The following is a 71,118-nucleotide window of genomic DNA, read 5'->3' as shown; positions in this document are numbered from 1 at the left end:
CAAGTGACCAACCATGCATGCGCGTTCTACGAGAATGATTTCCTAGCTAGCCAAATCGATCGGAGTGCTAAATCTATCTCACGCACATACAGCGAGTAAATATTGGACACGAGTACAGTTACAAGTACAAATTCAAAAAGACGAGTACAACTCGGTAAACACGTTGAGTACAGTTCCGTACAAAACACGAATACACTTACATATGGAGCACGAGTACAGTTGAACACACGGGCGAGTACAAGTACATTCACGCACATGAGCAGGTACAACCGCGCACACGAGCAGGTACAGTCGCGCACATAGGCAAGTACATGTACAGAAGTACAGTCACGCATATGAGTAGGTACAGTCACGCACCCGAGCAGGTACAGTCGCGCACACGAGTAAGTACTGGTATAGAAGTACAGTCACGCACACGAGCAGGTACAGTCACGCACACGAGCAGGTACAGTCGCGCACACGAGTAAGTACAGGTTCGCATACACAAGTAAGTATAGTTATCGAGTAAAGGGAAAAAAATGCACCAAATACACTAAAAACATAAGTACTTATCAGTTGAAACACAAGTACAGTTAGGTACACAACACGATTACAGCCTTATTGGTGTTGGAAGTACGGAAAAAAAGTATCTCAAAACCTATCAACATGGGATCTAGTTTTGAAGATCTCGACGCGAGGATCTCAAAAGTGGAAACGGTTCGTAATTTGGACTTACGATTCTCGAGATATTTCATTTTGAAAAAACGAAACTAGAAAATAAAGGGAAAAACGTAGCCCCTCTGCCTTATCTCTCCTCCCTCATCCCCACTTTGCTTCTCCTTGCGACACGTGTCGAGCAGGGAGACCACTTCCCAAGAATTTTCTGACACCACAGCGTGCCACTTGTCACGCGCGGAGCGAGTTATCTTCCCTTCGCGAAGGTCGGCCTTTTTCTAGAGTTTTCGCAACTAAAGATGCAGCAATCCTTTTTTGAACGGGGCCTTGGCATTTTAAGGACGGGCTTTGCAAAGACGGGTTCGAAACCCGGCTTGGCCTAGGTAGGCCCATTTACGGAAGGGGTTACAGGCCCATTTTGCTAAAACCCTGCCAAGCCCCAAGTTTCCAATCCCGTAGGGTCCGGACACCGCTCTCTTCATTCCTCCCGCCGGGTCCTGCCGGTCGCCGCCGCCGCCGCCGTGCTGGGCAAGCTCTTGCACGTCGGGGGATTATTGCCACTGCTTCCTGATCGCCTCCTCTAAGTCTGGTACGCAAAGCAGAGGCAGTATCATCAACTCAACCTTCCTTACCCGCAAAAAACAAACTTACTTCTTGTTCGTCGATCTCTTACCTCTGAACGATTTGAATTTTGCAGATTCGAATCTTCTCCTCTCAACGAGATGGCGAAGCGGAGGTCCAAGAAACTGAGACGCCCGTTTGAAAGGCTCACCGACGACCTCATCCTTGAGATCCTCTCGCGCCTCCCCGTCAAGTCGCTCAACCGCTGCAAGTGCGTCTCCAAGACCTGGGAAAACCTAATTTCCGACCACAACAACCGCAGCAAGCTCCCCCAGACCCTGGCCGGCTTTTTGTACAGCAGCATCAATCCCGAGCGCTCACCCTTGTTTGCTCTCCACTTTACCAATGTCTCCGACTCCGAGATTGGCTTCCCTTTGATCCTCCCCACTTTCAACTTCCTGCCGAAGTACGAAACCATCTCACTCTTGGACTGCTGCAACGGCCTTCTCCTCTGCCGCTGGCACGGCGACTCAGCAGAGTATGGTTTCCATTACGTCGTGTTCAATCCCGCCACGAAGAAGTGGTGCGCATTGCCACACTCCAGCCAGGCCGGCAAGATGTGCACTGCGCGTTTGGGCTTTGACGCCGCCGTGTCGTCCCACTTCCATGTGTTTGAGTTCGCCCTTGACGACGACCGTGACGGTGACTCCTTCGTTGAGGTGTACTCGTCTAAAACAGGACGATGGGTTCACAGTGAGGATGGATGGTACGATGATATTTCATTCATTCGTGATGAGTCGGCGACTGTCTTTCTCAACGGGCGTCTTCATTTTCTCACCATTGACGATAATGAAGTAGTTGTGGTGGATACTGAGGGGAAAGTAATGGCGAACATACCTGTCCCGGATGTTTTGGATTGTAGTTTCATTCAGCAGTCACAGGGCTGCTTGCATTTTGCCAGTTTTGATAAATTTGAAAATCGACTATCAGTTTATGTTCTCGAGGACTATGACAGCCAAGAATGGATCTTGAAGCATAGTGTGCGAACAGCAAAAATCTTTCGAGGAAGATATATGGAAATTCGAGAGATCTTTCAGTGGGTAGCAATTCATCCTGATTCAAACTTGTTCTTCTTCACTGTGGGTCGGGAAGAGGAAACAACATTGATGTCCTATGATATGAACCGTCAGCACGCAAAACTCATCCGATCTCTTGGACTAGGCTCAGGTTATGGACAAAAATTTCAGCCTCCGTATCTGCCTTATGTGCCATCGTACTTGGAGTTACCAGCTTTGCACATTTGACATCCAGATTGTTGACTTTATAACAAGTGGATCCTTCAGTAGGAGTCAACTCTTCTTCCTATAGACCAGCAGACTTTTCATGTCTGTATGAAATTGTTTCTGTTTTCTTCCGGTCGAGTGCTTATTTTGCTTTTCCAGTAATGTTGGCTCATTGTGAGCAAAGTTGGTTCATTTCTGAGAGTACTTGCTCAAAATTTCGACAAATTTCTGTTCTCTTTGATTATTTAAGTAACAATGATTCTGGACAATGTATGCTCCGTGTGTTGGGTTGAAGTTCCATAATAGTTAAGAAATAGTATAATAGTATCATCATCATTGTAGGAAAATGCATGATCAGTGATTATCTTGGAGCTTAAAGTTAAAACTTGCAGCTTGGGTAGTATAAGATGTTTTTACAAGGACTAGTAAATGATAAATTATCTGCCAATGATATAATTTCTAAGGTTATTAATCTTGGGAAGTAGACCTCCCAAGTGCTAATTACTTGTGGTTTGTGCTTAAGATAGTCAGTTAGCAAGTACTAGAAAGCTTTGGCGCGGCGACACGCCGCGCCCGTGGTGTAAATTCTTATAGCAGTACTGTTAAACTCTGTTGTTCGGAGTGCATCCATACGTGAAGTAGAGAATAGTAGATCTCATTACATAATTTTTGGGGTTGTCTCAAGTAGGATAAAACAAATACAGGTTATAAACAGTTATTATGTCTCTCTGACCATTTGAGCCACAAAATATTCACCCAAGTAGTCAAATATGACTCAGAGAAAGTAAGCTGAATACATCTGCAAGATTCTTCTCCTGATTCCCACATCAAAAATGTGCTAATAAAATGGAAGTTCAAAGAAGCAGGTCAAGCATGTCTCCATTTGAGCTTTATCTGTTTCTTCTCAGCAGAGTCATCTTCTTGCCAAGCTGTGTCAACATCAGGTTGGCATGCCTTCTTACTTTCAGAGTTTCCCATTTTCTTGCAACGGTTCTAATATTTGTTGTTGGAGACCTGCAACTGGCGGCAGGCTTATTTCAAAGCAAAGAGGCAAACCAAACTTAGGAATGTGTTTTTGGAAAACTACTTTCTCCATCCAATAATATAAGACGTTCATACAGCAAATATATGAGCTAATTGGTTGTAATAATGTCTTATGTTATGGGACAGGTGGAGTACTTTAGAAGGTCACAATATTTATATATCGAAAGAATAGAGAACTTACAAATATTGAGTTGCTAGAAATCAATAAAAAACGTTCATATATCATCCAATAGAGATCAAATCAATGAAGAAGGTAGGTAAGCTAATGGAGCAAATAAGATATAATGCACATGAATAATATCTCCCAGTAAGTACATGCTTAATTTGGTCGCTATGAAGTTATAGCGTATAAATGAAACATGAACATTTTATAACTCTGGTTAGTGGCTGACACGGCATATGCCTCAAATAAGACTGTAGGACTGTAGATGAACAAATTAGATAATTTATTTTCAATAAAATATAATTAGAACAGAGGATTTAGGACTCACATGGGGACACTTTTGATGTCAAAGATCAGGGAGTAGTACCTAGAATGCGCGCATGATGCTAACGCTTTCTGTTTTCTCCTCACCAAAAGTATCTCATAATGTGCTTGACCTTTAGAATGCCACTCTCTTTGTCATTCAGTTGGTTGAGAATGCAGATGAGTGCATGATTCTTGACACTGAGGCCATGTATGACATTTGCTTCAAGGTGCTCAAGCTTAACACGCCAGCTGGAGGTAAAATTTGCCCCTTCTTTTATTTTTACTTTCTATGGATGAGTATGGCATGATATCAAGTGCATCTTCCTACTTTTTATTATTTTACTGCATGTTATAAAATGTCTTGGCACAATATGTAATGCAAAAAAAATCACAACTTTCTCCTTATACCCAAGTGGAAATTATCCTTCACTGATTTGTTCACTAAGAGCATGTCTAACAGGCCCCGTATAACCCGCCCACCCCGTAAAATTCCAGCGACATACGGGGCAGGCGCGGTTTGGGCCGTCTAGCAGGCCCCGTATTCGGGCCGCCCCGTTTCGGCGGAATACGGGGCCCAGGAAATCGGCCCCGTCGCCCCGTACATATAGTGGGCGCAGGTGCGAGTGAGGGGTTAACCCCTCACTCGCAACCCTAGCTCCGCCGTGCGCCGCCGCCTCCTCCTCCTGCTCCGGCGAGCAATTAGTCGCTCCCCCGCGCCGCATTCCACCCCAGATCCTGCATGGACTCCCGCCGCCGCAGTAGAGCCTCTCCGGCGAGCGGATCGAAGCGATCCCGCTCGCCGGACACCGTGGAGGAAGCCTGGCGGCTCAAGTGCAAGCTTTCCGCCGCCGGGAGCCGTCGCGCGGCCTGCAAGTACGCCGGCGCGCTGTACGTGCCGGAGCCGCTCCGGGAGTACGCCGCGGGTGGGCGGTGGTACCGGCAGGACCCGCCGCTCAAGCCGATGAGCGGCGAAGCCTTCGAGAAGTGGCGCGCGCAGTGGCAGCGCGACCGCGCGGCGATGGCGTCATGGAGGGCGACCATCGGCAGCACCAGCGGCGGAGGAAGCGGAGGCGGCGAGGAGGAAGAGGAGGCGGCAGAGGAGGAGGCGGCCTTCCGCCGTCCAGGAGTTCGAGGCGCGGCAGGCGCGGGAGGCGCAGGAGGAGGCGGCCTCCATCGCCTTCATCCCCTACGTCATCCTTGACGAGTAGACGTAGGTTGATCCGTAGTTAGATGTAGTATGATCCGTAGTATGATCGGAATGTATGTATGATCCGTAGTATGATCAATGAAGATGAACTTCCCGGGGTTTTTATTTTTGAAAATACGGGGCGAAATACGGGGTCTGCTAGACGGAATGGCTCGAAATGGAGCAGTTTTTCGATACGGGGCGAAATAAGAGAGTTATATGGGGCAGCGAAATACGGGGCCTGTTAGACATGCTCTAACTTCTCCTTTTGCAAATTATATTTATAGGGGAGTTTTGAACATCTTATAAATATCTGAAACTCGAGATAGCCACCTCTGTAGCATTTCACTGCTCCTAATTCTACATTGTTATGACTTACATACGTCCTAGTCTGGATTTTACTTAAGCTAGATCTCTGCATATGAGTATTGGAGGTCTTGCTAATCCAACAAACAATTCACCATCATCTGAACCAATACACAGACAAAAACGATGTTGAGAGACAGAATATGCAGACTATCTGCAGACACCCAAAATACATATGCATATTACTAATATCTAATATCTATAGATTAGAGTAGAAAATACCTTAAGGGAGGTGCTTTATTTACCTTGGTTTTGAAGATTGAGTCAGCATCCATAACTGAATTGATTGAACTCTCAGAGAAGATCTAATGGACAGATCAAACATATTAATCTTGTTTAATTTCGAAGTGTACACAAATCATGAAGATAACCTTCTTAATGCATGAAAACCTATATGTTGTGTTGTTGAATAATAAAGGAAGTAATTGATGAATAAAACATCCCTGGTTACTCACAGTACATGAGTACTAAACATAGTTTGACAGGTTAATAAGGTACTTGTTTCAGAAAGCTAAAAACATAGCAAACATCGCCAGTGAAGTAGATATGATTGCAACAGAAAAAACATTGACCAACCAAGCCAGAGAAACACAGTAGACGATGAATGTGAAACTGGTTTCATCCTAAATACATATCAGAAGCCAACACATCATATTGGTCCACACTATTGAGCAGACTGAAAGTATCCACAACTGGAGTTAATGATTCATCAACTGCGGCGACTGTTACTGATGGTCCCATATTAGAAGCTAGATGAGAAAACGACACAAATGAGGTGCATCAATTCTAAATTGGAGCTTTTCTTCATTGCGCCCACTTTTACAACATTTCGTGACCGGTAAACAGCAACAGATTGCCCCTTCAAATGCTACTATACCCGCTAAAAGAAGGATTCCATGTAATGGTTCTGTTTCATGAAGTATAGCTAAATAAACAGTTGGATGGTTAGTTTAGGCCAGGAATTGAATCACTCATGGCACTACAATTGTCTTATTTATCATGAGTGATGTGTTTTAAACTATTAATCAGATAGACACTTCTCTGATGACACGAACCTGCATATAAACTATCTAACTTGGTCATCGTGGAGGGCTACCCTTTCATCTATTGTCGAGGAGGGATCTATGTCTAAACCACTATATCTTACAAACTTTTGCTTGATAGAAAGATAATACCAAGTCAAAAATAAGTCGGTGGTGTACAACACGGCATGACATTAACTTCAGTGTACATAGCCGGCGTATGATTTATTTGAGTGCAAGATCTAACCTGCAATACATGAGGTAGGGGCTCAACAGAGGCAGCCTGCCGCTGGCTTGCTGCTCGAGGAAGGGCAGCAGCTGCACCAGCAGGCAGCAGCGTACATGACTGTTTTCTGCAACTTATACCCAATAATGGTTGCCTCAGATTTTAATGTAGTAAGAAGACCCCAAGGATAAAAACTCACAAGATCAAACCGTAGGATAGCTGGGCATGGCGTACAGCAAGGGAACATACAAGATCGACCGTCTGCGGAGGCGGCCAGCCAACCTCGGTTTCCTCTCTCCACTCTTTAGTGACCCTCATCCTCAAGCCAGCGTCAACAGTAGGCTGCATCAGCATCCTAGTTGTCCGGCTCACGTCGACAACAGTCCAGCTCGCTGCTGTGAGGGGGCGGGCCAGGGCGGCTTGCTAAATTATTGAGGGCATCACATGCAGGCTGAAGAACATACCCTCACCTTTTTGTGCTGCTCTGCAACCAATGTTTCATCTTGTGTCTGCATTAGCAATCAACATTAACGAAGAAGGATAAGACACGGATTGAACAGTACAGCAGCCCGCTAGGTGCCCAAGAATCAATTCGTCAAACAACGATTCAAACTATGATGGGGTGCTGTCGAGAGGCACGGGTCGGGAGAGAGTACTCGACATGCACGCCGGAATTTGGCCGAAGATAAGAGGAAATAAGGAGGAGATAGATAGGACTGACCTGCTCGCCAGCGTCGGTTGCTCCAAGCCGCTAGAGCGCACGCGTCATCAAGATCACGCTCTGCTCGAATCCTCGAACCAACCAGCCACCGCCTTCCCTCGGGCATCACCACGCCAGCGAATAGGATTAACAATATTACCCAATTCATCAAGAACCACATATAATCGCGAAATCGCCGCCAAACCTTGCGACTCCTGCCCGCTCCCGGATGCAGAACGTGAAGACGGGGGCTCCCGTCCCGACGCCCCCACTTCCGTTGCGGTGCTTCTCGAGCGGAGGAAGGGTTTGATTACCCTGCCGCCAATGCGACACCATCGACTCGGGATCCGCCCCCATGTGCGGCGCCGCCCCCCGTGCCTCCAACCCGCACTACCCCGCGGCCAGCGGAGCCCTCCTGCCACGGGCTGGACCACGATTTCGTTGGTCGGTGGCATTCGTGGAGAGGCCAGGGGCGCAGAGGACCGACTGTCTAACTGCTAACGTGAAGAGATAGGAAAGGTGGATGGCTAAGCAGATCATGAGGAAGGGTCTAGATAGCACGTGTCGGGGAGACATGGCTTCATGCCCAGATCCAATCAAAAACTGCTCCATTGTTCTATTCTACCACGCCACCGCTTTGACCGAATGACCCAGTGGCCCAATGACCGGCAAAACAGCCGGTAACCCGTTGCCTATTGACATAAAAGAAAATAAAATGGAAAGCAATTACTCTACAACAACAACCATTCTATACAAAAAGGAAAAAGGTGTCACGTAACTATTGAAGGAGGAAGAGATAAATGTGTCCATCTACAGTAGCTGATGGCATCAGATGGCGAGAAGTTAACCAACTTTTATATAGGGTATAATTAGACCTACATAGCAAGCTTTGGACGAAGAACTTTCGTCCCCTTAGTAACGATCTATGGATGGTACATTCTCGTAAATAGCATATCATGGAAACATTGGTAGCTAACAAGGAATGAATCACCTGAAGTCCTGAACGTGACTATTAGACTAGTCATAGTGGGAAGTAACATAGAGTAGTAACATACTCTATGTTATTACCTTCATAGTGGTTAGTAACATCAAAGTAGTATCACATATATTTTCATTAATTAGCTTATAGACTCATTGTATCTTGGGAAGTGTGATGTTACAGTAACTAGCTATGTTACTCCATCCTCCTCTCTCCTCATTAACTCACTGCCACATAAGCAAATTTGCTGAGTTGGACACGTAGTTACTAGTGAAGTTACTCCCACTATATATGAGTAGTCTTAGACTGCTCATAGTGGGAGTAACATAGCTAGTAACATCACACATCTCAAGGTATTTTGGTGACATGGCATGTGAATAAATGAAGAAAGAGAGTGAGGTGGTAACTAGCTATGTTACCATAACATCACACACCCCAAGGCAAAATGAGTCTACAACATAATAAATAACACAAAGCATGACACCACATATAAGTTACTACCCACTATGAAGGTAGTAACCTACACTAGTAACATGGCATATGTTACTAGTCTAAGTTACTCCCCACTATGAGCATCCTTAGGGTCATAGGCTCATAGTTAAGCTTACTTATTGTCTTTTTCTGATGACAAACCCAAATTTAAATTTGCGGTCTCATGTTGACGGCTGTGTGACAAGGATGGAACTTGCGGCATGGTAGATTGATTGTGTTAATGCTACCAAACATTTTGTACCTTATTTTAAGACCAAACCAATGGAGAAGTAGCATAATAGTAGGAAGGTCTAAATTTGTAGACTTTAGTGGCGGTAAGTTGGCAATGGCGCAGCTATGATCAAGCTATCTATTAGTACATAATAACATGGACCGTCCCAAAATTTCATTCTGATAAGATTACATTTGCTTATCTATTGCATATTATATCAATATAGCAAATTGCATATATCAGAATATGTATATTAGCCCTATGATCAGTTGAGCAGATCGTCTGAGGTGCAGTACTGCCCGCCTGCGAGCGCCCTGTAGTAGCGGTCCCTGCAGTAAACTGGCCGTCCATCGGCAGCCTCCGCAGCAGCCGCGGCGAGGTCGTCGTCTTGCCTCACCTCCGCAGGCAGCCTCAGCAGATCCTCTCTCCTGGACAGGTACCCACAGTTAATTCCATTTGCAACAATTCCACTTTTGCGCGAGGAAATGCAACACTTGACTCACCTCATGCTTGGCTTGGACTTGGAGGACACAGCAGTTGGGGATGCGTTTAAGGAGTGGACGTAGTCCTGGACAGGGGTGGCGAAGGCGAAGAGGGACACCGCCCCGACGAGCAGCGCGCCAGTGCCCACCAGTGTCTGCTTCAGCAGGTTGATCACCGGCTTAACCTAAAGAATCAAATTTCGTTGTCAGCAAAGCGTTGAAGATCATGTTAGTAACGGTGGGTAGAAGTAGAACACAAAATTTTAAGCTACCTTGTAAGATCCCAAGAGCCTGTCGCGAGCCAGCACCTGCATCATGGAGGAAAAAAGCAGACATTAAAGCTAGTCTGAACTATGAACTGGCAGCTTTTGTTTTGTTTTGACCAGCTGATAATCCTAGGCAACTTGTATACTGGACCGTGAAATTCGATGCAAGCATGGATGCATACCTCTGGTGGCTTGACCCACATCTGGCCGTCGTACCATCCGGTTTCTTCATACGGCACAACTGCCGACAGCAGCCTGTCTCCAACGTAACTCCATCCCTGCATTATCAGGTGTTATTATAGTATATGCACCATGCGTTTCGAATTATAGGTTTTTTTTTTCTGAATGGTATGTATCTAGATGAGTGTGTTTGTTCAGACATCTTCTCAGTCTGCATATAGTTGACACTGAAATATCTACAACATCTTATAACTCGGAACAAAGAGTAGCATAGTTCAGAGACTGATACATCTGCCAAGAGTGTCCAGAGTCGTAGTCATTTCAATTGTCTCATGCAAGGGCGTTTGTCTGACTTACCAAATAGATCCTGAGAACCACCAGAGACACCAGGAGCAGAGTCCCTATCCCAGCAGCTAGCACAAACTTGAGTGGATCCTGCATAACATAATCATGGTGAATTATAGGCAAACATTTTTTTTTTTTGACGAAAAGGCAAGCAGCGCTGCTTTTCATTGATTATAGGAAAGAGAAGTTACAAGTTCGGAGGGGATCCGAACGGCTGAACTGAAACAGAACACATGAATTGGAAAGGATCAACAGAAAGTGTGAAAATAAAGACTAGGAAAACAAACAGCAGGCCCGTCCGTTTCGGACATAACAGCAGGCAAAGTGAATTCAAAGACACGCCAGTCAGGTGATACTATGTTGCTTAACATATACTGAGACGAAACACCAGTCAATTATTTGAACTGAACTGAAAATGTGAGGCGACGATGAACTGCCGTACGCCCGTACCTTTGCTGGACTGAAACTTGCGGCTGAGATTGGTGCCGCCAGAACTGTAAATGTGACCAAGCACAGGCTGCCTAGGCGCAGGAAGAAGGAGCCTGGACTCAGCTCTGCCCACGAGTAGAGGCTACTTTCTTTGAGAGCTGAGTACTCGTTAACCTGAACCAATCGTCCAAATTACCCAAAGAAAATACTACTGTACATCATTGATCAATCCATCGGTAAGCAAAAAAACCATATACTGCTAACTCGTGTACAGACAAGACTTGATGGTGTCCCAAGTGTTTAATCCTGTGCAAGATTGCTCTAACATACAGTAAGTAAATCATACCGGCCTTTGCTCGTAGGGGACTCCGATCTCCATCCCGGGGTCCCAGCTCGCAGCTCCGCCCGCAAAGCGGCTGCGGCTGCTCTCCGGCTCCTCCTCCTTCAGCGCCATCGCCACCGTGAGGCTCCTCACCCTGCTCGTCCTCGCCAACGGCAACGGCGACAGGCCGCCGACTCGCGGAAGAGCTCCGGCGAGCCGCCGCCGAGGTCCGGTGGCGCCATGCTCGTGCCCAGGAAGCAGCGCCGCCGGCTGGACGGTAACAATCTTCAGCCGGAGCAACATGGAAGAAATTCTCGAGCCTATTATCTTCTAACCTACCGTACGCAGTGAGCTCGGAAGGGAGAGGGTGCCATGTATAGCCGTGCATCTTTTACGTGGCGCAGGTTTTCAGTGGCGGTTTTTTGTGGTTGAGGCTGCGCGGTGGTCACGACGGCCAGCTCTGGCCTCTGGAGACGATGCGTACACGTGGTGGACTGCGCAGTGGCACGCTGCCTGCTCGTTTCGGCGCGAGCCGGCGCATGGCAAGCTGGCTGCAGTTGTGAGGCTTTTCATATGCAAGTCCTCTCACGGCCAAGTTCATTCAAAGATAAATGCAAGATTTAATCTTTAGGTTTGTTATCTTTCGGTGGATTGAAAATTACCTTAATTATCAGTTCTCAGTTGATGACTCTTAAACCCTTGAAATGCATCATGGTACGTGGTAACATGTGTTGCAAGTGAGATTTTACTTGCCATGTGTTGCAACCAAGAAAAATGCCCCAAACTCTGAAACTGCTTCATGCTGCGTGCTACTCTAGATTGTGGTACTAACATCAACACATGATTTTCACATGAAAACCCCAAATCATGGCAAAACTATAGCTTTATGCCACCATAATCTTTTGTGTACTATTACCAAATATGGGACAATTATTCTACATTAGCATTAGACGCTTCTCATACATTTTTTTGCGAACATGACACCTCTCATACATTAAGGTTTCATCTCTGGAATTAATAAGGATTTCAATATTGAAGAGCCATGGGTTTGAATATCTATTTTTAGACATGAACAACTATGACATTTGGTTCTTTTTTACATCAACTCAGCATAGAGAATGAAAGTGCGCTCCCACGCATGTAGGCTTGAAAGTAGTTTTCTGGACAGCGAATGGGAGAAACGGTGATGTTCCACTATCCAACCTATCTTGATGAACCAGAAGTGAGAAGGACTAGGAGAATTCAAGTGTTCTTATGTGCCGCCGTCAATTGGATCTATCTCACCTAGTAGGCATTTACTCGCAAAGAAGAAGAAATGAGGAGCCCGATCACGAAATAGGTTCACTCGTGGTCCCTACTGCTTATGGGACTTTAATCGAATCTGCTAGAAAAAACTGGTAAAATTGCTTGTACTAAAAGGGATTTATAACTTCAATTCAACCAGTTTATATACTCATGGACCATTAAAGATAGTGGAATATTAGCTCGAAGGAGACACAGCGAAGGATCTGAGCTTCGCTTCCTAAAGGAGAGAATACCTTCACTGAAATTCTAACTCCCATTTCCCTAAAATCAACAAAATATGTATTTGCATATTCACCTCCATCTGTTCGACATAGTTGATCCTTCAAGTCTACCTATGTTTCACAAAAAGGCGTATATTGTTAGTCAAAAGTCAATGCTTCATCAGTTTAACCAATTATCTAGACAAAAGTATAAACATCCATAATATTAAATAAATACAATATGGAAATATCTTCTATGGTTAATGGTACATGTAAAATGTATCCATGAACTTTGATATATTTGATATGATATTTTATGATATATGCATGATATGTGAGGTTCCCTGGTTGTTTCACATCGATTTGTGAAGCTTTGCAACAAAGTCTACTTTCATTGGTTTTTTACGCTGCAGCATAGAAAGTCCCTCTTTTGCGTATTTTTTTTTAGTTTCAGGAACCTTACGGGCATCAAATTGCGCCAAATTTTGTCACTTCAATTTTTTGGCATTTGTCTGAAGATGACAAGAATGCTGACAGCTAGTTGGAGTCGCTTGGTCTAGGAGAAAGGGCCCACGATGTGACCCGCCTTGCCAGCATCCCCGTGGGGCCCATCCTAGACCCTGGCACTCCTTTTTTGTTCGTTTCAATGCTCTCCTATGAGTTTTCCCCAAAAGCACCTATATTTATGGAGCAATCCGTGGATTTGAGAAGGGGTTGTCGCTAACAGAGAAAAACACAGAACATAGAGGTCCTGCGAAGATTGAGAGAGGAAACGCCGCCGGAGTTGGTCTGTGTTGCTCCTCCACCTCCATCAACACAATCACCGCCGTCACCGTCATGAAGAGGGAGTAGTCCATCTCTGAATTATGGGTTTGCCAAAGTAACTTGTATCATCTCTCCCTATGTTCTTCACCAATTAGTATCACATGACCTACCTACATGATTTTTATCATATATGTAATGTTTTGATGGTGGAACTTTTATTACAAAATGATTTATGAGATGCAATGAAGTATTATGTTTTTGATGTATTGATAGACGCATAAGTTATCATGTTCATGTATGCTATGTTCTGATCAAACTTTTATACAATAATTAAAAGGGATTTCTATTTTCGTGCCCCTGGTTCATTAGTTGTACTCAGTTTTCCCCAGTCCCTTAGTTTTTCCTCAGTTTTCCCCTCCTCTAGTTTGAAACACGCACAAGTGCTGGAACGGCCGCTAGCCGTCAGGTCAGAGGCATTGACCGTTAGTCTGACCGGCTGGGGCCGCATAGGGGCAACTCCTCCCTGACCGTCTCGTGCTGACGGGTAGGGTCAGGAGACACGTCGGAGCATCCATCCATCTATCGCTGACGTGTGGGCCGTTTTATTTCATGATTTTATACGCGGTGCTGCCAATGACAAATGGGGACGCTCTATAGGGCTGCCGCAGCCAATGACCAGTGGGGTCGTATATTTTTCAGGAAAAGACATATATTCCCGCTCTGTGGGGCTGCCGCAGCCAATGACCAGTGGGGTCGTCTATTTATTTAGAGAAAATCAATATTGCCGCTCTGTGGAGCCTCCGCAGCCAATGACCAGTGGGGTCGTATATTTTTCAGGAAAAGACATATATTGCCGCTCTGTGGGGCTGCCGCAGCCAATGACCAGTGGGGTCGTCTATTTATTTAGAGAAAAATCATATATTGCCGCTCTGTGGGGCCGCCGCAGTCAATGACCAGTGGGGTCGTATATTTTTCAGGAAAAGACATATTGCCGCTCTGTGGGGCTGCCGCAGCCAATGACCAGTGGGGTCGTCTATTTATTTAGAGAAAATCATATATTGCCCCTCTGTGGGGCCTCCGCAGCCAATGACCAGTGGGGTCGTCTATTTTTCAGGAAAAGACACATTTTACCGCTCTGATATATGTCTTTAGAGAATATCATAGAGAGAAGCAACAAGTTCGCTAATTAATTATTCTTAAGCTAGACCGGAGAACCGCTGGCAGCTCGTTCCGCACCGTCGGACGGAGCAGCCATCGCCGACGCCTCGTCGCGCCGCCGGCTCTGTCCCCCGGCGGCGTCGGATGGACTGCGGCGCTGCACGTCAACCATGGCTCCAGCACTTGTTTCGTCCGCACGCATTGTACCAACCGCCGGAAAGTCTGCCGCAAGCAGATCCGCCGCCCACGATGACCGGGATTTTTTCCGCGCACCAATTGGTAGTATAGCTTGGTAAGACCTCCGCTTCTGCCTCCCCCGCCCCCTAATCGATTCGGTTCCTGTAATTTATTGGAGTTTGCAGGTACGAAATAGTCCTCAATGTCTGGTCGTAGCGGGTACACCGGCGAGGGTGGGGATTCGATCATGTCGTGGCCACGTTTTACTTCTCCTACCTCGTCGGAAGTGCAGGTATCTAGCTTCAGCTCTCTGTACTACCGTTGAATTTGAAGTGCCGCCATGGCCTGTTGGAGTGATTTCAGTTGTTCTTTTTTCCATTATTGTTACAGTTAGCCAGGCAAGCCGATGATCCATGGTACATTGCATACCAAGATGAATCAACCCAGTGGTGTAGCCAGAGGATGGATTTGGAGGAGAAGGTGGCCAATTTAGGTGATGAATTGGCCCGTAAAAACCTGATGATATTCGAGCTGAAGCGTATTGTGGAGGAAGAAAAGAAGAATTCAGAGCTTATTCGCAAGGAGAAGTTGAGAGTTGAGACAGATCTTGCCGTATTTGATCAAGTGGTAGAAAATCTAGAACATGAACTTAAAGTGATGGGAGAGGAGAAAAGTAGATTCATATGGGCAGTTTTATTAGGTGTCATCCCTGTCCTAGCAGTTATGTGGTTCTGGTAGACGATTTAGTATAGAATTGTTATTCAGTAGATGGCTCTAACCACTGTATTTTGTTGTGGCTCTAAGCACTGTATTTTGGCGTACAATTTCCTAGCTGTGCTAAGTAATGCGCACGATAATTTTAGCATGCATGAACATTTTATAAAAGTGAAGGGGTCCCAAAAGTGAAAGCATGTACCAGCCCCAAAAGTGAATTCTGTACAATAATGGAACTTTGCCAGGGTGGCTTTGGAGGGATCATTTTGGTGGAGAACTCATTTGAAGTTAATTGATACTTACAAAGGTTTAGCCAAATGCAACATAGGGGATGGAAAATCAAGTTTGTTCTGGCTGGATAATTGGAAGGATAATTGCTTGCAGCACATTCTGCCTCACTTATTCACATATGCAAAAAATCATTTTATGTCAGTCAGAGAAGTGATTGACTCTGATTTCTTGGAAGACTTATTCCATTTACCTCTTTCACAACAGGCTTATACAGAATTCTTGACAATGGAGAATATTTGTCAACATGCTAGAGAAAAGATAAGTGAGAATGAGCTTGATAAATGGAGTTATATCTGGGGAAGTAATGTCTTCACTGTTAAACAAGCTTATAATTCTATGATTGGATACCAAGAGGTGCATCCTCACTTTGCCTGGATTTGGAAGTTTTCTTGCCAGCCAAAGCACAAATTCTTCTTCTGGCTCTTGATCCATGATAGACTAAACACTAGAAATCTGTTGAAAAGGAAGAATATGGTCTTGCCTTCCTATGACTGTGTTTTTAATCAATGTGCTCAACAGGAAGAAGATGTGACTCACTTATTCTGAAATTGCCCCTTTGCTCAAAACTGCTGGAACTTCATTTGCCCACAAAGAAGAAGAGATGGAAATGTTTTTCAAGCTTTCACTGATATAAAGAAAAAACTAAAATACCCGTTTGCAATGTAGATTATCATTTTAGCAGCATGGGGCATTTGGATTTCAAGAAATAATAAGATTTTCCATAATCAGATTCCAAGCTTCACAGGTTGGAAAGTTATCTTCCTTCAAGAAGCAAGAATGCTCACCTACAGGATCAAGAAGAAGCACGCAGATACTTTTAAAGAATGATTGCAATCTCAGATGTAGTTTAGTTTTTTGTTTTCTTGTATCTTTTTTGTTCTTTTGAAGAGATTCTCTCTCTTCTTTGTAAATACTTGATTTATTAATATATAAAAATTGCAGCGGGTTTACCCACTGTTTCACCTTCAAAAAAAAATGTACCAGCCTCCGGATCAAATACATATCAATATCTTCCCAATCAAGTTGGGATAGAATTCAAATCATACATACGGATGTACATGGACACATCAAGAACATGGAGAAGCTTTTTTTGAGACGGAGGTAGTAGTTCGAACAATTTTATCCCAATTGGAAATTGAAAAATACAAATTTATCATAATTTATCCCAATTTGCGGCGTTGAACACGGCCGCGCAGTGATGGGCAAGAAAGGCCGGGATGACGGGCGGCTGAGGGGTGGTCATCTGCGCCATCCGGCGTTGAAGCGATGTTATCGGTGATGGCTTCAATGTTCGTGGCATCGATGACCACTGTCGGAACCGCCGCTGTCTTGGTGTACTTTATCAGCGATGGATCTGCGGAGGGCTGGATCGGCGGTTTTGCAGCGCGGTTGTAGACGATGGCTTCAATCGTCTTGGCATCGATTCGCACTCTCGACACCGGAAGTGAGACATCAACAGGCTCCGACATTGAAGGCTGGGTCTGTGCCGTCGAAGCGATGTTGTAGGCGATGGCTTCAATGTTCGTGGCATCGATGACCACTGTCGGCACGGCCGCCGTCTTGTTGTCCTTCATCAGCAACGGATCTAAGGAGGGCAACGGAAGTGAGACATCAACAGCCTTCGACATTGAATGCTGGATCTGCGTCGTCGAAGCAATGTTGTAGGCGATGGCTTCAATGTTCGTGGCATCGATGACCACTGTTGGCACGGCCGCCGTCTTGTTGTCCTTCATCAGCAACGGATTTGAGGAGGGAAACGGAAGTGAGACATCAACAGACTCCGACATTGAATGCTGGATCTGCGTCGTCGAAGCGATGTTGTAGGCGATGGCTTCAATGTTCGTGGCATCGATGACCAATGTCGGCACGGCCACCGTCTTGTGGTTCTTCATCATTCAACAGATCTGAGAAGAGAAACGAAAGTGAGACAGAGAGAGACATTTCAACTATTTCTGACGGTTAGATCCTCACTGGCCCTCTTAGATCCGCGCCGCCGCACGCCACCGCACGCACGGTTAGATCCGCGCCGCCGCGACCGCCGGAGTAAGAGAGGAAAGAGGAGAGAGGAAGATGCGACTGGAATATCTGTTGCCCGGGGTTGGTAGGTATGTGCTCTGCTCTTGTCTCCGTATGCGTCCATCGTGGTAGAGAGAGATATACAGGCCGTCCGATCATAAATGATCGAACGGTGCAAGCGTTCGTTGAGCTTTCAACCAACCAAGATCCGTGTGACATACATCTCGACCAATCAGAGATCAACCAGTGAGTACAAGTTAGGAAAACTGAGTAGAACTAACAGGGGAAAAGTGAGGAAATGTTTATCGGAAGGGCAAAACTGAGTAGGACTGAGTAAAACAAGTGGTTCCGGAGGGGGAAAACTGAGTAACACTAAGTAAAACAGGGGCACCCAAATAATAAAGGGACTAAGGGAAATTGAAGCTTTTGGCATAAAAATTGTAAAATTGTGTTATTTGAACAATATATTACATTTTGGCTGACTAGATATTGTTTGCAATTCAAAGATACACAAGTGTGACGAATTTGGACTCATTTGGACAAAGTTTGTAAGCATAGTGGGTATTTGGGAGGTGTATTGAGCAGAAAGCCCTGCATCTTCATAGCTAGTAGCTCATGGACTACGAAGTGGTTTTGAAGCTTTTGGCATAAAAACTTCATATCTCTATATTTCCTTTTCCATTATTATTTCTCTAGGTTGTAGGTAACATAACAAGACTCCATGGGAAGGTTCCACCATGTTTTGAATTATTTTGAATTAAACCCTAAACCCTAAAACCCTAAAACCCTAAACCCTAGAGAAAATGATAAATGTGGCTTAAATGTGGCATACAAATTGTTCATACAAATTCAAATTGTTGAACACAAAGGGATCCCCAATACAAAGGGAACCCCAACACAAATTGTTCATACAAATTCAAATTGTTCATACTAATTCAAATTGTTCATACAAATTAAATTTGTTCAACACAAAGACATCCCCAATACAAAGGGAGTCCCAATACAAATTGTTCAACACAAAGGGATCCCCAATACAAAGGGAACCCCAATACAAATTGTTCATACAAATTCAAATTGTTCAACACAAAGGCATCCCCAATACAAAGGGAACCCCAATACAAATTGTTCATACAAATTCAAATTAGTTGTTCAGAATAAAATCTTTCTCTTGCTCCTGGTGTGACTCGCTGGGGCCACCACCTTACTCCGGGTAACCCTACCAGGGATATTACCGGTGTCTACCTTCCTTTTGCCCTCTTTCTTGTTCTTCTTCTTCTGCGAAGCTTGTGCTTTTTCTTCTGCCATCTGCTCTTCGAAGTTAGCAATAATCTGGGCCATAGCACTTTCGGTGCACTCTCGATTATACTGTTCCTTCTCCTCTGGACTCATCGGTTGAAGCCATTCTACATCCATCTGTTCCCTCTGCTCACGATCCATCGGTTCAAGCAGCTCTACATCCATATGTTCCCTCTGCTCACGATCCATCGGTTCAATCTCCTCATGTTCAATTGCTGCTTCAATCTCCTCTGCATTTGCTGCTTCAATCTCCTCATGTTGAACTGCTGCTTCAATCTCAAGTTGAATTGCAACTTCATTCTCTTCTGCATTTGTTGCTCCCGCCTGATCTTCCATTCCAAAAGCTGGGTCAACTGGATTTTTACAACGTGTCCAGGGATTCCACAACGTTTGCACTTACGTTTTCGAATCGGTGCACCACCCTCTGCACTAGCTCTGATCTTATTCTTCCTCGGCCTACCTGCCGGTCTAGTCAATACTGGAGAGTACAGTTTGAAGTCTGGATCGACTTTCATCCATTGGTCTTTTCCCAACAAGGTAGGAACATTCATAGCATATGCAGCCCTAAATTTGGCAACAGAGAAATACTCTGACACATACTGATCAACTTCACCATCTTCACCCCCTATAACACTCATGAAAAACAATGCGTGTATGCAGGGTATCCCACGGATCTGCCATCCCCTACAATGGCATGTCCTATCAACCAAACTCACTGGATACCTCCACTGCCTGTTTTTACTGTCAGTGTAGGTTACCTCAGCCTCCATTCCTTTTCTGACGCATTGCATCCTCAATTGTTTTGCCCTGTCATGCAAAGACTTAATCAAAGATGGGAGCATGAGATGGCCAGCATATTTTGTGGATGCAATTCTTTGGCCTTGAGATCGATCTTTATCATGATCATCTGCCTAATCTTATCAAATATTTGCCACAACATAAGCCCTTTCAATGACTTGACCTTTGAATTGAAACTCTCCGCAAGGTTACTTGTTACATAGTCTACCTTGCAAATTTCATTGAGTTGGCTTCTTGACCACACCCTACCATGATGTTCATCCAAGTACTCCTTCACCCCAGGTTTTTGTTTATACAACACATCCAAATGAAACAGATGCTTCCTAGAGCTGCATGTGTATGAAGCTGGCCATAGGTTGTCAGTAAAAACTTTACCCTTGAATTTCTTTGTAAAATTTTGTATCAAGTGTCGCATACATTCCCTATGCTCCACTCCAGGGAATACTGCTTCTACCGCACTCTCCAAACCTTTGCAAGCGTCTGTGTGGATAACAAGTCCTGGTGGATGACCTATAAGGTCGCGCAAATTCTACAGAAACCAAGTCCAACGTTCCTCTGACTCAACCTCCAAAACTCCATAAGCAACAGGGAACATCCAATTATGTCCATCAATCGCAATGAGCGACAACTAGCTGTCCTTTAAACCTGCCATGAAGAGCTGTTGCATCCACGGCCAAATAAGGCCTGCAACCGTCCAAAAAGCCTTTCCAGCAAGCTTTGAAACAAACAAAAGCCCTTCTAAAACATTCCTTGTGCATTACCTTCCCGCTTTTCAATTTGTAGGGAACTGTATGCTTGTCTATCGCTACAACACTGCCTGGACTAGCCATCTCCACTTCAGCTTTGAAAGTGTAAAGCAACTGAAAGCTTTCATTCCATGGACCATTGATCTTGTGAAGGGCCATTTCCTTTGCATAGAACATCCTCATGTAAGGTACTTTCATTTTAAACTTCTCAACCATCTTTTTCTGGAGTGTTGTTGGACCAAGTGAAGGAGTTTCTCTCAGCCAATCTAGGATTATATCTGCCAACCACCTAGTCTTCGCTAGCTTTGTTTTCAGCTCTGGCTCTCCCCCTAGAGGTGGACAAGAATGGACGTGCTCATTCTTCTTTATCTGAAACATAATGATAAGGGATGTCAGTAATAGATAACAAATTTTACACCGTGATCTAAAATACACAACTAGTTGGCGTAGTACCTGAACCAAGCTGCTTCTGCGCATTGTGGATGCATGCAGCCTCCACCTACACCTCTTGTATGGGAATTTAACTGTGAACCTACCTGGCTCACTTTTAATAACCTCATAATTATTCTTAGAGAGAATGCAATATGTATTAATTGCATTACGGCAGTCCATCATCGTTTGAATCACGGTGCCTTCTGCAAGCTGAGGATCCTCCCTGTTCCACTCAATTGTTGGCAAGTCATCACCTTCGTAATCGGCTAAAACGAGGTTGTCATTGTTCTCATTCTTCTCTTCATCATTAGTATCATCAAATCTGGCACCAAAAGCAATATCTTCCACGTATTGATCCTCCATTGCCTGCTTACTGCATCGATCTACCAATTCAGGAAACATCAACTCATCCTCATCATCTTGAGGAGACTGATCCTCAATGTCTGCATCGTCCTCCACATCGACCGTACGAACGATCAGGCTACCACTAGCACTGGAGACAGATGGTGCTGCTGTGGACCTACAAGGAGCGCCGCGGCGCACACTATTAGCAGAGGCAACAGCAGTAGAAAGACATGATGCCCGACCACCTGATGATGCCCTAGCACCAGATGATGCTTGGCCCCTGTCCACATGGATGCGAATTTTACCGAACCGGCAAGAAGCATTGAAAGCAAAAAAGAATTCCCAGATCGTCTTCGGAAATTAGTGGAACAAATCTTCGCTCCGGGCTGTTGAAATATTCGAAATGAACTGCATCGAAAGAGCTCCAGGTGTACTTATCGTAGATGTTAGCTTTGAAATCCCTCAACGAGATGGTGGTTGCAACCACCGCAGGGAAGTTAAACCCATTCTTACAGCGTTTAGAATCACGCGTATAGCTAGAATCCAGCCTAACCACCAGCCGAAAAGCCAGCGCTGGATCCATCCTATTCGAAAAGCAACGCAGTTAGTTGAGCAACAACGATTGGCGCTCAAAAACTGCCTACTGTTAATTCACATAGGCACACGATGCTTACCCAGATGGAATCCATGCGTTAGATCCCTCCGATTCCCAATCTTCTCCACGGCCGACGGGATTAGGCGGCACACCAGACGGAAATACAAAGAGGACAGGGGTAGATCCAGATCTGGTGGAGGCGGAGCCCTCTCCGCCTCCCGGGGGTGGTGGTGGGGGCGGGGCCTGCTCGGCGGCGGACGACGCCATAAGGTAGGTGGGCAGGACGGTGTGGCGGTGGATGGGCGGTGTGTGAGCTCCTCCAGTCTCGGGCGGGGGGAAAGCTTTGGGTCAGCTCTTCTAGTCAACAGTCAACACATTTCGAAAGCAACGGTCAAGTCAAAACCACCGCGGCTCCCTAGCCGTCACCGGTAACGGAAGGCCTCTGACTAGACGGCAACCCTCCCGTCCGAGCATCTGCGAGGGGTTTCAAACTAGAGGGAGGGGAAAACTGAGGAAAAGTTAAGAGGCTGGGGAAAACTGAGTACAACTAACGAACCAGGGGCACGAGAACAAATATCCCTAATTAAAAACATTGACCAACGGTGGAATGATCCCTCCCTTTGCTATACGTTGTTAGGTAGGATGAGATTCTCCCACCGGATGGACGCTAGGATGATAACCCGGTCTAAAGTTCACCCCTCCCTACGAAATTACCGCGAGATGCTGATTCAAACCCGGGTGGATTGGTTGCGCATGCCTTACCACTGAGGTAGAACTCAGTTCTCACTTTTATACAAGAACTTATGTGGGAGATTGCATATTATTTGGAGTAACATGATGTTATGCATGTGAAAGTGATACAAATCTGTGTGCTACTATGGTGTTTACCTTTCCATTGGTTACCGTAGAGATAGGATAAGATTATGTATGCTATTGTTTATGTACTGACATTGTAGGTGGTCTTCTATTTTGGGGCTGCCTTCTGCTTGGGCCAAAATTTGACCTTGTCTTTTGCCCCTTTTTATTTTATCTTTATACTTGCCAATCATCGGTAGAAACTTGGGCCTCTCCTGATTTCTTTTTAATTCATTTACTTTGCCGTATTCTAAGTGGGGTCAAGGGAGACACCTGGGTGGAGTTAGCCATTCCTACAACAAAAATCTTCCGAAACAACGATGTAGTTCTAATTAAGCAAAGAGGATCTTGACACGAGGAAATGAATATTGTTTCTATGGCCAGAAACAATGCTCTAAATGATTGAACAACTTTTTTCAATTAAATTTAGTTTCCTCCAAAACACCAACATAAGCTCTTTATTTCAAACATGGCCTAAAATGTTGAGGAAAGAAAATTTTCTGAACCTCTTGACCTAGACCGCCATGTAACCCCATCTGCTTAATATATCCTCTTTTACCCGCAAAAAAAAAGTAGCTGTGTTTGTTGGGGATCTTTCTGTAATGTTTCCAAATTAATGCATTTTCTTTCTACCCACAAAAAAAAAGTAGCTCGGCTTCGAATGGCATAAGATTTTCCTTTTTTCTGGTGGAATCATATTAAATCCCTTGAAAGCTCCCTTTAGCAGATAATATCCTCGATTTGACCTGACCTACAAAACAAAATGTACCGCAAAGCATTATTCCTTTGAGTCATAAACTTTTCATTGCGTAAAGTATTGTCAAAATACGAGTCTACCTTTCCAAGTCAATCTTTTCAGCTTTAATAAGTGGGCGGCAGTTGCGCTGATGTTTCCTCACGTGCCCTCTGTTTTCGCCTGCAGACTCAGCACGTTGTGCGTGTCGGAGAGAACATCGTACGTAGTACTACACAGTACTGTGGTCCGTGGAAGATAAAGGCGTGACTACAGAAAGGATTCGTTTACTGAACTGAAACCGGGTACAGGATTTTCAGTTTGCTTGGAATTTTCTTCGCGGGCCCTACGAGACGCGCAGAAGAAAAGAAATCCGATCCGACGGCAAATTCCCACTGAGCACTGATCCCACTACCCTGAAATTCTTCTGACCACTAGCTCAGTTTATCCATTGCTTTTGCTAGGAATTTTTGGTGACTGGTGGTGGAACTTATTTGCAATTCATCAGTGCTCTGTGGATCTTCAGAATACATACCCACTTGACTTCCAGCATCCATCTCACAAGCTCCACAGCGTTCACTCTCACTGGAGATAGCGACCATGTAGATATTTTATTTTTCCCGAAATTCCGTTTTCTTTGATAAAACCGGTTTACTGATATTGTACTTCATTGCAGAGAAAACAGTACAATTCAAGTTAATCTGGTGAGGTTAGCTTACAACTCAATTCGTAACCGTATGTAGCGTGCATCCTCCAGTAGTTAATTACGACAAAAAAAAAAATGCAACATGTGCGGATATGCAAAGTATGTTTTTCCCTTCTTGTTTCCCTAAGTTGTAGGAGTATTTCTTATTTATTTTTCTTAGGGCATCTTCGACAGCCCGACGCAAATGAACCCGGGCGGTTTATTTTGGTCAGCACGAACAGGAGGACATGACCAAACCCAACCATCTGGCCGGGTTGGGAATGCACCGGCGTGGACAGCCGGACAGGCACAGACCGCTCGCGTGCCCTCCCGCATGGTCCTTGGCCCCACCTATCCGCGACCGAGCGGTCGCTTCGCCTTTGGTGCACTAGTCTTCTGCGCCACCATGAATGACCCCGCTTCAGCTTCAGCACGCTTGTGAGGGTTCGCAGGTGACGCTGGTCTTCTGAGCTTCCACACTGCCACGCGTACTTGGGGTGTTGCGTCAGAATTGATGGCATCCGCGTCCTGTCCTTTTCAAGGCAAACGGCCACGCCGGCCCTCGCCCACACCACCCCACCATTGCCACACTTGCTCTATCTCCAGAGCATCGGAAGCACCCCCTGAGAAGACCATGGGAAAGTTTTGACCGTGGAAAAAGACGAATGACAACGGCGAGGCCGGGTCCTCACAAGCCAAGCCGAAGCGCATTCTCGTCAACATCAACGTGGATGTGGCGTGGACTCTCTACCGGAGCAGGACGTCTGCAGAGTGGGACGACATCCACCTCCCCGGCGACTAGCACCTCAACGCGTCGATGGTGCATGTGTTGCCGGTTCAGCACCAAGGTCGAGCGCAACGGGATAACATGCTCCAGATCTGCTGCAGGACCCACGCCTATGGCCTCAACTCCCCGATGTGGGACACATATCTATGGGAAGCGTCGGTGCCCGTCATCCTGACCAACGATGATGACGAGGAGGACTAGAATCTAGATATGTCTAGGGTTTCTACCGAGGTTTTTATATTTCTATATTTTCTGTTTTTATTTTGCATGTATAAATTAAGTTTGCAACATATAAATTTTATCAAAAAAATTGTGTCGGGCATGTCTGACCCCGATCAAGACATATAAGGGGCGAGATGGCCTATTTGTGCTTGTGGCCTGACCTAAATAAATTAAAATGGACGTATTGGTGGAAAGGGGACAAACAGAGGTTGAGCTGCATGTAGCCCTTTATTTTTTAAAAATTCGAAAATTATATTTTAAGTTTAAAAAAAATCTTGGATGTAGCCAATGATGAAATCTACAAACGTGTAAAATGTCAATATGAAATTCTTAATATTTTAGGCTACACAAAAATGATAAAATTTAACAAGTTCTATAGGTTTGAACTATGCACTATTCATCATAGTCAGATCCACATTTTTTCTTTTTTTTTAGCCTAAAATACTAGAAATTTCGAATTGAGATTTTGCATGTTTGTTGATTTCATCATTAGCTACATCTAGAAAAAAAAATCAGATTTTTTCAAAACAATTTTCAATTATTTTTTTTAAAGTACATGTAGCTCGGCCTTCATCTTCATTTACATTTTAAAAAAAAAATATAGGTCCGCTGGAATCGCCCCACATGTTGGCTCGCATGAACAACCAATTAAGCGTCCAGCCCCTTGAAGACGCAGCACTTTCTACCTCCTGTCCTTGTCGCTTTTCATTATGATTATTCCTTTCCATGACGTGGGTAAACCTTGCAGTTTGCTTCCTTCAGCGTGCTCAGTCCAAGTTGGACCGCTGACCTGCACCGTCGTCGCCGTACCCGAACTGCCCACACCACCCTCGCAGTGGCTTCCCATTCCATCACCACCAAAGACCAGCTCCCCTCTTCTTCTTCCTCCACCTCCAGCCAGCGCCTCGCTTCCTTTCACACTAGAGCCAGCTGAGCAAAGGAGACCCGTCGACCTCCTCCGAACTCCTGCCTACTCTGCCATGGCGCCTCGCGTGCCCTCCCTCCTCGTCGCCGCCGTCCTCCTCCTGGGCCTGGCCGCCGGCGCGGCGCGGGCGTCCAACGAGGAAGGGGACGCGCTCTACGCGCTGCGGATGCGGCTGTCGGACCCCAACGGCGTGCTGCAGAGCTGGGATCCCACCCTCGTCAACCCCTGCACCTGGTTCCACGTCACCTGCGATCACGCCAGCCGCGTCGTCCGTCTGTAAGCTCCTTCTACTCTCACTTCCATGCCGACTCCCACCGTTCGAGATTTTATCTGCGACGAATTCTCTGGGCTTGCTCAGATTATGATTATCCACAAACCACTAGTAGAGTACGACCGTGTTCTTCATTCTTTCTTTCATGTGAAGCCAACTACTGTGTGTTTCTGCTAGTTCCCCTTTAGATAATCCATTTGCTTGCTTTGTTCATAAAAATCGACGATGGCACCATTTTTTTTAAAAAAAACCTAAGATACCGATGAACGCAAAGAAAATCATGATGGTCGCATGGTTCGCCTTGCGTGCTGGCAAGGATATCGATTGTCTTTGGTCTTCCACTTGCTTCTTGTTCAAGGGATCGTTTCGTTTGTTGCCGCCCCCTATATGCAATAACCAACTGAATAATTGTACTAATAACCTGCAACATAATTTGGCGTTCTATATCGGATGATTGTGCTGTCTGACACTCTTTGTGCTAACCTTCTTACAGGGATTTAGGCAACTCCAACGTCTCTGGCTCCATTGGCCCTGAGATCAGCCGCCTTGTCAACCTCCAGTACCTGTATGTGCCCCGCTCCTTGTCCTGAGTTCTACGTTCCTTTTTTCTGTTATTCCAACAGAACAGAACGGCATGTGATTTACTGAATTGGAATTTCATTTGCAGGGAGCTGTACAGGAACAACCTCGGTGGCGAGATCCCAAAAGAATTGGGCAAGCTCAAGAACTTGATCAGCTTGGACCTGTATGCAAACAAGCTCACAGGAAGAATTCCCAAGTCCCTTTCCAAGCTCAGCTCACTAAGATTCATGTACGTATTATACAATCATTAATTCCTCTACAAAACAAATACCCCCCTTCCAAACAATCTACAGTACAATATCATGGCGTCTTTAGTCCACAGGTTATTTGCTTTTGCTTATTGACATGGTTAAGCATTAGATTCAGTAAAAAGATGTAGGTTTTGATCGCATGATTTATATGTCAACCACTTTTCCCGAGCTAATACTGAAGCGATTTCTTATAGGCGTCTGAACAACAACAAACTTGCTGGATCAATTCCAGGGGAGCTGGCCAAGCTCACCAACCTCAAAGTCATGTGAGTGCACATCCATACCAAAATCAAGTTTTTTATTTGTTTGGCAGCTTAGCACTCGAAATCATAAAGCATACACTTAAGTTTATTACATCGATGGGTGCGATTCGCTGATTACCTTCTGAGCATTCAGCGTCTTCTTGAGCTTCAGTTTGAGCTTCCTTAGGCTAAGCCCGTCTAGTGCCTTAGATTCTTTCCCTTCCTTCACGCCATTCTCTTGTGTCACTGCCGCCTTCTCATTGAGCTTGGTCTTAAGCTTCCTTTGGCTAAGGCAAGCCAATGCTTCGGATTCATTGCCTACCTTCATTTCCTCCTCTCGTTCCACTCCCATGGGTTCGGAAGTGTTCTTCTCACCACCACTGCTACTGTACATAAACAGTGGCACCTCATTCTTCTGTGCCACTACCACCTTCTTCTTGAGTTCCATCTTAAGCTTCCTTAGGCTAAGGCTACCCAATGCTTTACATTCCTTGTCTTTCTTCTCCAGTTCCACTGACACCTTCTCCTTGACCTTCATCTTAAGCTTCCTTAGGCTAAGGCTACCCAATGCTTCACATTCCTTCACTTCCTTCACTCTTTCCACTGCCACAGATTCAGTAATGGAGTTGATGGACAGGGACTTGGTAGGAATTTCACGCATGCCTGCAGACAGCGACGATGCAATGTGACCACTGAAGTCTCTGGCAGTGTCGAACACCGCCGGAAGGTCACTGGCAAAAGCATTCTCTTTGACTACCCATTCATCGTCTGTTACTGTAGCTTGCGACAGGTTCTCGATGGTGGCCACATCCTCTGTTACTGTGGCTTGCGACAGGTTCTCGATGGTGGCCACGTCCTCTGTTACTGTGGCTTGCGACAGGTTCTCGATGGTGGCCACGTCCTCCGTTACTGTGGCTTGTGACAGGTTCTCATCCAATATGGCTGATCTCTGTGACATCTCTTCAACGGACACATCAGCGAGGTTACAGCTGAAACCACTCTCCTTGATTGGACCCTCGTCATCTGTTAATGTGGCTTGCGACAGGTTCTCAATGGTGACAACCTGCTCAACACTCTGGTCAAGTTTTGCTAAGCCCTGTGGCATGCAGTTGGCTGCAACCACTACCTTCTCTTGAACGGACAAACCTGTGATGTCACAGCTGAATCCACTCTCTTTGACGGCACCCTCGTCGTCTGTTACTGCGGCTTGCGACAGGTTGTCGATGGTGACCACTTCAATAACACGATCCTCCACTGTTGCTGACCTCTGTGACATCTCATCGGTGGCTACCACTGCCTCTTCTTCAACACCAGCCATATCTTCCTTCTCCTCAATTGCATTTGCTGCGCTCTGAAGCATCTCACCACGAGTTGGTACTTCATTCTCCTTATTGGCACCGCTGGTGAAATCAACTTCCTCTGCAGCGTCACCAGATTTCAGCATGGCCAGCGGCACTTCATTGGCGGGCACCATTACTGTGCCTTCACAGGAAAGATGAATCTCCTCGCTAGAAATGGTGTCATTCCGGAAATTTGGTGAATCCTGAGACTGCTGAACATCGGCCTGCAGCTCTTGTACAACTACGCAATCATGAGAGATATCACCTTGCGTCTCCTTTTCTTCCTCTTCCTGCTCCGTACTAGTCTTCCTTGCCACAGCCCTCCTCGACATCCGTCTTGCTTTGGGCGCCTCCTCTGGCGCCGACACCACCACCCTTTGGCTACGGGCGCGAGTGGTCCGAGCAGGCACAGCCTCCGCAGCCCTTTTCCTCGTAGTTGTAGCTGGAGTGGCCACAGGCCCCTTCTCCTCAATTGCTTTTGCTGCGCTCTGAAGCTTCTCACCAGAAGTTGGTACTTCTTTCTCCTCACTAGCGCCGCTGGTGAAATCAGCCACACAATCATCAGCAACATCACCTTGCAATCCCTTTTCTTCCTCTTCCTGCTCTGCACTAGTGTTCCTCGCCACAGCCCTCCTCGACATCCGTCTTCCTCTGGGCGCCTCCTCCTCTGGTGCCGACACCACCACCCTTTGGCTACGGGCGCGAGTGGTCCGAGCAGGCACAGCCTCTGTGGCAATCTTGGCCATACTTGCCGCAGCCCTTTTCCTCGTTGTTGTAGCTGGAGTGGCCACAGGCTCCTCCTCAATTGCTTTTGCTGCGCTCTCAAGCTTCTCACCTGAAGTTGGTACTTCTTTCTCCTCACTGGCGCCGCTGGTGGCAGCCTCATCGGATAGCATGGCCAACGGCACGTCCTTGACAGCGGCCATTTCTGTATCTTCACTGGCATGATGAATCTCCTCACTGGAAGCAGTGTCATTCTGGAAAACTGGTGAATCCCGAGACTCATGAACATCATCATGCCGCTCTTGTACTGATGAATCAACCACGCAATCATCAGAAACATCACCTTGCATCCCTTCTTCTTCCTCTTCCTGCTCTGTACTAGTTTTCCTTGCCATAGCCCTCCTTGACATCCGTCTTGCTTTGGGTGTCTCCTCCTCTGGTGCCGACACCACCACCACCCTTTGGCTACGGGCGCGAGTGGTCCGAACCGGCACAGCCTCCGTGGCAACCTCGGCCATATTTGCCGCAGCCCTTTTCCTCGTAGTCCTAGCCGGAGCGGCCACAGGCTCCTTCTCCTCAGTTGCTTTTGCTGCACTACCAGAAGTTGGTACTTTATTCGCCTCAGCGACACCGCTGGTGAAATCAACTTGCTCGGCAGCCTCACCGCTGATGACAGGCACCGGTTTTGCATCTTCACTGGCAGGATGAATCTCTTCACTGGCCTCACACTGAACATCGGCCTGCTCTGACGAATCAACAGCGCAATCATCAGAGGCATTACCTTGTGCTCCCTTTTCTTCCTCTTCTTCCTTCTCTGTATTAGTCTTCCTCGCCACAGTTCTCCTCGGCGTCCATCTTGGTTCGGGCGCCGGCACCGCCACCCTTTGGCTCCGGGAGCGAGTGGTCCGACCCGGCACGGCATCTGCAGCTGTCTCGGCAGTACTTGCCGCAGCCCTTCTCCTCGTAGCCGGAACGGCCACAGGCTCGACCCGTGGCCGCCGGCTGGCACGGCGCCGCCCCGGTCCAAGTGCCGGCATAAGATCTTCGTCCTCCTCTTCGCCGTCGCCCACTACGATGACCTCGGGGGCCGTGAGCGCGACGCCGCGGCCGCCGGGGAGGGAGATCCCCTGCATCTCCCCCTCCTCCTCCTCTGCCGCGACCGCCGGAACCGCCGCCTTGGGCACAGGCGTAGGTTGGGCGGCGACGGGCGGCTTGGCGTAGTCCTGAATCCCATCGACCGCGGGGAGCGCGGCGAGGGCGTCGGCCATGGCGGCGTTGGTCATGTTGGCGCGGATGCCGTTGCGCTTGCACAGCGCCTGGAGGTCGCGGCGGGGCAGCGCCTGGATGTCCATGCTCGGCGGCGGCTCACTCCCTCCGTCTCCTACTCTCAACTCTCAACTCTCAAGCCTCAATTTATTTGATACCTGATGGCGTATTTGCGCACAACTTATGTGGGCTTATTCTCTCAAACAAAACTTATGGGCTTAGCCCACATAAGCTACACTGGTGCTCGTAGCGGCCCGCTTAAGGCTACTCTACCCAGCGTTGGTTCAGAATCAGATCGGCGCTTGATTTTGTGGAATAAATAATTGTGCCAAATTTGCAATCATACCAAATATGCTCATTCTATATAAAAAAACAAAATATTCGTGCCCTTATATTTATCTATGGCTGCTGATGTGTCATGCAGTGATTTGTCTAACAATGACTTATGTGGAACAATCCCTGTGGACGGTCCCTTCTCGACCTTCCCTCTTCGAAGGTAATATCTCAAACTTCACTACTCTAGATAGAAAATTTCGTCCAAGTAATGCACCTCAAGTTGTAAACAATCATGAAATTTACTAGTAACACATGCATGTTACCTTTTCCAGCTTCGAGAACAACAGCAGGCTGAATGGCCCGGAGCTGCAAGGATTGGTTCCTTATGACTTTGGATGTTAGGAGCGCTGATGCACAATAATGCAGGTTAAGCCGGTACAAATAGTAGGAAACCCAGCACTAGAACATCTCGTTTGTGATACACGCAGCAGAGATGGAGATGGTATGTAGTGCAGGGGTCCAGGGTAATGTACTCAGACAGCATAAAGAAAGAAGCGAGTGTGAGAGGGAAGTTCTACTCCATCAGTACAGTTATTGTATTGTCTAAATTGTAAGCTGCTTTACTACAGCAGCTATGCTAACGTCAGGTTACCTATTTGAATATGTTGCATAGCCTTACCAGACCAAGGTATTCTTCAGTCTGGTTCAAGTACCAGAACTGTGAAAGAAAACCACACATGAGAACTCATATAAACATCTACGGAGGAAAAAACCATCCTTCTATTCCACCAAAGAGAATGTCCTGGTGCTGTTTGGCATATCATATTAACACAAGTTAACTGGCATTGAAAGGTTATGACAGGATTATAGAGACATGAAGAACAATAAAAACAAGTATGCCTGCACACTGATCCCATGAGAAAAAATTGTTGGTTCACTATTGATATTTCTAAGCGCCTGCAAAATTGATTATCGCTTGACAAATGAACCTCTCATCTCAATCATTCTACTCTCACAGAAGATGCATCTCTCTAGATGGCTAACAGAAACATGAAAATGACAAAATTGAATATTGCTGTTTTGACAACTATTTCCCGGCTGGTTCTGTCGGGTGTCTCCCATGTAACCGGAATAGTAAAGATGATTTTGACATCTGATGCTCTCTCTCAAGTGCTGCAACCACATCCTTCACCTTGATGCTCCGTGCCACTTTCATGTGTGTTGACCTTCTTACGCCACCTGGTGAAAAGGCACAAGATATTCAGGGTTAAACAACTAATGTCAAGCATGGCAGATACAGCATTGCTCTACTATTTATTTTTTAGAGGAAATCCCTCACAGTATCAACTAACCAAATCCCACAAGATCACCACTCTTAGCAGATAAAACTCTTCCTAATAAAAAAAATGATTGCTTCTAACGACAACACCGATGAATAACTAGGCATTGTTCCTATGTAAAGGAAACAGACAACCAATTTCGCAGCTGGTACTCCTTGAGAGTTCCAGTCATGCTTATAGTTGTTGAAGTGTATAAGTAGATTGCCTGCCCTTTAAATCATTTCGGACTTTTGGTTGCGTTGGCTAGTACATGAAGCTTAACATGGTATCAGAGCCCAAGGTTTCAAGTTCAAGTCCTGGCTTTCGCAATTTATCCTAAAATTGTTGTTGCCCCCTCGGAGTCCTCGTATAGGCACGTATAGGCCGCCTGTCTTTGACTCTACATGTGTTGACTTGTCTTCCCGTCTTCCCTTTCCATCATTTCGAACTTTTGGTTGTGTTGGCTAGTGCATGAAGCTTAACAATAGTAATGAGCTCTCCGAAGTGGTTGGTACACATGGGAGGACCGAAAACAAGATGCACTCCTTGAAATCCAGCCATGTTGGCAGACCTCTATCACGTTTCAGCCAGTAGTACCGCTGTTGTTGGGCTGACCCTTCCATGTGGTACGATGCCAGCCAAACCTTCTCTTCCTCCAGGGTGCGTTGAAGACTCAAAAAAATTTCACAGCGGCCTACCCACATTAGAGGATCCCCTTCCCCTCGTAGATGGGAAACTTGAGCTTGTATAACCGTGGAGCCGTCATAGGCACACTGATGGTAACGAGCTGGTTGAGTAGACCGTCAAGTTGGTCAGTATCTCATTGAAGTGAGTGGTCAAAGTCTTCGTCTGCTCTCGAAGCTGTGCCATGGTCACATGGTTGGTGCCATTGGAAGCCATGGCAGGTCGTGGTAAGGCTAGACACGCAGATGAATAAAAGTGGGTAGGGCTGGAGATAGTAGAGAATAATAGAAGATATATAGGGCAAAACGGGGAAGGGGATAGGTAGATAAAGAAAGGGAGATCGTACAGAAAAGGACAGGAACGTACAGGAGAGAGAAAGGCAGGGATATGGTAGATTGATTGCTTCTGTTTGGAAAAGATTGGCATCCCTCTTTTATGGAGGAAATCAACTAACTAAATCCCGCGAAGATTACAACTCAACAGATAAGGCACTTTCTAATTTAACTAATATATCCGTAATTATCCTACATACCCGATAGGACTCGGTCAAGTAACAAAACTAGCAAAGACTTCTCAACTAAACCGACTACCTGGCAAAAACCAAATTAGCAGATACTTGCTGAACAAAGCTAAGGACTAAACTTCATCGGACTCCTACAGCTGCTGGTTGCTATGCCATTAAAAATAGACGCTGAACAATGCCTGAGCCAAAGGATCACGAGCTTACCAGGTCCAAGCATTGAAAAATAGCCTCGCTTTTCATTGTCCTGCTGTTCTCTTGAGCCCTTTCCAGCTTTAAGTGAAGGCCTGTGAGGCGACATGGTACCTGGCAAGGAGCCAGAAGAACCGTCGCCTCCTTCACCTCTCTGTTTATTCTTTTCAGCTAGCAATTGCCACTTGGAAAGCATGTCATCACCTCCGGCTGCAACTCGCACAGCGGCGTTTGCAGCTGTTGTTCTCATTTTATCATCTTCCTCCTTGTAAGCCTGCAATGCATATAAGATCATACACATCACAACTAAGAAACAATGTACAAGTACTATCATATGAGACCTGAAAGTGAAAAGAGAACTTACCTTAGCATGCTTTGATGTGCCACGGCTCTCAGCTCTGTCCTTTTCTGAAGAAACAACTGAACTGTCATCTCCCTGCATTTACAAATTTGATCAAACAACACAGTAGTTGGCCATACAATCTAGAATTTCTAATGAACAATAGAGCTGAAGTGAAAAGGGAGTGCTGCACTATAACATCTTTGCACTGCCGTCTAATTCCAATTCAATCCATGCAACAAAGACTTAATGAACAATTGAACTGAAATATTGCAGTACACACACATATATTGTACTGCACTATCCATATAACTGCTACAAATAACCCATACGGTCATACTAACTGAAATAACCCGTATTAACTGATGCAACAAACATTGGATAGAGTGGATATCTGATCCTTTGTTGTCCCACTCCAAAAAGAAACTACACGTGAGATAGAATTGGTGAACCAATCAACACATGCCTCTCAAGCTTAATCAAGGAAGAATTGCAGAAATTGCATAGCGGTGATTGCATGGATTGGCCAGACGGCCAGCCCAACTAAAGAATACATCCACAGTTAAAACACATACAGTTTTCTACTTTTCTCATGTGATTTAGTTAACAAATGCTCCCTCTGTTCTGAACTGTAAGGTGTCTATGCATTTCAAGATTAAAGTTTGACAAATATTTAGACCAATGAATATGTATTATGTAGCACAAAAGTGCTATCATTGGAAAATGATTTTGCATACAAATCTAATTGTATCATTCGTGTCCCATAACTCACACTAAATAGTCTAGATATTAGTCAGCAAACTTGAGTTTCTATCGAGCTTATCAGATATCCAACATTAGAACCTACATAACGCACTTGATATTGGCAACTAAGACAATTATTCAAGTTCTTAACAAATTCCTTGCGGAAAAACCTGAGACATATCTTACATAAAAAGACATCATGCCAAGCATACTTTACCTGATAACCTGAATATATATGTGAACGTAAAATTAAATGCAAACAAACAAAAAAAAATCATGCAGAACTAACATCATTTTGTTTTCTGATTCTGTCAGCATCTTCAGCCAGCTTCCTGTCCCACTGTTCTCTAGCTTCTCGGTTCACCCTCAAAATATGACTCCGAACATCAGAAGATAAAGGATAAATATGATGTCTTGATTTTTCAACATCAACCCGCTGCGGAAAAAAAACGAAAGAGTATAATTAGTTGGTATCAGAACAGCTCAAAGTTTTGCGTAGGAAATGTCAACGGGATTAACGTATTGCACCTGTTTTGAAAGCCTTATTATACTGCTCATGAATCCTCGTAACCGCTCCTCAACGCACTGGAGAAAGCTCAAGTTAGATTAGGCATAAGGCAAATCTTGAAAGGGCATTGCTAGATAATCTCTCACCATCGATAGACAACGTTCCACATCACTACCGATGCTCTTCAGATTATATTTCCTCACTGCCAAAACAATCATCTCAGACAAGAGAACATAAAGTTCCTCTATAAATTTAACTACATTTGAATGATGAAGGTATTAACTGATCTCTGCTAATTTCTTTGTCAGAGGTTCCTTCTGTAGAATGAGCCTTTCTTCTTCCAGTTGTACAACTTTTCGAGCAGCTTCTGAAACTCGACTCTCTTCCTTTGGAGCAGAGAAAAGTTGCTCCTCTTCTTCCTGGAAAAAGCAATAGTTACAGCATTAGATATGTGCACAAAAGAAATCAAAAGAACAAAAGGACATTAGAGACTTATGTATACATACCCTCAGATTAACACCACTAACTGCAGTAACATCATTCAGCTGGTCAATGCTTTGATCATGGAAACCTCCAGATCCCTTCTGCTTTTTGCTGGCACAATATAGAATGCATCATGAACCAAGAGCAAGTACGATCAAATCGCGGTTACTAACCAAAGTAAAAATGAGCATTGAAAAATAAAACTACCTTGATGGTGGAGGGGATGAGCCAATTGCTTCCAAAGGTTTCTTCTGTCCAGCAGATGACTTCTTTTGAGGCGTTTTGGAAGCTGCTCCAGAAGGAGGTGCTTGGGTACCAGGTTGAATCTGACGAAGCAGCAAATAATTGTTAGAGCAGAACATCAAAAATCTTCAATGATACTGAATCATTTTGTGAGTGGAGGGCAAAATTTTGGTCAAATTGCAAAGAAATAAACATAAAAGAAGCAGGAATGGATGCATTGTGTGTGCACACAATTAAAGGGATATTTCACTTCTGTGGTCGAATCTCATCGGGTATTATCAACCAGTGAAGCCATCAAATTGCTTAACTTGCATTGTTAAATCCATCACTCCATCATCTTGCCTTTTAAATCATTAACTACTTTATCAAGTTCGATATCCACCTAATTTAAGCTTGCTCCAAGAGTAAGTATAATTGGCGCATCTAACAAGAACATAGAATGGAAATGATAGAACCATATAAGCGGTTTCTTGGCCTGGTTAGGCGGCAAAATGCCCTATTATTCTTTGGATTTAAGACAAGATACCTTAGAGATAGAATGCTTTTTTGAAACCAAGTATTGCATCCTTGCTTAAGGGCGAGCATGTATCCATAATCAATCAAGCAATGAGTAAATCAATCGAGTCTCCTCCCGGAGTTGTCTCCCCCTCGCTGTTCTTCGATTCAAACGACTTCCACAGGGATTGTGGAGGATTACAATCCCTGAACGTGGATCAAAAGTGGATTACAATGTCTTATTTTTTTATTGCAAGAGCCAGGTCTTGAACTTAGGACCTCTTGGTTGATACCATGTCGAATTGCATGCACTAACCAGTTCGCCCAAAAGCTCATGCTGATGGAGAAGGGCAATACACTTATACTTAAACAACTATGAGATTTATCGTGATACTGACAATCTTACTTCATACTGCTACTGATTTTTGTGTTTTATGTTATGCACACATATCTATTCTATCTCGCAGCATTGTTGCTATACAGGTGCGAACTATCCACTCAAGTGTGGCGGTGCATTTCTAAGTTCCCACTACCAGAACAAGGATCAATCTCCAATATGTTCATCAGAGAAGTTTCAAAATTCTTCACAAAAGCTGTAGGACCAACATTGGTTCCATACCCTCAAACTCAGTGTATTACATTCTCCTGACTCACATTAGGTGTATGAACCTGTTGTGCAACTTGTATAGGCCCATACAACTACATAACTTAGTGTATATCCTACTCAATGCAATAGAGAAATAACTGGTACTGATTTCAAAATGAACATTAAGCACACCTATAAGTACACATACACATACATCAACACAATAGCATAATACACACCTGCATGTTGAGCTCTGTTGGAGTTCCATGAGATCGATGAGGTTGACTTGAGCTTGCCGTAGTCAAAGACTTAGAACTGGCCAGCGCAGATGATTGATTTTCCAAGATACCACCACCTTTTGAAGATAACAGTGCTGGGTTGACTTGTTTTGCATTCGAGGTAGCAAAAGAACTTTGTGCAGATTCAGAGGGCTGATTAACAGTTTCTTTGTTCATATGAGCTGTTGGGATGAAAGAGTTAGCTTTCTGCTCCTTGTTTGATTGTTGTGGCCGTGAAGGTTGATTACTTTGCAGTGCTGGTCGTGTGGCAACACCTCCTTGGAGAAATTGTCCTCTTTGACTAGAATCTGCCATCTGTGGTCTAAGTGGCGCAATTGAACCTCCAACTGACTGTGGAAATGGACGGGCATGAATATTATTTGCACCAAACACTGGCAAAGATGTCTGGGGACGCTGCAGATGATGTTGTGTTGCTTGCACTGGGGTCGAGTGGATATTAGGTGGGCGGCTTTGTAGCATATGCACTCCTTTTCTATCTGACATGTTACCAGTTTCATTAGGCTTTTGCAAATTTCCCTCTGAAGCTGCATAACCCATGTTACTCTGCATTTGGCCAGACGTCGAAGGTCGAAACTGAGGTGGTCTTGGGTTCTCATTTTGCTGACCTGAAACTTGACTTAACAAAGAAAAGTTGCTCGCACTTGCCGGGGGATTCCGTTGTGCCTGAGCAGCCTGCAGACAAACAAGACCAAAATAACTACCAAAAGGAAAAAAATTGTTGATAAGAGTAAGAATAACGTATGGACTGCTGGCAAATACAGATTGACCTAATTTAAGTATTAACTTCACAGATGTGAGGCAGCACTACAAATGAAACGGAGTCAGGTTATGTTTACATGAACCTCATTAAAGCGGATAGCTTTGTTACCTGCATTTGATATTGTGAAGCGGCTTGCTTGAGTAACTTATCACCAACAATGGTCCTAATAACCTTTAAAAAATGTTCCTTGCTGATCTCATTTTTCTATTGGAAATAAAATAAAATATAACATAATGTGTTATGAAATAACAATAATAAATATTTGGACCAGTTTTTTTTAATTCAACATGACTGAGGGACAAATACCAACCCGTAACTTTGCAAAAATGGACTGAACTTGTATATCCCTGTCTTTGTCAAGGTAGCGTCTCAAAATTGGGATTAGCATATGAAACGTAACAACAGGAGGTTTTCCCACCGTAGCTGGACTGTTTGTTTTGTTTGTGCTTGGTGGTTGTTGACTCTTTATTTGCTGTATAGGCTGCTGCTGACCAACAGTACGGTGCTGAGCATTGTTTCCTGGCTCCTGCTTGACATTTAGTCGGTCACCTTCATTTTGAGTACTGGAGTGAAGTTGTTTGTTATCAGCACCTATGGAAACTGCTTCAGGCCTGGATGACTCCTCGTTTTTGCCATATAACTGTTTTTGTTCCTGTTGTTGGCTCTCCTGGTTTCTAATGTCATTCTTTACTGAAGATTGCCACTGCCCATGACTGTGGTTTACTACTGAGTTGCTTTCCTGAGGTAATGTACCTGCAATTTTGGGCCAAATTAGCCCACTTCTTCAATCCATTCAAATACTCCAAAGCAAAAGGAAAGTACAAATTTGTAAATACAGCTAAAAAGCTACTATATACAACTCATTGATTAAGCTAGCGGTTATTTTTAAGTTTAGTGAATTTTTGTTTAAGACCATTCTTGCTTCAAGAGCACCAGTGTTGATGTTGACTCTTGTTCAAGTTCTTCACGGCAAACGGGAAAAAAAATATCACCATACTGAATTAAGTGATAACTATTTTCAACTTCAAGAAAAATTTGTTTGAAAACTTCACTGCTAATAAAAGATCAGTGCAAGAGCATCTAGAATCCATTATACTAAGTTAGTATCTAGCCATCTATGATGATAAAATGCTCTATTTAGCATTAAAATGATGCAAAAGCTAGAAACTACCACTCCTGTGCATCATATGTTAGGTTGTATCTAAAAGGACACGTGTATCTAAAAGAATTCCAGAAAATTATACGATGCAACTATATTTGCTCAAACTAAGTTTGTTGAGATAAAATTATATGCTCACGTGTATCGACACATACCTAGCTTCTTTGTTTTGCTCAAAAAGATTATGTCTAATGCAAGATATAAGATTCTTGTCTCGCTTGACCCTCTCTCCTCCAGATCATATAAAATCTGAGGTGGCATAGGTTTACACAATGCTGAAGTGAAAGCATTGTGGATGCCCTAGATGCTTTACACTAGTTCAAATTCTACAGAGCGAAAGGTCGACACAAAATGCTCTTGAAAGTACCACCACCTCAGAACTCCTGAGTTAAGTTGCAACCCATGCTTGTTCAAGGAACACATTCGGCTCTAAGTTTAGTAACAGAAGACCCATAACTCCAGCATTTCAAAATTCACTTCCTACATTTTGTTTACTTAAACAAATAAACTTCAAAGTTCAAACCCTAGTCTCTGACCTCAACAAAATTTGTCTCCTCCCCTGATCCCTATCATCCCATCAATCGAGGAGAGGGCAGTCAATAGATGACTTGCTCATTTGTCCAAAACCCACCGGGTGCACCCTAAATCTAAAATTGCAAACCGGTAGTAACAAATAAGGAGGGGGCTGCATTCACCATTATGTTTCTTGATTGATTCATCCAAATCTAAAATGAAGAAGGGCGGTACTCTGTCTGACACCCGGTTGTTGGGGGGGAAATACGGGGCAGCCCGAATTCGGTTCTAGGACAGGAAATAATCTACGAGGGTAATGGGCTGGGGGCTCACCGTCGGCGTGATCCAGCGGTTGGGATGAGGAGGAGGCGGCGGCGGCGGCGCTGCTGCTGGTGCTGGCGCTGCCCTCCACCTCGCGGTTGAGCGCGGCCGTGAAGGCCTCGACGTCGGCGCCCGAGTGCATGGTCTCATCCTGCGCAACCCCAAGAAGAAGAAGAAGAAACCGCCATTGAGCCCTTCCCTTCCCCCAATAACTGGACGAAAATGGCAGGAGAGGAGGGAGGAGTTGGGTGTCGGGGCGGGCACCTCTTCGTCGTCCTCGAAGAGCTTCATGATGGGATCCATGGCAAGAGGGCTTCCGAGGCCGCCTCTGTCGTCGCCGCCTCGCCTCGCCTCGCGGCCGTCTCCTGGTCGGCTTGAACAAAGGAAGGAGGAGAAATATAAATCCCTTGTGCGGGCAGCGGCAGGGCAGCAAGGAAGGAACAAGTCCAGGTCGGTTTAGGCGCCGCGGCCTCCTCCACCTCCACTGACTTGGATGACCTCCAAGCTTTCTCGGCCTCGCTGGATCTGCCCATATATTTTCCAGGGTTTACTTACCATTAAAATGTTAAATTCAACTGATAAAAGGTTCGATTGACCACACGCATACAATGTTTTTTTTCTTCAAGGAACACACATCTACAATGTTAATACATCATCCTCTTCTTTTACACTATCAAAAAACAAATTTTGCCTCTATATAAGAGCAACTCTAACAGTCACCGGAAAACGAGCCGGAACCGAAAAATTCCGGCGAGAATACGGGTTCAGGCTAAAAGAGGCCCAGAACGGAGCCCCAAGTCGCAATCTAGCCCGTAAAATGAGTTCGGGGGTCCGAGAAACTGGACGGCCGACCCGTATTTATAAAGGGCGCGGGGGCGAGTTGGGTTCCAAAACCCTACTCCCCCGCCACGTCTCCGCTCCACCTCCGGCGAGAAATTTCTTCGTTGTCTTCGGCTTTTTCGCTCCGCCGCCACCACCCATGCCTCCGCAATGGCGCACGCAAGACGGGCCGGTAGGGGAGGGGGCGAATCGGCGCTGGAAAATCGTCGTTGCGTCCGACGGGTGTGCGGTCGAAGGCAGATCGCGCGAGGCGGGCGCGCTCCGACGAATCTTGGAAGCGGGCGGCCAGCAGGTGGCCGCGCACGCCAGCCTGCGCGCTCGGAGGCGCGCGATGGGGAAGCCGACCCGCCGCCCGCCGGCTCGTGCGCCCGCCGTCGCCGAAGGCGCGCGCGCGGCGACAGCAACGACGACGACGAAGATAGCCCGCCTCTCACCTGCGGGAGCTCGGCGGAGGCGGCGCCGTTCGAGGTGGCCGAACTAGTTAGTATTTTGATTAGTATGTGTAAATTATGTTCGAATGCAGCTCGATTGGAGCAACATTTCGTTTCATTTCGCATGGATCATCGGAGCAAATTTTCCGCAACTTTTGATTTCCGTTTTTCAGTTCGCGTTTTCGGTTTCTATTCTGCGCGGCGGCTAAAATCATCGAAACTGAAAAATTCGGGAGACCGAACTCCGTGTTTTCGGATCGAGTTTATACGGGCACTACTAAAGATGCTCTAAGACCACTAACAATAATTGAGAAACTTGATTAGATTTCTACATCGGAGGATGATGATTATTAGTGTGAATCTTGCATTCAGCCCATAAAAAAAACATCACATGCAACATCTTTAATTATCCCAGAACAAAAGAGCATTTCCACATAATTGTGTAATTGATACGTTGCAAACGTATCTATAACTTTTGATGATCCATGCTTGTTTTACGTCAATTTTTATATGTTTTATTTACACTTCGTGGCATTTTTATGCATTTTCTGGAACTAACCTATTAACAAGATGTCATAGTGCTAGTTCATGTTTTTTGCTGTTTTGTATTTCAGAAAAGTTGTACAGGAAATATTCTCGGAATTGGACGAAGCAAAAGCCAAACCTCCTATTTTTCCCCAACCCAAAGACGGAGTCCAAAGCAAAGACGAAAAAGAGACAGGAGGCGGCCACACCATGCCGGACCTCCTCGTGATGTCCTGGATCGCATCCGAGACTCTGAACAATATTCAGTCTCCATCTCATATTCCTTATCTACTAAACAACATCGAACCGTAAGCGTGTCGCCCTACGGTTCGTAAACTATGCGGACATGATCGAGACCCCTCTCCGATCAATAACCAATAGCGGGACCAGGAGATCCATAATGGCTCTCACATATTCAACGATAATTTAGTGATCGAATGAACCATTACCATATGATACCGATTCCCTTTGTCGCGCGATACTTTATTTATCCAAGGTTCGATCATCGGTATCTCTATACCTAGTTCAACCTCGTTACCGATAAGTACTCTTTACTCGTACCGTGGTATATCATCCCTTGTGACCTTGTCACATGCTTGCAGGTTAATTAGATGATGGCCCAGAGCATATCTATCCGTCATCAGGATGGACAAATCCCACTCTTGATCCATGTGCTTCAACTCATACTTTCCGAATACTTAATCTCATCTTTATAACCACCCATTTATGATGTGGCGTTTGATGTAATCAAAGTACCCATCCTGTGTAAGTGATTTACATGATCTCATGGTCGAAGGATTATGTTACTATGTATCGAAAGCTTATAGCAAGACGAACTTAATGACTTGATCTTATGCTACGCTTATTATGGGTGTGCGTCCATTATCATTCTCCTAATGACATAACCTTGTTATTAACAACATCCAATGTTCATGATTAGGAAACCATGTGAAAGGATCGTATGCCGCACCTAGAGGGGGGTGAATAGGTGCTAACCAATTTTTTGTTCTTTTTCTATTTAGGCTTGACACAAAGGTAAATTCTCTAGATATGCAACTAAGTGAATTTACCTATATGACAAGATAAGCAACTAAGCAAGATATAGCTACGCAATATAAGAGATAGAATAGGATAGAGGTAACCGAGAGTGGAGCACGCGATGACACGGAGATGATTCCCGTAGTTCCCTTCCTTTGCAAGAAGGTACGTCTACGTTTGGAGGAGTGTGGTTGCTACGAAAGCCAAACCAACAGCCACGAAGGCTTCACTCAGATCTCCGGTGAGCAACGCCACGAAGGCCTAGCCCACTTCCACTAAGGGATTTCCTCGAGGCGGAAACCGGGCCTTTACAAGGTTCTTGGGGCACACATCCACAACTGAATTGGAGGCTCCCAAATCTGTAACAATACAACAATCAACAACAACACATCAACACAAATCAACTAGGGAACCAAATAGGAACACTAGCATGAGATCCCTCAAATAAATGAGAGGGAAATGAAAAACGGTTCGGTGAGGATGTAGATCGGTGTCTTCTCCTTCGAATCTCCAAAGATCAAGAGCTTTGGTTGGGGGAGGAAGGAGATCTTGCAAATCTTGTGTTTCTTGAGGTGGCTCTAATGGAGGTGAAGCTTGGCAGATTTCTTGTGCAATGATTGAGCAAAGGAGGAAGGAAGAAGAAGAGGGGTATAAATACCCCTTCCCAAAATCCAGCCGTTGGGGCTTCCGGGGGGCCGGATATTCCGGCCTAAGTAAGGGCCGGATAATCCACCCCCCCCCCCCCCCCCGGATAATCCGGCCTCAGGTACAAAACCGGGAGAATGTCCGGCCAAATATCTGGCCAATATCCTGACTTGCTTTTCTTCAGGTCCTTAGCCATTTTCGAGGGGGACGGATATTTCGGAAATGTCCGGCCCGGATAATCCGGCCTTGGGACAAAACCGGGACAATATCCGGGCAAATGTCCGGCCCCTATCCAGACTTGCTTTTCTTCAGGTCCTTAGCCATTTTCGAGGGGGCCGGATATTTCGGAAATGTCCGGCCCGGATAATCCGGCCTTGGGACAAAACCGGGACAATATTCGGGCAAATGTCCGGCCCCTATCCAGAAGCATACTGAGCCACAAAACCTCGAGTCCTAAGCCGAAAACTGGGGGCCGAATATTTTGGAAATATCCGGCCCGGATTATCCGGCCTGATGATCTTTTTGCTGCTTCTTTTTGACAGAACTGACCACATCCAACACACATATAAATGTATCCATATAATCCATGTACCACTTAGACAAACATTAGTGTATCACATACATTGACATCAAACACACAAAACATAATATGAGAGATGCTCTTTCAATCTCCCCCTTTTTGGTGTTTGATGACCTATACGGATTTGCAAGAGAATCACTATAGAGACAAGCATGATGGCAAAACATAGAGGCACTCCCCCTACATGTGTGCATATAAGTAATTTGCATTTGAATACAAATACACAACACATAGGAGCGAGGTGCCTCAACACTAGAGGTATCCAACCTGAGCTCTAACAAGAGACATAGACATATATGAAGTTGAGATAGGATGCTAGAAATCATACCCATGTGTAGATATATAATACGGAGATATAGCATCACACATAATATAATAGCCTTGATCTCAACATATAGAAATCCGAAAACCATAACAATGTCTCACACCACATAGCACATAGTTTTAAACGGAACGCAAACAAACCAAATAGTTCAAATAAGATGGAACACAAGCAATAGAAGAATGATAAACGCATATGCTTGTGCCCAAACCATGCAAATCCCCGAGATAAGTCCTAATAGAACACTTCTCCCCCTTTGGCATCGAGACGCCAAAAAGGGGACAAGCGCGATGCTACTCGCCCCATGGGGATCACTCGGAGGCATCTTCATCATCGGACTGGTACGCCGCTTCCTCATCTTCATCTTCAGTGTTAGGGGCATCCGGAGAGCGGCGAGTGAGGTTGGACCTTTGAATGCAATCATCAAGATCACTCCACGGAACCTGTGCAGAATGCCACCCACTGTAACATGGGTGAACTGGAGGCTGAGGCGGGGGTCCTTGCTCACCACTGAGCTTGTGCAGAATAACCTCCTGAGTATGCTTGATCTCAGAACGCTCTCGGCTGGCCACGTAGTTCTCCTTATGGATCTCAATGTTCATGCAAAGGATGTGACGCTGAAACCAACTAAGCATGTTCACTTGTTTCTTCATAGCCGGGAGATCAGGATGGCGAGCGGGAGCAAAACCACTAGAACGAGCATCACCCATGAAGGAGTCAGGTGCAGGTGCAGCAGAAGAGACTGGCTTAAGCCTGTAAGCCTTCTTGACATTGTGCTTCATCAATGGGTACCCGCTCAAGTCTTCACCATCCAAGGCCACAGAGTTGTTGATGAGGAGCTGGATGTATGGTGCATAAGGTATGGTAGTCCGGGAGACCATGGCATCATGAATCTCATGGAAGATGAAGTCCATGACATCAATAGTGTAGTTTCGTTCCTCATTAACATCACGAGCACACCTAAAGCTGAGGTGCATAAGATCCACAAGGGTTCCCCGGATTGCATCATTGTTACCACCACTTGGAAAATGGTGGCCCGAAAGAACCTGAGTAACTGACCATAGATGGGAAGCAGCCCCTTGGAAGAACCAACTTTTCCAGCTGAGGTATAGAGATCAAACAGCACACTCTTATCTGCCCTCTGTGGTCCATGGAGGCGACGACCTCCTCCTGCAGAAAGTCCAAGAATACCAGCAAACCGGCGCAAGGTCGCCGAACAGTGAGTGGAGCCAGTCATCCATTCCATAGTGCGGTCCTCATCCTTTTTTATGGCCAAAGTGGCAAAAATTGCTTCACCAACTCTGGACTATAGTCACATTGAATCTTGATGATATCCTTCAAGCCCATCCTGCCAACTACCCAGATTGCATCTTCAAAGTGATTGTTGACTGCCAGAAGGTCCACATCGATAGCTTGCATGGGTCTCAGATTCTTCATGGGCTCATAGATGTCCTTGTAGATGAACTCCTGCTCCATGCACCAAAACTTCCTGCCCTCTGTCTCTTCATCTCTTGGGAGGTCTTCATACCAGTTCTTCATGCGGATAGCGGAATAAGAGATAATGTCCATGGTCTTGTAGTTTTCCCTTGTAGCCTTGTTCTTCTGCCTAGATGCGGAGGACTTGCGAGGAGCGTTGGGCGCGAACTCATCACTTGACCGATCACCCCTTAGGCGTCTCCGAGCACCCCGAGAAACACGACCTGTGAATAGCAAAGACGGATAGCAAAGAGAAGATAATGCTCATAAGTCATGTATGATACAGCAATGTACTCTAGAAACATACTATAAGTGGGTACAAGTCTAGACAAGATAGATTGAAACAAAAAACTGCAGCGGCGATGAAGCTCCAGGCCGGATAATCCGGTGTCCCCTGGGGGCGGATAATCCGGCCAGGCCGGATAATCCGGTCTGCGCGGGGGCCGGATAATCCGGCCCTGCGAATCTTGCAGTTCTTCCAATCAAAAGCATGTCTATGACCAGATCGGCCTCATAGCATGCAAGAAGAGCATACTACACACGATTTGGAACAACTAGACACCATCTCCACCAAAAAAATAGCACATACAAATCACAACACCTAGGGTTAGGGATTGTGAGTCATACCCGCATCCATTGTGGAAGCCGCTTGGAGGAGAAGGTAGCTAGGGAGGAGAGGCACCCGATCCACCCAAAAACTCCAACAGGGAGCGGACGGGGCGACTCCGGCGAGGAGGAGGAGCTCCGGCGGCTTGAGGAGGGAGAGGAGGGCGCGTGGGGTGAACTGATTGCTGTGGCAACCGTTCTCCCCGCGGCCTCTCTTAATCCTCCCACAAATCGCCCAGGCCGGATAATCCGGCCCAAAGTAGGGGCGGATAATCCGGCCAAGCCGGATATTCCGAGGTGCCAGGGGGGCCGGATTATCCGGTTTTCTGGAAAATTCTAGAACACCGGAAATCCTGCCTATCTTTAGTTGGTTATTTGCGTGAACTCATATGTGATGCAATAATGTATCACGTCACATATAATATGCATATTTACCAATAAGATGTTGGAGATATGCCCAAGAGGCAATAATAAAATGGTTATTATAATATCTTTGAGTTTATGATAATGTTTACATACCATGCTATAATTGTATTAACCGAAACATTGATACATGTGTGTTATGTGAACAACAAGGAGTCCCTAGTAAGCCTCTTGTATAACTAGCTTGTTGATTAATAGATGATCATGGTTTCGTGATCATGAACATTGGATGTTATTAATAACAAGGTTATGTCATTATATGAATGATGTAATGGACACACCCAATTAAGCGTAGCATAAGATCACGTCATTAAGTTATTTGCTATAAGCTTTCGATACATAGTTACCTAGTCCTTATGACCATGAGATCATATAAATCACTTATATCGGAAAGGTACTTTGATTACATCAAACGCCACTGCGTAAATGGGTGGTTATAAAGGTGGGATTAAGTATCCGGAAAGTATGAGTTGAGGCATATGGATCAACAGTGGGATTTGTCCATCCCGATGACGGATAGATATACTCTGCGCCCTCTCGGTGGAATGTTGTCTAATGTCTTGCAAGCATATGAATAAGTTCATAAGAGACCACATACCACGGTACGAGTAAAGAGTACTTGTCAGGAGACGAGGTTGAACAAGGTATAGAGTTATACCGATGATCAAACCTCGGACAAGTAAAATATCGCGTGACAAAGGGAATTGGTATCGTATGTGAATGGTTCATTCGATCACTGAAGTCATCGTTGAATATGTGGGAGCCATTATGGATCTCCAGATCCCGCTATTGGTTATTGGTTGGAGAGAGTACTCAACCATGTCTACATAGTTCGCGAACCATAGGGTGACACACTTAAGGTTTGATGTCGTTTAAATAGATATGGAATATGGAATGGAGTTCGAAGTTTTGTTCGGAGTCTCGGATGGGATCCAGGACATCACGAGGAGGTCCGGAATGGTCCGGAGAATAAGATTCATATATAGGAAGTCATATTCCAAGTTTGGAAATGATCCGGTGCATTTATGGCAGGTTCTAGAAGGTTCTAGAAAAGTCCGGAAGAAATCACCATGGAAAGTGGAGTCCCGAAGGGACTCCACCTTGCATGGACGGCCAACCCTAAGGGGGAGGAGTCCCAGGTGGACTCCCCAATGGGTGGCCGGCCAACCCCCCAAGGAAGGGGTGGGAGTCCCACCTTGAGTGGGATTCCCCCCTTTGGTAGGTTTCATACCTATGGTAGGTTTTGGTTTCGGGTCTTATTCGAAGACTTGGACACCAACACTTGGGGCTTCCACCTATATAATGAGGGGCAAGGGGAGAGGGCCGGCCACCCCAAAGCCATGAGTTGGCCGCACCCCCCTCTCTCCCCAAACCCTAGCCTCTCCTCCTCCACCTCTTCTCCCGCATACGCTTAGCGAAGCTCCGCCGGAGATCTCCACCACCACCACCACCACGCCGTCGTGCTGCCAGGATTCCGAGGAGGATCTACTACTTCTGCTGCCCGCTGGAACGGGGAGAAGGACGTCGTCTTCATCAACACCGAACGTGTGACCGAGTACGGAGGTGCTGCCCGATCGTGGCACCGTGATCAAGATCTTCTACGCGCTTTTGCAAGCGGCAAGTGATTGTCTACCGCAACAATAAGAGCCTACTCTTATAGGCTTTGGAAATCTTCAAGGGTTAGTCTTGATCATCCCCTCGTTGCTCCCGTCTTCTAGATTGCATCTTGGCTTGGATTGCGTTCTCGCGGTAGGAAAATTTTTGTTTTCTATGCAACGAATCCCTAAAGTGGTATCAGAGCCGTGTCTATGCATATATGGTTGCACGAGTAGAACACAATGGTTTTGTGGGCGTTGATGCTCTTGTTATCTTTAGTTTGAGTACTTTGCATCTTTGTGGCATAGTGGGATGAAGCGGCCCGGACTAACTTTACATGACCGCGTTCATGAGACTTGTTCCTCGTTCGGCATGCAACTTGTATTGCATAAGAGGCTTTGCGGGTGTCTGTCTCTCCTACTATAGTGAAGATTCAATTTACTCTTCTATTGACAACATTAGTATCACCGTTGTGGTTCATGTTCGTAGGTAGATTAGATCCCTCTCGAAAACCCTAAACCACGTAAAATATGCAAACCAAATTAGAGACGTCTAACTTGTTTTTGCTGGGTTTGGTGATGTGATATGGCCATAATGTGATGATGAATATGTAAGAGATGATCATTATTGTATTGTGGCAACCGGCAGGAGCCTTATGGCTGTCTTTAATTTTCATGTTGAATAGTATTTCAAAGTAGTTGTAATAGTTGCTACATGAGGTGAACAACCATGAAGACGGCGCCATGAACCTTGACGCTACGCCGACGATGATGGAGATCATGCCTGTTGATGATGGAGATCATGTCCGTGCTTTGGAGATGAAGATCAAAGGCGCAAAGGCAAAAGGGCCATATCATATCACATATGAACTGCATGTGATGTTAATCCTTTATGCATCTTATTTTGCTTAGATCGCGACGGTAGCATTATAAGATGATCCCTCACATTAATATCAAGATAATAAAGTGTTCTCCCCTCGTATGCACCGTTGTACAGTTCGTCGTTTCGAAGCATCTCGTGTTGATCGGATGTGATAGATTCAACGATTCACATACAACGGGTGTAAGCCATGTTGCACACGCGGAATACTTGGGTTTGCTTGACGAGCCTAGCATGTATAGACATGGCCTTGGGACAACGGAAACCGAAAGGTTGAACACGAGTCATATGGATGATATGATCAACATGTTGATGTTCACCATTGAAGCTACATCATCTCACGTGATGATCGGTTTTGGTGTAGTGGATTTGGATCGTGTACCACTTAAAAACTATGAGGGATGTTGTATTAAGTGGGAGTTCATTAGTAATTAGATTAAAACATGAACTAATTATCATAAACATAGTCTGAGTAGTATTTTGAATTAATTTTGTAGTATTGGCATCCGTTTTCTACCATGCGCTAGTCTTGTTATTGAGATATAAATACTGTTAAAATCTGACAAGAAACTTTACGGATTGGTACCGTATTGTTAAAGAATCAAGAATTGATTAAATCCTATTGCAAACTTTTAGTAAACCTCACATTGTTGATTCAAAGAGCTATGGTTTCAATTAGTACCTAAAGTTATCTTGTCTCCGTGAAACTTGAAGTTCAAATCTGTTTGAAAAGTAAGGAGCTGAAAATTTAGTTTTCGGAAATAATCAAGGTATGAGATATATGTGATATCTAAGACCTTATTGCAAGATGATAGAATATAAATTTGGTGAGACTACAGAAACTCATAAGTTTTATGGGAATGTATGAAGGTTGAAGACGCCAGGTGTCACAATCCTCCAACTATTGGGGCACTAACGATTTTCACATATCCATGAAGTTATCTTCCTTAGTATGCACCGTTGCTAAGACTCGTCGTTTCGAAGCATCACGTGATGATCGGGTGTTATAGATTCTACGTGTGCTTACAACGGGTGCAAGCCAGATTTGCACATGCGAATACTGAGGTTAAACTTTACGAGCCTAGCATGTACAGACATGGTCTCGAAAAGCCGTCATGATATGATGGATAAAATTATGAGTGAAATTGTTCATCATATTACAAAGTTACTAATAGTGAAATCTGAAACACTTGTCATATAATGATCAACTTAAAGTAAGAACCTCGAGGTTATTGGTATTTGACCAACAAACCTAGAAGTTAATAATGTTGAAGTGTTTTTCTGAATAATGAGGAAAGCTAAAAGAGAAATTGCAAAAGATATTTTGGCAAAAATAAAAGAAAAGACTAGAAAGTCTAGCTCATGTGTATATAAATGATATACATGTTATGGATGTATTCCTAGTTAAGTCACACAATGAAATTCTTGGGTATTAGTACTATATTGGTTGGTATGAAGTGTCATACAAAACAACGCAATACAAGAATACAATGGCCTAAGTGACTGACAAGGAATATGATAGGAATGCACGTCTGGAACAAAATAAAGTGTTATTATGTTCGTCGTTAGCATTCTATCTAGCCCTTAGAATTTATAATAAAGAACTTAATAAATTGTTATTTTGCTCTGGTCAAATGAAAACAATGAGTTGTTTAAATTATGACATTACTCCATATACGATGGATAAGTTATTATAAATCTTAATAGTGAAACACACATACATAACACTGACGCTAAAATGCCATAAGGCAAATGATTTGAATTCCACTTATTTGTGGAACCGCCATTTAGGTCATGTTAGAAAGAAACGCATGAAGGAACTCCATGCAAATGGATTTTTGGAGTCATTTGATTTTTGAATCATTTGGCGCTTGCAAATCTTTTCTAAAGAGAATGACTAAAATACCGTTTATAGGCCAAGAGTTGAACGGGCAACTAACTTAGTGGAAAAATACATGATGATGTATGTGGTTCACTAGGCATAGTTGTGTGCGGGAGATTCTTCTACTTCATGAAAACTTTCAACAATGAATTGAGTATATATATGTGGATATATTTGATAAGGAAGAAGTTTGAAACATTTGAATGGATTCAAATAAATTTCAGCATGAAGTGGAAATCATCGTAATAGAAAAATCAAATATCTGTGATTGGATCATGGTGGAAATATTTGAATTACGAGTTTTAGCGAACATCTAAGAGAGTCATGAAATTGTTCTACAACTCACATTTCTTGGAGTATCATAATGATGATATAGTATCCGAGAGATGTATCCAAACCTTGTTGGATCAATGATGAGATAAAATATTGATGCCATTATATTTTGTGAATTATGCTTTAGTGACCACCGCTTTTACACTAAATAGAGCATCATCATGATCCGTAGAAATGACACCATACGAGTTATGGCATGGGTAAGAATCCTAATAGTCTTTTCTTAAATTTTGGTATGCATAGCATAAGTAAATAAGTTTACAACCAAAATCGGATGAATGTCTTTGTTGGTTATCCCAGAGAATTGATTGGGAATTCTTCTCACTATGGAGACAAAGACAAAAGTGTTTGTCAATGTTTCTTATTTCCAAGAAATTGTTTCTAGCGAAGTTTTTGAGTGGGAGGACAATAGAACTTGATAAAGTTTATGAACTTGAGCATAATGATCAAAGTAGCGCAGCATCGGAAATTGGTTCCGGAAGCGACCACGACGATCATGGCTCCCATGACTACAAAGTGTTTTAGCCATGGAGATCGAAGTACATATTGAACCTTGTAGGTATGGTTTACTTTGTGATCAAATAAATGATTTGTGGACAAAGGATTGATTTTGAACAATGATAAGCCAACTACAAACAAAGAAGTTATGATGGGCCCTGACTTCGTTAAAATGGCTATACGCCATGAAATCCAAGATAGATGAATACTTTTTGAAAGTAAATGGATCTATAAAATTGATGGACTTGGATGAAATATCCTTGAAGAAGCTTGACTTGTCAAAAAGTTGTTTACGACAAAGTTCAAAGAGTTGACTACGACAAGATTAGATCTTTCGTAGCAATGCTTAAAATCTATATGGATTATTCTAGTAATCACTACATATTTCCTTTATGAGATATGTTAGTAGGATGGCAAAATACATTACTTATCAGAAGTGTGTATTAAAGGTGTATACAAGATACAACCAAGAGTTTTGCTGGTCTGTGGAATACTAGATAGGTATACGAACTTCAATTGAATGAAGTAAGTATCACGGAGTTGGAATCTTCACCAGATGAAATAGTCAAAGAGTTTTTGATTTCATCAGAGACAATGAAGAGGCTTGCATTTGCAAGAAATTAAGTGGGAGCGCTAAGACACATTTATAATACTTTATGTAGGTGACATATAGTTGGTTATAAATGATGTAATTATATACTTGATTAAAAGGTTTCATTGAGAAATTAATTTCAATGAAAGGATATGGTCTGAAACATATCTAGTGTCAAGATCTATGAAGATAGATTGAAACACAAAATAAGTTTAAAGTCAAAGTACATAGAATGGATATTGAAATAGTTCAATATAGAAATATTAAGAAAATGTTCTTGTCACACTACAAGAAAAGTTGCCATGGCCGACGAAGTTGAAGTCGCGCCGTGGTTGCTGGTGTACCATGGCCGACGATTTTGGGTCTGTCCGTTGTGCATGTCAAAACGTTTTTTTTCTCATTTTTGAGGCCACCTAGCCCGACGAAACCGGCCAAAACGTTGCGTATGGTGGCCTGGGACGTGGTGCATCTCGAATTCTCGGGTTCGCCGGCCGAGTCAACGCAAATCCGCACCACCGAGGGATGTAGGGCCCAGATGGCAGCCTCTCTGGCATTGTTTTTTCTCGACCGCGCCATCTCGTTCAACGCTCTCCGATCGAGCCGTTTACGATGCAGGATCATGGGTCCCGCATGTCATCCTCTATGAACCAAAATTCTTTCTATTCTTGGATTTTTTTTGACACCCTGATTTCTGGCTACTTCCTTTTTCTTTTGATCCCTTGCCGCCTTGGAAACGTTGAGACCGCTGCTGCTAAATGGGACCCGCATGTCATCCTCTATGAGCAATCAACTTTCTTTTCTTGGAGTTTTTTTTGGCACCTCAAATTTGGTCACTTGCCTTTTTCTTTCGATCCCCTGCCGCCTCTCAAACGGTGATACCGCTGCTGCTAAATGGGACCCGCATGTCATCCTCTATGTACTATAAAACTTTCTTTTCTTGGATTTTTTTTGGCTCCTGATATTTGGTCACTTGCATTTTTCTTTCGATCCCCTGCCGCCTCTCAAACGGTGAGACCGCTGCTGCTAAATGGGACCCGCATGTCATCCTCTATGTACTATAAAACTTTCTTTTCTAGGATTTTTTTGGAACCTCATATTTGGTCACTTGCCTTTTTCTTTCGATCCCGTGCAGCCTCTCAAACGGTGATACCGCTGCTGCTAAATGGGACCCGCATGTCATCCTCTATGTACTATAAAACTTTCTTTTCTAGGATTTTTTTTGGAACCTCATATTTGGTCACTTGCATTTTTCTTTCGATCCCGTGCAGCCTCTCAAACGGTGATACCGCTGCTGCTAAATGGGACCCGCATGTCATCCTCTATGTACAATCAAGTTTCTTTTCTTGAATTATTTTTGGCTCCTGATATTTGGTCACTTGCATTTTTCTTTCGATCTCATGCCACGTTGAGGACCCTGCAGGCTCATGGGACCCGCATGTCATCCTCTATGTACAATAAAATTTCTTTTCTTGGATTATTTTTGGCTCCTGATATTTGGTCACTTGCCTTTTTCTTTCGATCCCGTGCAGCCTCTCAAACGGTGATACCGCTGCTGCTAAATGGGAGCCGCATGTCATCCTCTACGTACACTCAAGTTTCTTTTCTTGAATTATTTTTGGCTCCTGATATTTGGTCACTTGCCTTTTTCTTTCGATCTCATGCCACGTTTGAAACGTTGAGGAACCTGCTGGCTCATGGGACCCGCATGTCATCCTCTATGTGCTATAAAATTTTATTTTCTTGGGGTTTTTTTCACCCTCTGATTTTTGGCTATTTCCTTTTTCTTTTGATCCCCTGCCGCCTTGGAAACGTTGAGTAAGCTGCTGACTCATGGGACCCGCATGTCATCCTCTATGTACAATCAACTTTCTTTTTCTTTTGATCTCAAGCCGCATTCGAAACGTTGAGACCGCTGCTGCTAATTGGGACCCGCATGTCATCCTTGATACGTCTCCGACGTATCGATAATTTCTTATGTTCCATGCCACATTATTGATGTTATCTACATGTTTTATGCACACTTTATGTCATATTCGTGCATTTTCTGGAACTAACCTATTAACAAGATGCCGAAGTGCCGATTCTTTGTTTCTGCTGTTTTTGGTTTCAGAAATCCTAGTAACGAAATATTCTCGGAATTGGACGAAATCAACGCCCAGGGTCCTATTTTGCCACGAAGCTTCCAGAAGACCGAAGAGGAGACGAAGTGGGGCCACGAGGTGGCCACACCCTAGGGTGTGGGCCCCTCGTGCCGCCTCCTGACCTGCCCTTCCGCCTACTTAAAGCCTCCGTTGCGAAACCCCCAGTACCGAGAGCCACGATACGGAAAACCTTCCAGAGACGCCGCCGCCGCCGATCCCATCTCGGGGGATCCAGGAGATCGCCTCCGGCACCCTGCCGGAGAGGGGATTCATCTCCCGGAGGACTCTACGCCGCCATGGTCACCTCCGGAGTGATGTGTGAGTAGTCTACCCCTGGACTATGGGTCCATAGCAGTAGCTAGATGGTTGTCTTCTCCCCATTGTGCTTAATTGTCGGATCTTGTGAGCTGCCTAACATGATCAAGATCATCTATCTGTAATTCTATATGTTGCGTTTGTTGGGATCCGATGAATAGAGAATACTTGTTATGTTGATTATCAAAGTTATGTCTATGTGTTGTTTATGATCTTGCATGCTCTCCGTTACTAGTAGATGCTCTGGCCAAGTAGATGCTTGTAACTCCAAGAGGGAGTATTTATGCTCGATAGTGGGTTCATGCCTCCATTGATATACGGGACAAAGGATGAAAGTTCTAAGGTTGTGGATGTCTGTTGCCACTAGGGATAAAACATTGGTGCTATGTTCAAGGATGTAGTTACTGATTACATTACGCGCAATACTTAATGCAATTGTCCGTTGTTAGCAACTTAATGCGGAGGGGGTTCGGATGATAACCTGAAGGTGGACTTTTTAGGCATAGATGCATGCTGGATGGCGGTCTATGTACTTTGTCGTAATGCCCAATTAAATCTCACTATACTCATCATGATATGTATGTGCATGGTCATGCCCTCTTTATTTGTCAATTGCCCAACTGTAATTTGTTCACCCAACATGATGTTTATCTTATGGGAGAGACACCTCTAGTGAACTGTGGACCCCGGTCCAATTCTCTATACTGAAATACAATCTACTGCAATACTGTTCTACTGTTTTCTGCAAACAATCATCTTCCACACAATACGGTTAATCCTTTGTTACAGCAAGCCGGTGAGATTGACAACCTCACTGTTTCGTTGGGGCAAAGTACTTTGGTTGTGTTGTGCAGGTTCCACGTTGGCGCCGGAATCCCTGGTGTTGCGCCGCACTACATCCCGCCGCCATCAACCTTCAACGTGCTTCTTGGCTCCTCCTAGTTCGATAAACCTTGGTTTCTTTCTGAGGGAAAACTTGCTGCTGTGCGCATCATACCTTCCTCTTGGGGTTCCCAACGAACGTGTGAGTTACACGCTATCAAGCTCTTTTTCTGGCGCCGTTGCCGGGGAGATCAAGACACGCTGCAAGGGGAGTTTCCACTTCCCAATCTCTTTACTTTGTTTTTGTCTTGGTTAGTTTTATTTACTACTTTGTTTGCTGCACTAAATCAAAATACAAAAAAAAAATTAGTTGCTAGTTTTACTTTATTTGCTATCTTGTTTACTATATCAAAAACACAAAAAAATTAGTTACTTGCATTTACTTTATCTAGTTTGCTTTATTTACTGTTGCTAAAATGGCCAACCCTGAAAATACTAAGTTGTGTGACTTCACAACCACAAATAATTATGATTTCTTATGCACACCTATTGCTCCACCTGCTACTACAGCAGAATTCTTTGAAATTAAACCTGCTTTACTGAATCTTGTTATGCGAGAGCAATTTTCTGGTGTTAGTTCTGATGATGCTGCTGCCCATCTTAATAATTTTGTTGAACTATGTGAAATGCAAAAATATAAGGATGTAGATGGTGACATTATAAAATTAAAATTGTTCCCTTTCTCATTAAGAGGAAGAGCTAAAGATTGGTTGCTATCTCTGCCTAAGAATAGTATTGATTCATGGACTAAATGCAAGGATGCTTTTATTGGTAGATATTATCCCCCTGCTAAAATTATATCTTTGAGGAGTAGCATAATGAATTTTAAACAATTATATACTGAACATGTTGCACAAGCATGGGAAAGAATGAAATCTCTGGTTAAAAATTGCCCAACCCATGGACTGACTACTTGGATGATCATCCAAACCTTCTATGCAGGACTAAATTTTTCTTCGCGGAACCTATTGGATTCAGCTGCTGGAGGTACCTTTATGTCCATCACTCTTGGTGAAGCAACGAAGCTTCTTGATAATATGATGATCAGCTACTCTGAATGGCACACGGAAAGAGCTCCACGAGGTAAGAAGGTAAATTCTGTCGAAGAAACCTCTTCCTTGAGTGATAAGATTGATGCTATTATGTCTATGCTTGTGAATGATAGGACAAATGTTGATCCTAATAATGTTCCATTAGCTTCATTGGTTGCACAAGAAGAACATGTTGATGTAAACTTCATTAAAAATAATAATTTCAACAACAATGCTTACCGGAACAATTCTAGTAACAACTATAGGCCATATCCTTATAATAATGGTAATGGTTATGCTAATTCTTATGGGAATTCTTACAACAATAATAGGAGTTCACCCCCTGGACTTGAAGCCATGCTTAAAGAATTTATTAGTACACAAACTGCTTTTAACAAATCTGTTGAAGAAAAGCTTGGGAAAATTGATATACTTGCTTCTAAAGTCGATAGTCTTGCTGCTGACGTAGATCTTTTGAAATCGAAAGTTATGCCTAATAGGGATATTGAAAATAAAATTTTTACTACAGCACATGCTATCCAAGTTAGAATTAATGAGAATATAAGGTTAATGGCTGAACTGCGTGCTAGGTGGGATAGAGAAGAAAATGAAAAACTAGCTAAAGAGAAGAATGTAGCTAAAGTTTGGACTATTACCACCACTTGTAATGCTAATGCTACACATGTTGCTGCACCTCCTACTATTAATAGTAAAAGAATTGGTGTTAGCAATCTTTCCACTTCTAATGCAAAGCGCGAGAAACTGCCTGAAACTGCTAAAACTGCCTGTGATAAAACTGCTGAAATTTTTTCCAACATTGGGGATGATGATCCCATTGCTTTAGATTATAATGGTTTGAATTTTGATGATTGCCACATCTCTGAAGTTATAAAGTTCTTGCAAAAACTTGCTAAAAGTCCTAATGCTAGTGCTATAAATTTGGCTTTCACGCAACATATTACAAATGCTCTCATAAAAGCTAGAGAAGAGAAACTAGAGCGCGAAGCCTCTATTCCTAAAAAGCTAGAGGATGGTTGGGAGCCCATCATTAAGATGAAGGTTAAAGATTTTGATTGTAATGCTTTATGTGATCTTGGTGCAAGTATTTCTGTTATGCCTAAGAAAATTTATAATATGCTTGACTTGCCACCGCTGAAAAATTGTTATTTGGATGTTAATCTTGCTGATCATTCTACAAAGAAACCTTTGGGGAAAGTTGATAATGTTCGCATTACCGTTAACAATAACCTTGTCCCCGTTGATTTTGTTGTCTTGGATATTGAATGCAATGCATCTTGTCCCATTATATTGGGAAGACCTTTTCTTCGAACCGTTGGTGCTATCATTGATATGAAGGAAGGTAATATAAAATATCAATTTCCTCTCAAGAAAGGTATGGAACACTTCCCTAGAAAGAGAATGAAGTTACCTTTTGATTCTATTATTAGAACAAATTATGATGTTGACACTTCGTCTCTTGATAATACTTGATACACACTTTCTGCGCCTAGCTGAAAGGCGTTAAAGAAAAGCGCTTATGGGAGACAACCCATGGTTTTTACCTACAGTACTTGGTTTTTATTTTGTGTCTTGGAAGTTGTTTACTACTGTAGCAACCTCTCCTTATCTTAGTTTAGTGTTTTGTTGTGCCAAGTAAAGTCGTTGATAGAAAAGTTCATACTAGATTTGGATTACTGCGCAGAAACAGATTTCTTTGCTGTCACGAATCTGGGCTGTTTTCTCTGTAGGTAACTCAGAAAATTATGCCAATTTACGTGAGTGATCCTCAGATATGTACACAACTTTCATTCAATTTGAGCATTTTCATTTGAGCAAGTCTGGTGCCTCGATAAAATTCGTCAATACGAACTGTTCTGTTTTGACAGATTCTGCCTTTTATTTCGCATTGCCTCTTTTGCTATGTTGGATGAATTTCTTTGATCCATTAATGTCCAGTAGCTTTATGCAATGTCCAGAAGTGTTAAGAATGATTGTGTCACCTCTGAACATGTTAATTTTTATTGTCGCTAACCCTCTAATGAGTTGTTCTAAGTTTGGTGTGGAGGAAGTTTTCAAGGATCAAGAGAGGAGTATGATGCAACATGATCAAGGAGAGTGAAAGCTCTAAGCTTGGGGATGCCCCGGTGGTTCACCCCTGCATATATCAAGAAGACTCAAGCGTCTAAGCATGGGGATGCCCAAGGCATCCCCTTCTTCATCGACAACATTATCAGGTTCCTCCCCTGAAACTATATTTTTATTCCATCACATCTTATGTACTTTGCTTGGAGCGTCGGTTTGTTTTTGTTTTTGTTTTGTTTGAATAAAATGGATCCTAGCATTCACTTTGTGGGAGAGAGACATGCTCCGCTGTAGCATATGGACAAGTATGTCCTTAGTTTCTACTCATAGTATTCATGGCGAAGTTTCTTCTTCGTTAAATTGTTATATGGTTGGAATTGGAAAATGATACATGTAGTAATTTGCTATAATGTCTTGGGTAATGTGATACTTGGCAATTGTTGTGCTCATGTTTAAGCTCTTGCATCATATGCTTTGCACCCATTAATGAAGAAATACATAGAGCATGCTAAAATTTGGTTTGCATATTTGGTTTCTCTAAGGTCTAGATAATTTCTAGTATTGAGTTTGAACAACAAGGAAGACGGTGTAGAGTCTTATAATGTTTTCAATATGTCTTTTATGTGAGTTTTGCTGCACTGGTTCATCCTTGTGTTTGTTTCAAATAGCCTTGCTAGCCTAAACCTTGTATCGAGAGGGATTACTTCTCATGCATCCAAAATACTTGAGCCAACCACTATGCCATTTGTGTCCACCATACCTACCTACTACATGGTATTTTCCGCCATTCCAAAGTAAATTGCTTGAGTGCTACCTTTAAAATTCCATCATTCACCTTTGCAATATATAGCTCATGGGACAAATAGCTTAAAAACTATTGTGGTATTGAATATGTAATTATGCACTTTATCTCTTATTAAGTTGCTTGTTGTGCGATAACCATGTTCACTGGGGACGCCATCAACTACTCTTTGTTGAATTTCATGTGAGTTGCTATGCATGTTCGTCTTATCTGAAGTAAGAGCGATCTACCACCTTATGGTTAAGCATGCATATTGTTAGAGAAGAACATTGGGCCGCTAACTAAAGCCATGATCCATGGTGGAAGTTTCAGTTTTGGACATATATCCTCAATCTCATATGAGAAAATTATTAATTGTTGTTACATGCTTATGCATAAAAGAGGAGTCCATTATCTGTTGTCTATGTTGTCCCGGTATGGATGTCTAAGTTGAGAATAATCAATAGCGAGAAATCCAATGCGAGCTTTCTCCTTAGACCTTTGTACAGGCGGCATAGAGGTACCCCTTTGTGACACTTGGTTAAAATATGTGCATTGTGATGATCCGGTAGTCCAAGCTAATTAGGACAAGGTGCGGGCACTATTAGTATACTATGCATGAGGCTTGCAACTTGTAAGATATAATTTACATGATACATATGCTTTATTACTACCGTTGACAAAATTGTTTCATGTTTTCAAAATCAAAGCTCTAGCACAAATATAGCAATCGATGCTTTTCCTCTATGGAGGACCATTCTTTTACTTTCATTGTTGAGTCAGTTCACCTATTTCTCTCCACCTCAAGAAGCAAACACTTGTGTGAACTGTGCATTGATTCCTACATACTTGCTTATTGCACTTATTATATTACTCTATGTTGACAATATCCATGAGATATACATGTTATAAGTTGAAAGCAACCGCTGAAACTTAATCTTCCTTTGTGTTGCTTCAATGCTTTTACTATGAATTATTGCTTTATGAGTTAACTCTTATGCAAGACTTATTGATGCTTGTCTTGAAGTGCTATTCATGAAAAGTCTTTGCTATATGATTCACTTGTTTACTCATGTCATATACATTGTTTTGATCGCTGCATTCACTACATATGCTTTACAAATAGTATGATCAAGGTTATGATGGCATGTCACTCCAGAAATTATCTGTGTTATCGTTTTACCTGCTCGGGACGAGCAGAACTAAGCTTGGGGATGCTGATACGTCTCCGACGTATCGATAATTTCTTATGTTCCATGCCACATTATTGATGTTATCTACATGTTTTATGCACACTTTATGTCATATTCGTGCATTTTATGGAAATAACCTATTAACAAGATGCCGAAGTGCCGATTCTTTGTTTTCTGCTGTTTTTGGTTTCAGAAATCCTAGTAACGAAATATTCTCGGAATTGGACGAAATCAATGCCCAGGGTCCTATTTTGCCACGAAGCTTCCAGAAGACCGAAGAGGAGACGAAGTGGGGCCACGAGGTGGCCACACCCTAGGGCGGCGCGGCCCACCCCTTGGCCGCGCGGCCCTGTGGTGTGGGCCCCTCGTGTCGCCTCCTGACCTGCCCTTCCGCCTACTTAAAGCCTCCGTTGCGAAACCCCCAGTACCAAGAGCCACGATACGGAAAACCTTCCAGAGACGCCGCCGCCGCCGATCCCATCTCGGGGGATCCAGGAGATCGCCTCCGGCACCCTGCCGGAGAGGGGATTCATCTCCCGGAGGACTCTACGCCGCCATGGTCGCCTCCGGAGTGATGTGTGAGTAGTCTACCCCTGGACTATGGGTCCATAGCAGTAGCTAGATGGTTGTCTTCTCCCATTGTGCTTAATTGTCGGATCTTGTGAGCTGCCTAACATGATCAAGATCATCTATCTGTAATTCTATATGTTGCGTTTGTTGGGATCCGATGAATAGAGAATACTTGTTATGTTGATTATCAAAGTTATGTCTATGTGTTGTTTATGATCTTGCATGCTCTCCGTTACTAGTAGATGCTCTGGCCAAGTAGATGCTTGTAACTCCAAGAGGGAGTATTTATGCTCGATAGTGGGTTCATGCCTCCATTGATATCTCGGGACGTGATGAAAGTTCTAAGGTTGTGGATGTGCTGTTGCCACTAGGGATAAAACATTGGTGCTATGTTCAAGGATGTAGTTACTGATTACATTACGCGCAATACTTAATGCAATTGTCTGTTGTTAGCAACTTAATACTGGAGGGGGTTCGGATGATAACCTGAAGGTGGACTTTTTAGGCATAGATGCATGCTGGATGGCGGTCTATGTACTTTGTCGTAATGCCCAATTAAATCTCACTATACTCATCATGATATGTATGTGCATGGTCATGCCCTCTTTATTTGTCAATTGCCCAACTGTAATTTGTTCACCCAGCATGCTGTTTATCTTATGGGAGAGACACCTCTAGTGAACTGTGGACCCCGGTCCAATTCTCTATACTGAAATACAATCTACTGCAATACTGTTCTACTGTTTTCTGCAAACAATCATCTTCCACACAATACGGTTAATCCTTTGTTACAGCAAGCCGGTGAGATTGACAACCTCACTGTTTCGTTGGGGCAAAGTACTTTGGTTGTATTGTGCAGGTTCCACGTTGGCGCCGGAATCCCTGGTGTTGCGCCGCACTACATCCCGCCGCCATCAACCTTCAACGTGCTTCTTGGCTCCTCCTGGTTCGATAAACCTTGGTTTCTTTCTGAGGGAAAACTTGCTGCTGTGCGCATCATACCTTCCTCTTGGGGTTCCCAACGAACGTGTGAGTTACACGCCATCAATCCTCTATGTACAATAAAGTTTTTTTCTTGGATTATCTTTGGCTCCTGATATTTTGTCACTTGCCTTTTTCTTTCGATCTCATGCCGCCTTTGAAACGTTGAGTAAGCTGCTGGCTCATGGGTCCCGCATGTCATTCTCTACGAACAAAAAAAGTTTCCTTTCTTGGAGTTATTTTTTGACCCCTAATTTCTGGCTATTTGCCTTTTTCTTTTGATCTCCTGCCCCCTTTGAAACGATGACGACGCAGCTGGCAGGTCGGTCCCACATGTCATCCTCTGTGAACAATAAAAGTTTCCTTTGATGGATTTATTTTGAACCCCTAATTAATTTCGGGATATTTCCTTTTTTCCTTTGATCCCCTACCGCCTTGGAATCGTTGAGGATGCTGCTGCCTCATGGGTCCCGCATGTCATCCTCTCAGAACGGTAAATGTTTCTTTTCTTGGATTTTGTTGACCAAACGATTTTTGGCTTATTTTTTCTTTCGATCTCCTGCAGCCTTTAAAACGTTCATTTAGCTGCTTGCTCACGGGTCCCACATGTCAACCTCTATGAACAATAAACGCTGAGGATGCTGCTGCCTCATGGGTCCCGCATGTCATCCTCTCAGAACGAAAATGTTTCTTTTCTTGTATTTTTTACCAACAGATTTTTGGTTTATTTTTTCTTTCCATCCCCTGCCGCCTTTAAAACGTTGACGACGCCTTGGCTCATGGGTCCCCGATGTCAGCCTCCCCGTACAAGAAACATGTGATATCTTGATTATTTTGCAGACAATAAACATTGTATTTCGCTCTGAGCTATTGCAAACGGATAAATTAAATCTTTATTTTTACATAAACAAACTTATATGTTGAATCTCCTCGTTGAAATCTTTCTTTTCTTGGATTTTTTTCACCCCCTGATTTCTGGCTACTTCATTTTTCTTTTGGTCCTGTGCCGCCTTGGAAATGTTGAGACCGCTGCTGCAAAATGGGACCCGCATGTCATCCTCTATGTACAATAAAATTTCTTTTCTTGGATTATTTTTGGCTCCTGATATTTGGTCACTTGCCTTTTTCTTTCAATCTCATGCCGACTTTGAAACGTTGAGGAAGCTGCTGGCTCATGGGTCCCGCATGTCATCCTCTATGAACAATAAAAGTTTCCTTTGTTGGATTTATTTTTTACCCCTAATTTCTGGTTATTTGCCTTTTTCTTTTGATCCCCTGCCCCCTTTGAAACCATGACGACGCAGCTGGCAGGTCGGTCCCACATGTCATCCTCTATGAACAATAAAGGTTTCCTTTGATTGATTTATTTTTTACCCTAATTAATTTCTGGCTATTTCCTATTTTTATTTTGATCCCCTGCCGCCTTGGAATAGTTGAGGATGCTGCTGCCTCATGGGTCCCGCATGTCATCCTCTCAGAAAGGTAAAAGTTTCATTTCTTGGATTTTGTTTACCAACTGATTTTGGCTTTTTTTGTTTCGATCTCCTGCCGCCTTTAAAACGTTGACGACGCTGCTGGCTCATGGGTCCCCAATGTCAGCCTCCCCGTACTGCAAATCCTCTTTCTGCAAAGGTTGTATTTCTAGCTAGATAGCTAAGGTGGATTCGAATCTGCCGTGGTTCAGGCAGCTCAGGTAAGCCTTCTTGCACTGATTAATGGAACTAGTGTATAGCAAGGTCAAGACATGTGGCTTGGTGTAATGAATCTATTTGAATCATGTTGTGGATTCAATCTGATAGTTCTCTAACAGGTCAGCCAAAATAGAAATTAAGTTTTTTTCTAAAACGGAAATGCAAATTAAGATGAACACAAACATTAGTTATCATAATAGCTGATCATACATACATACTTGCTAAGAGCAAAAGCTTGCCAGAGTTTTACCACCCATACAATTAATTAGCAGTTCAGATAAGATAACCTTATATAAGTATAACTACAAATGCATTTGCTAAGGGCTCATGGGACAATAGAACTAGACAACCGCAAACTTGATGACTAGCATGTCACAGTGGCATCGAAAGATCTTGACCTTCAACTTTGATCCAATGCGAAGTTTGGCACCGTCAATGAACTTTTTCCACCTGGAAGTAACAGCCAAGCGGCCATCTGTGGGACTGACGGAGTACCGTCCCTCCACGGTGAGACCTTCACTCTCCATGACGAGGGAAATCTTGCCCCTTCGGCTAGCATTGAGATCCTTGGCAATACTTTTAGGCAATTTCTGATTCAAAGCAAGAGATACCAACAAAAATTAGTCAATGGCACCAATGCACTGAAGACTGAACCATGTGAGACTTTGAGCAGAGAAGACATCAAGATAAGAGCAGTTATGCTGTCATATACTCACGAACATAGCCTTCAGATGCGTCCTGGTCACCACACGGGTGGCCACAGCAATGAGCTGAGACCTCGGTGATCTGGCTGGGGCAGGTGCAGGAGCCTGGGCTGGTACACGAGCTGGTGCTGATGCAGGAGACTGCTGGGCAGGTGCAATAAACGGTGCCTCTAGAGGAACCGGTGCTGATGCAAGATCAGGCAGGTGCAGTAAACGGTGCAGCTAGAGGAACCAGTGCTGATGCAGGAGCCTGCTGGGCAGGTGTAGTATATGGGGCCTCTACAGGAACCAATGCTGATGTAGGGGCCTGCTGGGTAGATGCAATAAACGGTGCTGGTACAGGAACCGGTGCTGATGCAGGAGAGTGGGAAGCCGGTGCCGGTGCTGGTGTGGGTGCCCTTTCTGACATCCGCTCCTGTTCCATCAGGGGATCTGCAGCTTTGATCATGTTAAACCCAGCAAGCTAGAACAGAGGGAATGGTTTAGAACAACTGCTCAGAATGCAGTAATCAAAGGATATGAGTACAAAAAAGTTACATATTATATATTTGGAAGTGTCTCTGATACGTCCAAAACGTATCTACTTTCCCGAACACTTTTGCTATTGTTTTGCCTCTAATTTGTGTATTTTGGATACAACTAACACGGACTAACGCTGTTTTCAGCAGAACTGCTCTGGTGTCTCGTTTTTGTGCAGAAATCCAACTTTCGGGAAAATCCTCGGAATTTATGCAGAAGGCCCTATTTTTCCGTAAAAGCGACGGAGCCGAAGGACAACTCAGGTGGAGGCCCGAGGGCCCCACACCATAGGGCGGCGCGGCCCGGGGGGCCCGCGCGGCCATGTGGTGTGGCCCCCTCGGCCGGCCTCCGACGCCCGCCGTCCGACGAGTGATCGGCCGCGACCTCAAAACGCACGGTGAGAAGTCGATGTCGCCAGAAACCCTCCAGAACGCCGCCACATCGTGAAACTCCGTCGCGGGAGCCAGAAGTCTCTGTTCTGGCACTCCGCCGGGATGGGGAATTGGAGGAGATCATCGCCGCCATCACCGCCAACGCCTCTACATCAACCAGCCATGTTTCCCCCATCCATGTGTGAGTAATTCCCCCGCTGTAGGCCGAAGGGGATGGTAGGGATTGGATGAGATTGGTCATGTAATAGCATAAGATTGTTAGGGCATAGTGCCTAGTGTCCGTAATTGGTACTTTGATGATATTGTTGCAACTTGTTATGCTTAATGCTTGTCACTAGGGCCCGAGTGCCATGATCTCATATCTGAACATGTTATTGTTTCATCATGATATTCATTGTTTATTGATCTTACCTGCAAGTTGTATACACATGTCGCTGTCCGGAACCGATGGCCCCGAAGTGACAGAAATCGGGACAACCGGAGGGAATGGTAGCGATGTGAGGATCACATGTGTTCACGGAGTGTTAATGCTTTGCTCCGGTACTCTATTAATAGGAGTACCTTAATATCCAGTAGTTTCCCTTGAGGCCCGGCTGCCACCTTTGGTAGGACAAAAGATGTTGTGCAAGTTTCTCATTGCGAGCACGTACGACTATAATTGGAACACATGCCTATTGATTGCTTTGTACTTGGGCACCGTTTTATTATTATCTGCAAATGCCCTGCTATGATTGTTACATGAGTTTCTCTCATCCATGCAACGCCCGTCATCCATCCCCGTGCCTACAGTATTTTAATCCTGCTGTTTACTAAAATCACTACTGCTGTCTCTGTTACTCTGCTGCTGTTATTTCACTCACGCCATCTTGCTATAAAGCTGTTACTCTTGATAAACTCTTGCGAGCAAGTCTGTTTCCAGTGTGCAGCTGAATTGACAACTCCGCTGTTAAGGCTTCCAAGTGTTCTTTGTCTCCCCTTGTGTCGAATCAATAAATTGGGTTTTACTTCCCTCGAAGACTCGTTGCGATCCCCTATACTTGTGGGTCATCAAGACTATTTTCTCGGCGCCGTTGCCGGGGAGCATAGCTTTATTTGGAAGTTCACTTGGATTAATATTGTTCGCTGCAAATTCTCCATCATGGGTAAACCTCGCGATACTAAGGTCGCCATATTACCATCCACTACAAGAAAAGGTACAATTACGAATACCTCCGCTACACTTGATTCACCATACGTGATTGATAAACTTGTTTCACCGCCACATGCTTCACATGCGGGTACTTCTGCTGAATCTGAAAACTCTCATAATATTGATAATATTTCTGCTGTGCTTGATGATAGTGGTTCATTGGGATCTTTTCTAGATGCTACAATTGCTAGGTCTAGACAAATTGAAAATACTGAAACTCCTAATGCTACTACACCTGTTAATTCACCTGAACTTGATTATTTTAGTGATGATCCTGATGAAGATTATGTGGAGCTTAATGATGATTTTATTGAAAAATGCAATGCTACTACTGATGCAAGAAAGATTAAAAAGTTGCTTGCAGAACATGCTGTTAGATATAAACTGTCTCCTGATCCTAAGTTTGCCACATCTCCTATAAACATTAAGGATAAAGATTATGATTTTTCTCTTGATCTATCTCATATAGCTATTGTTGAGAAAACACCCTTTTGTGGTACTGAAAAAGAAAGTGCTGTTGAACACATGATTGAGTTATCTACTCTAAGTAGCTTGTTTTACGATGATGTCAAGATGCGTACTTACTTTGTTGCTAAAATCTTTCCATTCTCATTAAAGGATGACGCTAAAACTTGGTATAATAGTTTGCCACCTAATTCTATTAAAAGTCCAAAAGAATTGCTTGATGTTTTCTTCCGTAAATACTTTCCTGCTAGTGCTCAACATATTGCTTTGCAGAGAATTTATAATTTTAACCAGGAAGATGGAGAGAAATTGCCTGAGGCTTGGGCGAGATTTTGCTCTCTTATTAGAGCTCGGCCTGACCATGATTTGGAAAAGCATGATTTACTTGATATATTTTATAGTGGACGAACCATTGAGTCTAGGGCATACCTGGATAGTTGTGCTGGTTGTGTTTTCAGGAAAAGAACTCCAGACGACGCTGAAGAATTATTGGCTAAAATAGGCCGGAATCATGATGATTGGACTACGCTTTGAACCAACTCCAACGCCAATATTGAAGAAGAGGGGTTTGATTAAATTAAATGATGAAGATATGAGGGAAGCCAAGAAGTCTCTCAAGGAGAAAGGTATTAAATCCGAAGATGTGAAGAATCTTCCTCCCATAGAAGATATATGTGAGATAATTCCCCCTTCATCCATGATTGAGGTAAACTCCCTTCAACGCTTTACTAGGGAAGATATTCCGTATTCGAAACCTCCTGCACAATGCTTAGATGAGTTTGATAATTATATTGTTAAGCAAGAAAATTTTAATATGAGAGTAGAGAATCATTTAATGGAAAATTCTCGAGCTATTAGTGAATTGCATGATATTGTAGAGAGAACCTCCAATGATGTTAAGATGCTTGTTAAACATTTTCATATGGTTCAAACTCAAATAGATCAACTCACTAAAGTGCAAAATGACTTGTTAGGGAATAATTCTAAAGAGAAACATGCTTATGAAGTAACAACTAGAGGTGGTGTCTCTACCCAGGATCCTCTATATCCTGAAGGGCATCCCAAAAGAATTGAACAAGATTCTCAACGCATTGAACCTAGTGCTCCTTCTAAGAAGAAAAAGAAGAAGAAACATAAAAATGTTGTAGAATCCTCTGAACCTGCTAATGATCCTAATAGTATTTCTATTTCTGATGCTGAAACTGAAAGTGGTAATGAACATGATAAAGATAATGATAAGAATGATGCTTCTGATAAAGAAGAGGTAGAAGATGAACCTGAAAAGCATGCTAAAAATAAAAAGTACACTAAAGAAGATTTTATTGCTGAGAAACATGGTAATGAAAGAGAACCTTGGGTGCAAAAGCAAATGCCTTTTCCTGCTAAGAAATTAAAATCAAAGGAAGAAGAACACTATAATAAATTTTGTGATTGGATGAAACCTTTATTCTTGCAAATCCCTTTGACTGATGCTATTAAATTGCCTCCTTATTCAAAGTATATGAAAGATATTGTTACTAACAAAAGGAAAATCCCCAATGAGGAAATTTCCACTATGCTTGCTAATTACTCTTTCAATGGCAAAGTGCCAAAGAAGTTGGGCGACCCAGGTATACCTACTATTCCTTGTTCTATCAAGAATAATTATGTTAAAACTGCTCTATGTGACTTGGGAGCCGGTGTTAGTGTTATGCCTTTTTCTCTTTATAAGAGACTTTACTTAGATAAGTTGATACCCACTGATATATCTTTGCAAATGGCTGATAAATCTACTGCTATTCCTGTTGGTATATGTGAGGATGTTCCTGTTCAAGTTACTACTAACTGCTTGATATTAACTGATTTTGTTGTGTTGGAAATGCCTGAAGATGATAATATGTCTATTATTCTTGGGAGACCTTTTCTTAACACCGCAGGGGCTGTTATTGATTGCAATAAAGGGAAGGTTACTTTCAATGTTGATGATAAGGAGCATACCATTTATTTCCCCAAGAAGATTGATAAAGTATGTGGAGTCAATACTATTTTTAATGTGAGAACTATCAAAGTGGGAACTATTGATTGTCCTATATATGAGCCTAAAGAAGAATATCAAACTCTCGTGATTGGATCCATATCAATACAATTCAAGGTAACATGATTGATTTGAGGTTTATTTCTTCTTATGCTATGTAAAATTTATTTGGTGGCAAGACTTGGTCAACCTTGTTAACAAGTACTTTTTATATGCATAGAGGAGGTAAACAACATCTCTTTCTTCCTCCACTTGCTCTAGTTGCTGTAGCATTTTTAATTTGCAAAGTTCCTTAGTTAATTGGAGATTTCAAAAAATTTCCTGGCCAGTAATAATAAACTTAATACCCAGAAATGTGCATTTTTCAAAGTTTTCAAAAATTCACAAAAATTATACCGTTGGTCCTATTTTTCGATGAGGCACCTGGGAGCACCAGAGGATGACCTGTGGGGCACCAGAGGGTGCCACACCACAGGCCGGCGCGGCCAAGGAGGGGGGCGCGCCACCCTGTGGTGTGGGCCCCTCCTTGCCCCACTACTTCATCTCTTTCTCCCAGCATCTTCTCTCTCCCGAAAAAACTCGCACCAGGTTCCTCTCACTCGTGTTTTTGCTCAAGAACTCCAGATTTCTCGATCTCTTTGCTCAGCCCAGATTTCTGTCTGAAATTTGGCACATTTGCTCCTTGGTATGTGACTCCTCCGCCTATCCAAGTAGAATTTTGTTTGGTTGAGTATATCTTGAATATTTTGCTGCTGTAGGTAACATGTTTAGTGAGCTTGCATGCTTGTTCTAAGTTGTATAAACTAGTTTTGATGCATGATTAGTACTCTAGCAAGTTCCTATAGTAGTTCCCCTTGATTATATGTCACCAAATCAAATTTTTATATTGTTTGTTGAAAATTTCAGAAAATGGAGTGGAATAGATATCAATTGAACCAACAAGAATTGGAGGTCCAACAAGTTATGAGAGTGAACCGTGAAGAGGGAGTATACCCCTCCTACTACCCATGCGCAGATTTCATGAGAAGCGCGGGAATATTTGAAGATGTTCAAAGTCTAATTTCTCGTGCAGGGCTGAGTAATTTTGTTGAGGGAGAGCCAAGACAATATGCAAAATTAACTA

General features: G+C 43.9%; 5 protein-coding genes and 1 long non-coding RNA gene across 7 annotated transcripts; 2 read left to right on the top strand and 4 right to left on the bottom strand.

Moving 5' to 3' along the window:
* Window positions 1-1,358: 1,358 nt before the first annotated feature.
* On the top strand, window positions 1,359-2,678 carry LOC127330004 (F-box protein At5g07610-like). The gene has a single exon (XM_051356376.2). It carries the CDS (start codon window positions 1,377-1,379, stop codon window positions 2,517-2,519), a length of 1,143 nt encoding a protein of 380 aa, XP_051212336.1. The 5' UTR covers window positions 1,359-1,376; the 3' UTR covers window positions 2,520-2,678.
* A 519-nt stretch (window positions 2,679-3,197) lies between these two features.
* On the bottom strand, window positions 3,198-8,191 carry LOC139830616 (uncharacterized). The gene is made up of 2 exons (XR_011743414.1): window positions 7,533-8,191; window positions 3,198-7,320 (listed from the first exon to the last, which is right to left on the bottom strand). It is a non-coding gene; the product is annotated as an uncharacterized lncRNA (long non-coding RNA).
* A 1,117-nt stretch (window positions 8,192-9,308) lies between these two features.
* LOC127332565 (protein CONSERVED IN THE GREEN LINEAGE AND DIATOMS 27, chloroplastic) lies at window positions 9,309-11,590 on the bottom strand. 2 transcript variants are annotated; one of them, XM_051358876.2, is made up of 7 exons: window positions 11,242-11,588; window positions 10,917-11,069; window positions 10,479-10,556; window positions 10,124-10,219; window positions 9,948-9,983; window positions 9,697-9,860; window positions 9,309-9,621 (listed from the first exon to the last, which is right to left on the bottom strand). In XM_051358876.2, the coding sequence occupies exons 1-7, from the start codon at window positions 11,518-11,520 to the stop codon at window positions 9,459-9,461; spliced, it is 969 nt and encodes a 322-aa protein (XP_051214836.1). In that variant the 5' UTR covers window positions 11,521-11,588; the 3' UTR covers window positions 9,309-9,458. The 2 variants fall into 2 exon arrangements, with proteins under 2 accessions (XP_051214836.1, XP_051214837.1); XM_051358877.2 differs by lacking the exon at window positions 10,917-11,069 and having other exon boundaries at window positions 11,242-11,590.
* A 14,574-nt stretch (window positions 11,591-26,164) lies between these two features.
* Window positions 26,165-31,894, top strand: LOC127332569 (leucine-rich repeat protein 2). The gene is made up of 6 exons (XM_051358884.2): window positions 26,165-26,538; window positions 27,027-27,098; window positions 27,201-27,344; window positions 27,561-27,632; window positions 31,362-31,433; window positions 31,546-31,894. The coding sequence occupies exons 1-6, from the start codon at window positions 26,318-26,320 to the stop codon at window positions 31,613-31,615; spliced, it is 651 nt and encodes a 216-aa protein (XP_051214844.1). The 5' UTR covers window positions 26,165-26,317; the 3' UTR covers window positions 31,616-31,894.
* Window positions 27,648-31,078, bottom strand: LOC127332567 (uncharacterized). The gene has a single exon (XM_051358878.1). The coding sequence runs from the start codon at window positions 31,021-31,023 to the stop codon at window positions 27,718-27,720; it is 3,306 nt and encodes a 1,101-aa protein (XP_051214838.1). The 5' UTR covers window positions 31,024-31,078; the 3' UTR covers window positions 27,648-27,717.
* A 204-nt stretch (window positions 31,895-32,098) lies between the features above and the next one.
* On the bottom strand, window positions 32,099-40,835 carry LOC127332568 (transcription initiation factor TFIID subunit 4b). The gene is made up of 14 exons (XM_051358883.2): window positions 40,644-40,835; window positions 40,392-40,530; window positions 38,697-39,139; window positions 38,495-38,590; window positions 37,567-38,298; window positions 36,211-36,329; window positions 36,027-36,114; window positions 35,804-35,939; window positions 35,667-35,722; window positions 35,541-35,597; window positions 35,302-35,448; window positions 34,293-34,364; window positions 33,944-34,202; window positions 32,099-32,452 (listed from the first exon to the last, which is right to left on the bottom strand). Exons 1-14 carry the CDS (start codon window positions 40,680-40,682, stop codon window positions 32,301-32,303), a joined length of 2,535 nt encoding a protein of 844 aa, XP_051214843.1. The 5' UTR covers window positions 40,683-40,835; the 3' UTR covers window positions 32,099-32,300.
* Window positions 40,836-71,118: the final 30,283 nt, after the last annotated feature.

The sequence above is a fragment of the Lolium perenne genome, chromosome 4 (assembly GCF_019359855.2).
Source record: "Lolium perenne isolate Kyuss_39 chromosome 4, Kyuss_2.0, whole genome shotgun sequence".
Classification (NCBI taxonomy): Eukaryota; Viridiplantae; Streptophyta; class Magnoliopsida; order Poales; family Poaceae; genus Lolium; species Lolium perenne.
The sequence above is the reverse complement of the archived record's forward strand: the minus strand, read 5'-3'. Positions and strand labels throughout refer to the sequence as shown.

Excerpts from the sequence above, each read along its gene's own strand:
- LOC127330004 (XM_051356376.2), top strand. The coding sequence starts at position 1,377 with ATGGCGAAGCGGAGGTCCAAGAAACTGAGACGCCCGTTTGAAAGGCTC.
- LOC127332565 (XM_051358876.2), bottom strand. The coding sequence starts at position 11,520 with ATGTTGCTCCGGCTGAAGATTGTTACCGTCCAGCCGGCGGCGCTGCTT. Across the intron at positions 11,070-11,241 it reads TCCCCTACGAGCAAAGGCCG|GTTAACGAGTACTCAGCTCT; the intron begins GTATGATTTACT and ends CGATTGGTTCAG. Across the intron at positions 10,557-10,916 it reads CAAGTTTCAGTCCAGCAAAG|GATCCACTCAAGTTTGTGCT; the intron begins GTACGGGCGTAC and ends TATGTTATGCAG.
- LOC127332569 (XM_051358884.2), top strand. The coding sequence starts at position 26,318 with ATGGCGCCTCGCGTGCCCTCCCTCCTCGTCGCCGCCGTCCTCCTCCTG. Across the intron at positions 27,099-27,200 it reads CTTGTCAACCTCCAGTACCT|GGAGCTGTACAGGAACAACC; the intron begins GTATGTGCCCCG and ends TTTCATTTGCAG. Across the intron at positions 27,633-31,361 it reads CTCACCAACCTCAAAGTCAT|TGATTTGTCTAACAATGACT; the intron begins GTGAGTGCACAT and ends TGTGTCATGCAG.
- LOC127332567 (XM_051358878.1), bottom strand. The coding sequence starts at position 31,023 with ATGGACATCCAGGCGCTGCCCCGCCGCGACCTCCAGGCGCTGTGCAAG.
- LOC127332568 (XM_051358883.2), bottom strand. The coding sequence starts at position 40,682 with ATGGATCCCATCATGAAGCTCTTCGAGGACGACGAAGAG. Across the intron at positions 38,591-38,696 it reads CCATTTTTGCAAAGTTACGG|AAAAATGAGATCAGCAAGGA; the intron begins GTTGGTATTTGT and ends TATTTCCAATAG. Across the intron at positions 38,299-38,494 it reads CTTCACAATATCAAATGCAG|GCTGCTCAGGCACAACGGAA; the intron begins GTAACAAAGCTA and ends GTTTGTCTGCAG.